The sequence below is a fragment of the Chelonia mydas genome, chromosome 1 (assembly GCF_015237465.2).
Source record: "Chelonia mydas isolate rCheMyd1 chromosome 1, rCheMyd1.pri.v2, whole genome shotgun sequence".
Taxonomy (NCBI): domain Eukaryota; kingdom Metazoa; phylum Chordata; order Testudines; family Cheloniidae; genus Chelonia; species Chelonia mydas.
In genome coordinates, this window is record NC_057849.1 from 346,155,917 (window position 1) to 346,227,339 (window position 71,423).

Below are 71,423 nucleotides of genomic sequence, written 5' to 3' on the forward strand. Positions count from 1 at the left end.
GAGTAGGCACTGAATCTCCTGCCCCCACGGCTGACCCCTAGGCCCCCTGTTTCCCCCAACACTGCCTTCTCCCTGGCCTTGCTGTTGCTCTCCGGGGAGCAGGGCTCAGAGGGATGCAACAGGGATCCACTGCTCTGGTCACCAGCTCTCGTCCAACTCAGGGCTGCGAGGGGTTGTTAACCCCGGCCGCCGTGGTACGAGTCATTGGGTCCCATGCTGCACCCTGCAGTTGCTGCAGGGAGGCCGATGTCTGGCTGGGTCCATGCCTAGAGGACATTCCTCCAGGCCAGGCGTGGGGCACATTGCGGGGGAGCTGGGAAGGGGTGACAGGCCGGAGAATGACCTGCTCTGCCCACAGCCAGGGAGAAGAGGCAGAGAGGGAAGGAATCAGCGTGAGGTGAAGGGAGTCCATGACCCCCACTCCCCCCATCCTTGGCCTCCCTGTGAGGACAGCCCATGGGGCGAGAGCTGCCCTGAAGATGAACAGCGAGCTGGCAGCCTGCTCCATGCCTAGCTTCTGTGTCGGCTATTGGAGGGGCCCCGTGCAATGGGGCAGGGAGCCAGGGAGACCCAGCAGACAGCCGGGATGGACGGCTCTGTGCAGAATTATCCAGGCAGGCAGAGAAAGAAGCCAATGAGAGACCAAATCAATACAGAGGCAACAGGAGAAGTGAGGCAAGATCGGCAGCAGAGACGGTCCGGGGTCAGAGATGCTCATAACTCAGTGCTCTCGCTCCGAGCCATCCCAGGGCCTGAAGCTGATGGATTCCCTGGCATGGCGGCTCAGACTTTACTGCCTGTTGCCATGACTAAGGCCAGATAAGAGCAGAATCTGAAATGGGACTGGTTATTTACAGGTGTTCAGGTTATCGATCCCTGCGCAGGGTCCAGCGGGGAGCAGATGGGCCGAGTCCAGCGTGTGGCCAGAATCACTCCAGGCGCCCGTGTTCTCCTCCCTGCTCCGGTGCGGTTCGCGGCTTTTCTTTCTTCAGGCACTTTCCGACTTGCTCCACCAGCGGCTTCACCATGAAGCCCTCCTCTCCTGCGGGCGAGGTCTGTGGCCTCAAAGGACCCCAGCGCCCTCCCCCACAACACACCCCCTTTCCCAGACCCCTGCAGCAGCCAGACTAAAAGAACACCTGCCCCGAGGAAAAACAGCTGGCATTTCACTAGTGCTGCCGGTTGCAGGGGCTGCGTCTTCCTAGGTGTCTGGACAGGGCCTGGCACAGTGGGGCCCTGATCCTGACTGAGGGCCCCGCACACTGCTGCAGTAATGCTATTACACATTAGTATGGATCCCTAACCACTTCATCAGCCACTGGAATGCAGCCACCTCTGGGGCTGAGCATGGCCGCTGTTTAACAGCTGCACAGAAATGCTGAACAGCAGCTCAGGACAGGAAGCAGGGAGAACCCTTGAATGTAACTGAAAGTGAAAAGGGGAAATCGTAGGGATGCTGAATTCCCAGTGTCCGACTTTAGCCAGGACCTGGGGTTAACACACCGACTCTCGGAAAAAGGAGCCATGTGGCCAGAGCCAGAAAGATGGCAGCCTTCACCCCACACTGGGGCATCCCTCCCGCCTCTGCCCCAGGCCTATTTCCGAGACAGTGCCCCATCTACTGGCTCAGAGCTACCACTGCCTGCAGCCCTGAATGCTCCTACAGCTGTCTCATCCCAGGACTTCCCGGCCTGCCAGAGCGGCCCGCAGCCCAGCCGGAGGTAGGTGGTTCCCACAAGAGCACCAGAGGAGGTACAGTGACCCCAGCAGGGCTGCTCCTCAGCACGTCCCCCTTTTCCATTACACAAGAAGTCGAGACAAGACAGAGTAACAATTTAACAACCTCAGACCCCAGCCAAAGGAGCAAATGGAGAATAGATTAAAGTTAAATTAAAATTAAATTGAAATAAATTCAATTAAACTGGCAACTTTCTGCAGCTCATCTCGGACCAAATTATTGTGCCGCGCTCAAATTACAAGCAGAGGAATAGGTGTCTGGTAATTAACATGTTTCATTAACAGTCTATCACTGAAGCCGGGATCCTAGCAGAGCTCTCAACATGTGATTAAACACACATTTAATGAATGGGATCCCAAAGCAGCTCCAACCCCATGGGCAGCCAGGTTCAATTCACAACGGCCACTGGCGTCATAGATACCGTCAGACGGATGCAAATGGAGGGGTGAGCATCTGCATTTAACCTGAAAGAACAGGAGGACTTGTGGCACCTCAGAGACGAACAAATTTATCTGAGCATAAGCTCCCGTGGGCTACAGCCTACTAGGCTGCGTCCTGAGGGCCAGATGTGGCCCCATACCCACTCCTCGCACTTCCTCGGCCGTTTCCTGCAGCCGGGCTGCGCGGGACGCACAGGACGAGAGGCGATGGAACGGGATCGGAGGGAAGAGGCCCACGGCTGCAGTGAATCCAGCTGGGCCGCGGACAGAGGGAGGTCACGCTGGCTGGCTGAACTGCATGCGGCACAAGGGACAGAGCCCAGACCGGAGCTACAAAAGCCCCCGGCTTCTCCTGCTGCGATGAAAGGAGGCTAGGTGCTGGCACGGAGCAGCCCTGGGACTTGATCCTGCCCCGCTCACTAGTCACTGAAGGCCAATGAGACCCACGCTCATTAAACCCCCCGTCACTGGAGGGTTTTAAGAGCAGGTTGGACAAACACCTGCCAGGGATGGTCTAGGGTTACGAGGTCCTGCCTCAGCGCAGGGGGCTGGACTAGTGATCTCTCGAGGTCCCTTCCATTGGGGGACAATCCTGCATTCATCCAACTTCTGTTCTCCAGTCCTGCGTCGGGGCCAGTTTTCAACGGGGCTTCTCTCCGCTCCCCAGGGGAGGCGATTCTGCTGCCTGACAGCGCTGACCTAGGGGTCTGGTGGAGGCTTCCTTCCTCACATGAAGTCTGCACCTCACCACTGAACATCTCGGGCTAACAGCTGTGCCAGGAGGTCTGGGCTGGAGGCAGGAATCCCTGAGGGGGGGCTGTGGCCAGGGCGATCCGGGAGGCCAGAATGTGGGCAGATGAGTCTGATCTCTCCCCATCTCCCCCATCAACCGGCAGATTCAGCTCTGGGCAGGGCAAGCCCCCCCACCGCCTTCCCGCCCTACACACCAAAGCCCAGTGTGTAGGTCCCAGGCTCCGCCAAGCTCTGAGCCCAGGCCACAAAAGTGGGAGGTTCAGGGTCCCAGCAAGGGCGGCGATTCGGAGAGGATGTTGAGAGCAGGTGAACAAGCCAAGGCCAGCTAACGGAGGCAAGACAAGGCATCAGCATTGCGCGAGGTGCTGGGCGCCTGAGACTCCAGGGGAATGGTTGGGGGGCTCCTCTCAGAGACGGGTGCACAAGTGGGGACCCTGATTTCAGCGGAGGCCTCTCGGTGCTATCAGACCACAAATAATAATAGTTGCAGCCTTCGAACCTGGGGCCGGAAGGTAGGCCTCTGGCTCCACAGGGAAACCGGCAGGGTAGGCAGGTGCTGAACTTCTCCTGAGCTCCAGGATCAGTGCGTCAGGCCACTCACCGAGGCACCAAGGACCCTGACTTCAGGCACTGGAGAGCACAAACATCTGTTTTAATTACATATATTACGGGGGCACCAGAGACCCCAACGGAGCTCAGGGCCCTGTCATGCTGGGCGCTGAACGGACAGAGAGTGAGAGACAGTCCCTGCCCCAGAGAGCTCCCAAGGAGAATATGCCAGCCATTGGACAGATGGGGAAACTGAGGCACAAAGAGGCTTGCCCAAGATCTCACAGCAAGTCTATGATGGAGGCAGGACTTGAACACAGAGCTCCCAAGTCCCCAGCCCTTTCCCACGAGGCTGGCACACCTGCCCTGGGGCTGGAGCTGCCATGCCTACCAGGGAGCACGCCGCACACTCAGCTCAGCTGAGGAGAAATACAGTGTCTTCTGCCCTACGGACCCAGCAGGGCCTAGCCGGCTCCCACGCAGGAGGTGTTGGGTGTTCTCACCAGGAAGGTCCGTGTGTCCCGGCGAGCAGCGCAGAGACTGGAGAGGCCTCGGGCGCTGGCCACTTCTAGCGGCATGTCTCTGTTGGAGGCTCGGTCTCTCTCGGATGAACCCAGTACAGCAGCCTTTCCCGGCTGGACTCTTTCCCTGCCGTGCACACGCACTGGCCCTCCCCTCGAGACAGGGCCAATTACCGCTCCCCTTAGCGTCCCAACCACCCTCCGCCGTCGGGCGGGTGTGAATCTCAGGCTGCGGAAAAGGGCTGCAGGGGATTATTGGGTCTCAGGGCAGGCCTAGCGCGAGCACTAGGAATTGTACATCCGCAAATTCCTGCCCCACAGGGACCATCCCCCAATAGAGGCAAGAGAGGTTGCAGGATGCCAGGGCTTGGAGGCTGGGATTCTGGGCAGAGGGGTCAGACTGTCTGGGGGTCCCTTTGCTAGGCTGCTCCCCAGACACAGGCCGTGCAGTATGTCCTGCTCAGACTCCCCCTCTCCTGGGCACTGGCTTTAGTAACAAAGAAAATAATGAGAGACCAGTTCACCTTGAACCTAGGCCACTCCTAGGGCTCCTCCTTCAGCTCTGCTCAGCCCCTACCCTGGGTCCTCGCTGGCCCGGAAAGCCACTCTCACCTCTCTTGTAGCTGAGTGAGGGATAGCACCCACTGTCCCAGGGGGTCAGCACAGACTGACACCCCTGCCCGCTGAGGAGCGTGGAGTGTTTCAAGCAGAGGCTGCCAGAGAGACGCTGCCCCCCAGCATTCAGTGGGCGCCACGTCCCCCCCAGATGCTGAATCACAGACGCTCGTGTGTCTGCTCTGTCTGGCAGCCGCTGGGCAGTAGGGCTTTAGCTCACGTGGCAGAGGTGGGGCTGAAGGCCCCTGGGCAGGGTCAGCGACCTCAGCCAAGTGGGGCTAAGAGGAGGCAGCCCCAGGGAGCGACTGGTCCTGGTGGAGGATGAAACCCTGGGCTCTGCGAGAGGCAGGAGGGCCACGCAGGTGTCTCACAGATGAAGAAATTAATTGATTGAACAATTAAGCTAAATTTAGCCAGTTTATACACAACAAAAACACCGGGATGAAAGGCGAACAATGAACAAGGGCTGTAATTACCGTTTACCTGACTACCAGCTGTACAGTCAGACTCGTGCAGAGGAGGGGAAAAGGAGCCGGAATATTTCCCAGCAGCGGCAGACACATGGGGCCGCGTCAACTTCCGATTTTTAATCTGCTTCAGCAACTGAGCAGCCAGGGGCCAGGCCAAAGCCAGGATGTACCCCTCTGAAGGGCCGGCCCAGCTTTTCTGCCACTGCAGTGCTGGGTAGCCCTATGGCTCCTTGTGGCCATGCCCGGGGCTGCTGGGTTTGCCTTCGACTGTCTGGGACATGCTCTTCGGTCCTGGCCGCGTTCTCCTCTCCCCGGCGCCAGGAGAGCAGCCTGAGCTTGTCCCGGGGGCGAGGGGAGGGGTCAGGCCCAGGAGCGCCAGGGGAAGGAGAGGAGCGGCACACACAGTCTGGGCGCACTGGAAATGCAAATCTAGCTCGTCTCTCCTTACGGCCTGTCGGCAGGCGCGGGGGCAGCTGTGTGCAGGGCGAGGGGCCGTGGCCAGGCAGCCGAGTTGTGGGAATTTAGAAGTTCAGACTCCAGGATGGCACATAGCCCATGCTAGCGCGCTATGCCTCTCCGTCGCCCTCTAGCGGCTGCTCCAAGAAAACGGCTACCGGTCTACTACAGCCAGCTGAGGGAGCTCTCCGTTAGCTCTGGCAGGAGAGGGTCAAGCCTGGAGTTCCTGGGTTCAGTCACACAGACACCCCCAAACCTGAGGGCACTCAAGGATCAAGGCAAAGTTTCTGGGGACGTCCTGACCGGATTCCCGTCTCCCCGCTCCCAGCCCAGCCCCCTGTGCTCCCACAGAGCTAGACGCCCCGCAGGCAGTCCCAGTGATTAGCCGGATGGAGAATTCAGTTCACCCTGTCTGGGAGTTTCTGCATGTGCTCTGTCCATCCCCTGTCCTAGCCCCAGCCAGCGCCTTTGGCAATTGGGAAGCAGCCGTCCTGGGTAGAGAGCCGCTGATGGCTGGTTAAAATCCCCCTTTGCACGGGCATTGTGCAGTCAGTTTTAGAGGATGGTGCCAAGGCCCCATCCACATTATCCAGGGCCTGGAACATGCCCCAGTCTAGAGGCTCCCTGCCTGTCTGCGAGGTGTATCAGGCAGAAACGCAGAGACACGCGTCTGCATGAGGCCACAGGGCCATTTGGTGGCCAGCTGGGTTCTCCCCTCTTGCCCCATCAATTCTCCAATGACCCAGGCTGCATATTGGCACTGGCCTGGTCGAGAGGTGCCAGGCAGCTGACAGCATCGCTGCAGGCAGGCAGATCTAGGGCTTGGTCACAGGCTTTCAAAGGCCAGTTTTTTCAGATGGAAAGCCAGCCGGCCCTGCAGTGGTTTGACCCCCTGCCTGTGTTCCTGCGTCTGCAGACCCTTCCCAGCCCAGTTCAAAGCTCAAGCATTAGCCGGTTACCCGGGGACACGCAGCAAAAGCACAAGATGGGATGGGAATGCAGGAAATGCCCCAGCAGATCCAAAAGCCGGGGCTCGGTGTAGGCTGGGCTTTGAGGACTAGATGGCACCTGGCCGTCCTCACGGGGTCTTGCACACTGAATACAGGTGCAGAAGGGTTTGCTTTAATGAGAGGGTATGCCAGTGACAGCCAGTGAGCTGGAGTCTGGCAGGTCTGGGCTCCCACACATTCCCTTTTTGGGTAAGTTCCTGAGCCTCTCTGCCTCAGTTTCCCCACCTGCAAAGCAGATAGAGAGATGCCCATTGGCGGATCGATTAGCACACGCTGGGCACAAGGGATCAGCATGTACTATGAAGTGAAATCCAGAGTCAGCCTCAGCCTCCAGTGCCAGCCATTTATCCCTGAGCACCCCCTTCCATGGGGATTAGCCCAGGCAGGAGGCAGGACTTGGTAACTCCCCTGGCCTTGGGGTAAGCGAGCAGCTGTGGGGAGGGGCACCCTGCAGGTTAATACCGCTCTGTATGGCTATAGACACTTCGCGTCCCCAGCCCTTAGCGTGTGGTGCTGCTGGCCATCGTACAGAGGGGAAACTGAGGCACCAGCTGGGGAAGGGGCTCTCCTACGGTCACACAGCAGATTGGTTCCTGGCTCTGCTGCAGGCATCGTGGCAGGTTCTGTCGGCAGCAGTCCTGCCGTGTAGGGAAGGAGACCGGGCGCCCGGCTCTGTGCATGAAAAGCACCATCTCTCTCCGCAGCCGCAGGGAGACGAGGTCTCAGAGCGGATCCACTGACATGCCACAGCCGGAGCCCACCCCAGCCGGCTCCGATGAAATGTTCCTGCCAGGGCTCTGGACACGCCCGGGCTCTCGCTGCTCCGTGTTCGTTGTGGCCTCTACCGGCTTTGAAAGGGGAACTGCCGGCACCTGGAGAGAGTCGTCTGCAGCCTCCAGATCTGCCAGGGAGCAGCTGGCGACTGCATCTATCCCAGGCCCTGCCTGCAGCCCTGTTCCTCAGCAAACTTCGCAGATCCCTCTGCCTCGGGCAGGGAGGAAGGCTCTCAACCTGCCTCCTAGGCAGAGCCGTCCAGGATCCTTCTCCGGCCCCCGTCACCCCCCAGGAGGCAGGGCAGAGCTATCAACCCCGTTGGGCAGATGGGAAAACTGAGGCACGCAGACTGAGTGTCTTGGCCAAGGTTGCACAGGGCATCTGTGGCAGAGCCAGTAACTGAGCCATGTCCCTGCCCCCAGGCTAGTGCCCTGACCCCTGTCTCTTGTCCCCTTCCCCACCAGCCCTGCAGCACCTCCAGCTCCACCCCGGCTCTGGACCTTCTCTCCCCCAGTCCCTGCCCTCCCGGGCTGAGCACCTCACTTGGGCCTGGAAACCCACCTCCCAGCAAAACCCTTCAGATCTCCCAAGGCAGCTCACAGCCCTCCTTTATCCTGCTTCCTCACAGGGACTGGTCTGAGTCCGACCCCCCTCCAGAGCCCCCCACCCCGCCCCAAGTTGGTGCCCCAGCTCCCCCCAGGGCTGTCCTGGGAACTCAGTCACCCGCCCCTGCGTCTTCTCTGTGAGCCGGGCTGAGGCTTCCCGCCTCCCTCGGACCAGGGCAGATTTAACAAGCTGCACCTGGCCCAGTGCCTCAGCAGGATGTGGGCAGGGGGCCTCACTCCCTGGTGTCAAGCCCTGCTGCCCCCTCGGGACTGGGGAGCCAGCCTCAGGGGTGGGGGCATATCCCAGAGGGGCCCTGTCCCTTCCAGCTGTTACTGAGCCTGGCAGCAGAGCTGGGCTCCGCTCGCCCCTGGGCCCCTGAGGGCGGCCCCGAGCAGGCAGGTGTCACGTCTGCGCTGCATTGCCCCGGGCTGGTGCATGGGCCTGGAGTGGCTGGAGCTGGTGTGTGGGGCTGCAGAGTGTGGGGCCCTGTCTCCCTCTAGTGTCCAGAGCCCGCACAGCACACCAGCTCTTCAGTGCCCAACCTGGCAACGGGCGCTGGCGGCCCCGAGTGTGAATCCTGTGGGCGGTGGCGAGGAGTCCGTGGAGCCGGCCTGGCCGGGGATCGGTCTTGCTCCCGTGTTGCCTGGAGCCAGCTGAGGCCAACAGGCTGTCCCTGTCTGCAACGTGTTAGGCTGTTAATATCCAGGGAGCGGTTCACGGGGTGACACCGTGATGGAGCGCAGCACGCAGCTACCGCCGCCTCCCCCCTGCTCCGAAGGGAAACCGAGGCTGGGGAGAACCGCAAGTCAACCGAGGGGCACCAGCAGATCTGGGCAGGGGAGCCCAGGGTGGGGCTAGCAGGGGCTGCAGATAGGGGTTGAGGGGCACCAGCAGATCTGGGCGGGGGGGTGGGGGAGCTTGCCCTATGCCTGTTCTAGCCCCTCACTCTTGCACACTATAAATGCAGCTGCCACACTGCTAACAGGGCTGTATGGGCCCCTCCTGGGCACAGAGCTCTCCCTGTCCTCTTTTCGGGGATGGGTCCCTGAGTCCCAACCAGGCTCTCGGCCCCTCACAAGCCCAGACCCAGGGAGCAGTGACCCCTCTATCCCTGCCCCACTCTCCCTGGCCCACCATGTGCTAGCATGTGCCAGCAGGTGTGTGTGTGTGAGAGGTGTGTGTGTGTGAGAGGTGTGGGAGTGTGCTAATAAAGTTTGTGGATGACACAAAGCTGAGAGGTATTGCCAATTTAGAGAGAGACCGGGATATCCTACAGGAAGATCTGGATGACCTTGTAAACTGGAGTAATAGTAATAGGATGAAATGTAATAGTGAAAAGTGCAAGGTCAGGCATTTAGGGATTAATAACAGGAATTTCTGTTATAAGCTGGGGACGCATCACTTGGAAGTAACGGAGGAGGAGAAGGACCTTGGAGTATTGGTTGATCACAGGATGACAATGAACCACCAATGTGATATGGCCGTGAAAAAAGCTAATGCAGTCTTGGGATGCATCAGGCGAGGTATTTCCAGGAGAGATAAGGAGGGGTTAGTACCGTTCTACAAGGCACTGGTAAGACCACACCTGGAATACTGTGTGCAGTTCTGGTCTCCTATGTTTAAGAAGGATGAATTCAAACTGGAACAGGTACAGAGAAGGGCTACTAGGATGATCTGCGGAATGGAAAACTTGTCTTATGAAAGGAGACTCAATGAGCTTGCCTTGTTTAGCCTAACCAGAAGAAGGCTGAAGGGAAATAGGATTGCTCTCTATAAATATATCAGAGGGATAAATACCAGGGAGGCAGAGGAATTATTTAAGCTCAGTACCAATGTGGAGACAAGAACAAATGAATATAAACTGGCCATCAGGAAGTTTAGACTTGAAACTAGACAAAGGTTTCTAACCATCAGAGGAGTGAAGTTCTGGAACAGCCTTCCAAGGGGAGCAGTGGGGGCAAAAGACCTATCTGGCTTCAAGATTAAGCTTGATAAGTTTATGGAGGAGATGATATGATGGGATAGCCTAATTTTGGCAATTAATTGATCTTTGACTATTAGCAGTAAATATGCCCAATGGCCTGTGATGGGATGTTCGATGGGGTGGGATCTGAGTTACTACAGAGAATTCTTTCCTGGGTGTCTGGCTGGTGAATCTTGCCCACATGCTCAGAGTTCAGCTGATCGCCATATTTGGGGTCCGGAAGGAATTTCCCTCCAGGGCAGATTGGAAGAGGCCCTGGGGATTTTTCGCCTTCCTCTGTAGCATGGGGCACAGGTCACTTGCTGGAGGATTCTCTGCACCTTGAAGTCTTTAAACCATGTTTTGAGGACTTCAATAGCTCAGACATAAGTTAGGGGTTTGTTACAGGAGTGGGTGGGTGAGATTCTGTGGCCTGCGTTGTGCAGGAGGTCAGACTCGACGATCATAATGGTCCCTCTGACCTTAAAGTCTATGATTCTATGTCCATGCCTGGGGTGCGTATGTGTGTGCGTGTGTGTGTCTGTATGTGTGCACCTGCATGGGGTGTGTGTGGGTGCGCCTTTGGGGTGCGTGTGCCTTTATATGAAAACACACCTGCTGCACACACGCCCGTGTGAAGTGTGTCTGGCATGTGTGCACGCATGGTGTGTGCAAATGTGTGCACATGGCACTGCCCTGTCCTGGGTGAAATGCCAGATCTGCTCAAACCAATGGGACTGTCCCCTTTTAGCGGGTGGCCCACGCAGGAGATAAAAGCCCGACTACATCTACTGCGATAGTAACGATTTGCCTTGAGCTTGAGGGGCCAAAGTCTGACGTGGAAGGAAGGGCCTGCGTTCTACCCACGCTGCCTGAGGAGCCCTGGCGAGGGGAATGGCGGGCAGCGGGACCGTCGGTGTCCCTGCACCAGAGTGGATCTGGGAAGCGAGCTCTTGACTGCAGTCGGCGTAGTGGCTGGGTAATGACAGGGTAAGCCCGTATCATTAGAGGATGAAATATGGGATTAGATCTGTCTTCTAAACCAAAGCACAGGTCACACAGTAATTACTTTGAGGTCCATTATGTGTAATTTAGTAAGTTGTAAGAACAGAATCTTCTCCATAAAATGCAAGACAGCTTTGTCTTGTGTACCGCCCTTCATACACGCTGTCCCCAAACACAGGGCGGCAATAAACCCCAGAGCTGGACGAGAGAGAAATTCAGAGAGATTTGCATAATGAACCTCCGAGGGGTCACCAGCAGGGTTTGAACCCAGAACCTTCAGCACCACAACACACACCTCGGCCTCCCCATTAGCCAGCAGTAGGCTCTTATTGCCCATGGCCCATGAACAAGGGATCCAACATGCGCTTTGCCAGTGGGTTGTAGTTGCCACTGAGGTCTGAGAGGAGATCTCAGGGAGGAGACAACCAAAGGGCTGGGAATGTTTGGACTCTTACCGGGGGTGCCCAGGGTTGGGAGGAACCTCACCCACACCTGCCCTTTGCATGAATCAGCCTCGTCTGGGCCTGCTATGGACCAGCTCCCTGAAACCACCAGCCTCTGGCAGCACAAGCCCTGACCCCCATAGAATCCTAGAATATCCGGGTTGGAAGGGACCTCAGGAGGTCATCTAGTCCAACCCCCTGCTCAAAACAGGACCAACCCCAACTGAATCAGCGCAGCCAGGGATTTGTCAAGTCTGACCTTAAAAACCTCTAAGGAAGGAGATTCCACCATCTCCCTAGGTAACGCATCCCAGTGTTTCACCACCCTCCTCGTGAAATAGTGTTTCCTAAAATTCAACCTAAACCTCCCCCACTGCAACTTGAGACCATTACTCCTTGTTCTGTCATCTGCCACCACTGAGAACAGCCTAGCTCCATCCTCTTTGGAACCCCCTTTCAGGTAGTTGAAAGCAGCTATCAAATCCCCCCTCATTCTTCTCTTCCGCAGAATAAACAATCCCAGTTCCCTCAGCCTCTCCTCATAAGTCATGTGCCCCAGCGCCCTGATCATTTTTGTTGTTCTCTGCTGGACTCTCTCCAATTTGTCCACATCCCTTCTGTAGTGGGGGGGATCAAAACTGGATGCAATACTCCAGGTGTGGCCTCACCAGTGCTGAATAGAGGGGAATAATCACTTCCCTCGATCTCCTGGCAATGCTCCTACTAATACAGCCCAATACGCCGTTGGCCTTCTTGGCAACAAGGGCACACTGCTGACTCATATCCAGCTTCTCGTCCACTTAATCCCTTGGTCCTTTCTGCAGAACTGCTGCCGAGCCATTCGGTCCCGAGGCTGTAGTGGTGCATGGGATTCTTCCGTCCTAAGTGCAGGACTCTGCACTTGTCCTTGTTGAACCTCAGATTTCTTTTGGCCCAATCCTCCCATTTGTCTAGGGCCCTCTGTATCCTATCCCTACCCTCCAGCGTATCTACCTCTCCTCCCAGTTTAGTGTCATCTGCAAACTTGCTGAGGGTGCAATCCACACCATCCTCCAGATCATTAATGAAGATATTGAACAAAACTGGCCCGAGAACCGACCCTTGGGGCACTCCGCTTGATACTGGCTGCCAACTAGACATGGAGCCATTGATCACTACCCGTTGAGCCCGACAATCTAGCCAGCTTTCTATCCACCTTATAGTCCATTCATCCAGCCCATACTTCTTTAACTTGGTGGCAAGAATATTGTGGCAGACCGTATCTAAAGCTTTGCTAAAGTCAAGATATCAAAGCCCAGGCCTCCTCCTCTCTGTACAGGCAGCGCCAGGCACACGCCAACCCCCGAGTCCTCCTAGAGTTCCCTCTGGTGCGCAGCCCCTTCTCCACTGAGCGCTCTCAGAACTGCCAGGCCGGCAGTTCCCAAAGGGGCTGAACACACCAGCTTGGGAGATTCAATTCCAGATGAGCACTTTGCTTCACACCACAGCACTGAGATATATTTATAGTGATAACAAGCATAACTTTATCATCAAAGAATAGAGATTTGCCTGCTAGGTGTGAAGGTTGTGGATCCCTTTAGACTTCCAGACAGGCTTATGTTCAGAACTGGGGAGGAACTGCTGGTCGTGGTGCATGTAGGTACCAATCAGAGAGGTCCTGGAAGCCAAATTTAGGCTTCTAGGTAAGAGATTAATGCTCAGGACTGCCTTTGAAAGCTCCCAGTTCCACATGCAGGGCCAGCTAGACAGGCAGAGCTGCAGGGTCTCACTGTGTGGAAGGGTTGAGGGTGTCGGGAGGAGGGGTTTAAGTTATTAGGAACTGGGGGAACCTTTTGGGGAAGGAGGGACCTATACAGGAAGGATGGGCTCCACCTAAACCAAAACAGAACCAGATTGCTGGCATGTAAAATTAAGAAGGTCGCAGAACTATTTTTAAACTAAGGGCTGGGGGAAAGCTGACAGGTGCAAAGGAGCACGTGGCTGGGATAGACACATCCCTTAGGGGAGGATTTATTCAGGGGATACTCTATATCGAGAAGAGGATAGAAGTTGCTAAAGCACAGGTAGGAACTGAAGAGAAACAGTCAAAGGAAAGAGTCCCCTTCAGCTACATCACCTGAAGGCAGACAGCTAAATATTGACAGCTTGTATAAGGGCTGATAAAGAAATGCAAGAAGTCTAAGTACTAAATTGGGTACTGAATGAAGAGATCGGTACATCAGGCATCACCAGAACGTGGTGGACCGATGATAATCAGTGGGACACGGTAATACCGGGGTACAGACACCGTGGAAATGACAGAACAGGTCGTGCTGTTGTCGTGCACGTGGGGACGTGGCACTGTGTGTGAAGGAAAGCAGAGAATCCAGTATCTTCAGTGACTCCAACAGCCCCATAGATTCTCTAGGTACAAATTCGTGGCTGGACTAATAAGAGCTTCGCAGTAGGACTTGTGGCATGCCACCCCTCTGGCTTGCTGGATTTAGCACGTCCCCCTCCAGCGTGGTGGGGCCCCACTCCAGACTGTGTTTGTCTCCCCAGAACACTCTCCTCCCCCAAACAAAGAGAAACCAATTTACATGCACAAACCAGAGGGGGTACCTTTCCTGCCCCCTCAGTGGGGACGGGTGTTGGCCTGTTGTTGGCCCCAGGTGTCAGTCCGTCCCCTAAACAGGCACTCAGCTCCGGTTGTTTCCCCTATAGGGAGAAGAGCAGCCTCTCCCCTCCACCCTCAAGCTTGTCTCCCTGCCGCAACTTGTCTCTCTACCCATCAGAGGAGGAGATTTTAAAGGTCCCAGGCAGCCCTTACGTGGACTCACGGGTCCCTAACTGACCTGTGGTGACCCCTTCGCAGCTGTAGGAAAAAGGGCTTTTCTCATTCTCCTGATCACCTGACTGGGACGGTGACCATGACTGTGACATGCTCGGGGAGATTAGAGAGGCTACAAAAACAGACAACCCAATAATAACGGGGGATTTCAGCTATCCCCTTATTGACTTGTCCATGTCACTAGATGACCCTGGTGGTCCGTCCTAACCCTGTGGTTCTATGACATGGAAATTAAAAGGAACAGTCACAAGTGTGAAATGGCTGAAAGTTGCAAGGAAACTTAAGACACCCTAACAGAGGCTCAAACTAAATGTGTCTCTCAAAGAAACCAACCAGTGAGAGGACCAAAGCAATGGCTCCCTGGCTACCCAGTGAGAGTCAATCAGTAAAAAAGAGAAAAAGAGCAGTGTGAACTGAAACGACATCTTTTAAAAATGAGAAGTCAAATCCTACTGAGGACAATAGAAAGGAACAAAAACGCTGACAAGTCGAGTGCCAGAGTATCATTCGGGAAGCCAGAAAAGAATCTGAAGAATAACTGGCAGTTGCCTCAAGTCCTTTTCCACTTGGCTTATCCAGAACACCTGGTCCAGTTCTGGGAGAGCATTTTATCTGCTTTTCTGGAATCCAAAAACTCTGTTCGAATCCAGAGTCGTCCCTGAGGTTTCTCTCTTGGCATTTCATGAAGCTCCAGCTGCGGTGATCAGACTCAGGTGCAGGGTGGGTAAGGGTGCACCACAGCGCCGCTGGACATGGTCATCACCCGACGACATACATGTTCCAACCAAAGCACACTAGCCCGTGTGCGTCACATGCTGCACTGTATCACACGCTTTGTGATTCGCTCACTAATTTTGTGAACAAATCCCTGTACGGATCACGAGCTGTCCATGCGCTATGAAGTGTCCTAACAAGCGAACCTGCAGCTGCAAGCTTATCACAACTTCTCCTTCTTACTATTCCTACTACGACTAGCTATATGTTGTGAATTCAGGCTTGGCCCACTGCTAACCTCTGTTCCCTTACTTATGTTTTCATTCATTGCTCATGCAAGGCCTGCACTGGCTAAAGACACAAAAATTAACTGCAGTTTTGTTTCAGTAGGTCAGAAGCAGGAAGCCTGCCAGACAATCAGTGGGGCCACTGGATGATTGAGGTGCACAGGAGCACTCAGGGAAGACAAGGCTGTTGCAGAGAAGCTAAAGGAATTCTTTGCATCCGTCTTCACGGCAGAGGATGTGAGGGAAATTCCCACACCTGAGCCATTCTTTTTAGGTGACAAATCTGAGGAACTGTCCCAGACTGAGGTGTCATTAGAGGAGGGTTTGGAAGAAACTGGTAAACTAAACAGTAATAAGTCTCCAGGACCAGATGGGATTCACCCAAGAGTTCTGACGGAACTCAGATGTGAGACTGCAGAACTATTAGCTGTGGTCTGTGACCTGTCGCTTCAAACAGCCTCTGCACCAGCCGACTGGGAGATCACTAATGTGATGCCGATTTTTTTAAAAGGCTCCAGAGGTGACCCCGGCAATCACAGACCAGTGACCCTGACTTCCGTACCAGGCAAATAGGTTGAAACTCTAGTAAAGAACAGAATGATCAGACACAGAGATTAACACGATTTGTTGGGGAAGAGTCAATGTGGCTTTTGTAAGGGGAAATCATGCCTCACCAAACTACTAGAATTCTTTGAGGGGGTCAACAAATGTGGACAAGGGGGATCCAGTGGATACAGTGTATTTAGATTTTCAGAAAGTCTTTGACAAGGTCCCTCACCAAAGGCTCTTAAGCAAAATGAGCAGTCATGGGATAAGAGGGAAGATTCTCTCATGGATTGGTAACTGGTTAAAATATAGGAAACAAAGGATAGGAATAAATGGTCAGTTTTCAGAATGGAGAGCAGTAACAGTGGGGTCCACCAGGGATCTGTACTGGGACCAGTCCTATTCAACATATTCATAAAAGATCTGGAAAAGGGGTGAACAGTGAAGTGGCAAAATTTGCAGATGATACAAAATTACTCCAGATAGCTTTGGACTTAACTGGCTGCACAGAGCTACAAAGGGATCTCACAAAACTGGGTGACTCGGCAACAAAATGGCAGATGACATTTAATGTCGATAAATACAAAGCAATGCACATTTGGCAAACACAATCCTAACTATATATGATGGGGTCTATATTAGCTGTTACCCCTCAAGAAAGAGATCTTGGAGTCACTGTGGAGAGTTCTCTGAAAACATCCACGCAATGTACAGCGGCAGCCAAAAAAGCCAACAGAGTGTTGGGGAGGTTGTACAGCTGTAGCTTACGAAAGCTTATGCTCAAATAAATTGGTTAGTCTCTAAGGTGCCACAAGTCCTCCTCTTCTTTTTTCATATGAGGAGAGATTAGAAAGAGTGGGACTGTTCATCTTAAAGAAAAGAGACGACTCGGGGGATATGATCGAGTGGGTCTATACAATCATGACTGGTTGGAGAAAGTGACTAGGGAAGTTACCTCTTCACATAACACAAGAACTAGGGTCCCCTGCTGAAATTAATCATCAGCAGGTTTAAAACAACCAGAAGGAAGTGTTTCTTCACACAATGCACAGTCACGCTGTGGAACTCCTTGCCAGAGGATGCTGTGAAGGCCAAAAGTAAAACTGAGTTTAAAAAAGAATTAGGTAAATTCATAGAGGGTAGGTCCAGCAATGGCTATTGGCCAAGATGGTCAGGGATGCAGCCCCATGCTCTGGGTGTCCGTAAACCTCTCACTGCCAGAAGCTGGGACTGGACAACAGGGAGTGACCCACTTGATAATTGCTCTGTTCTGTTCATTCCCTCTGGGGCACCTGGCATTGACCACTGTCAGAAGACAGGACACTGAGCTAGGTGGATTGTAGGTCTGACACAATATGGCCGTTCTTATGTAGATTCCAGTAATAATGAGTAAGAATATTGGAAACAAATGGTTACATACAAAACAAAATCATAACGTGCTTTCCAGAGATTAAACTTAACTAACAAGTTACTCTCTGGCTAGAGAAGCTCATCTCACCCAAAGGTCTCTCCAGGGTTTTCAGCCAAGCCTGGCTCAGATGCCCTTTTTCATGAAGCAAATTTGTGGTACTTTTCTTTCCTCAGTGAAGGGGGGTAAGGGTCTCCTTTGCTTCCGAAATATAGTCAAGCAAACCTTTGATGGGCACCCACCAGACAGGGTTCCCTCCACCTCTGCTGTTTTCAATTCCCACTAGATTCTTTCTGAAGTCCCCACAATTCTTCATGTGCATTCAGTTCAGACTGGAATTAGGGGACCCCCTGTGAACAAGACATGACTCAGTTTACATGTGAACAGGTAGATGGACAGACATCTCCTGTCCTGTAGAAAACTTGCTTTTCACCTTTGCTGGTGACTAACACCCTGATACAGACTTTCAGAATGTATCTTCAGTCGCTATATATCTAACTCCTTACACAATACCTGTATGTACATTTCACCACCATATTAATGACTAACGTGACACTGGCTTTCATTTGAAACCTCCTCTGATGTTCTTGGGGGAACCAGAACCAGGAGGGTCCTGTAACCCGCCCTTGCCAGTTGGCATCAAGAGGCTCCTGGGTCCCAGTTGCCCACCCTGGTGCAGATCCACCGGAAATCTCAGTAGCAAGGAGAAGGTGCCACCTGCCTCAAGGGAGTGCCACGTCACTTAATCATCAGCAGGAGCAGCTCAGATACCATGGTGATGGCCAGAGCCCTGCAAACCTGCGGGTATCCGCTTTATATCCACAGGGACACTGGGTGGGGGACTTCGGGGCAGGGACATGGGCCGGGGGCTGCTCGAGCTCCCCAGCTGAGAGGAGTCTGCAGTGAGGCGAGGACAGGGCCATGAGCTGCTCCATGTCTGAGCTGTCAGCCTGGGGATGTGTAACGATGCTGGTTCTGGCGGGACCCAACGGAGAGTGCCAATTCAGGACAAACTGCTTCAAGCCGGGCAGTTACAGCCCCAGGCTGGGGTTTCTGTGCACACCAAGGCAAACCAAACCAGACAGACGGAGAGGACTTTGGTCTCACCCCACTGGCTAACCACAAGTCACACAAGCAGTTCCCTCAGACACTCCAGTTTCCCAGTATCCCCACCAGGGCCACTCGTTATGGGGACAGATGGTTATGAAAACCAACACCCCAGTAAAAGAACAAAGGTTCCCTCGATCCCAAAGGACCAAGCCCCAGACCCAGGTCAATATAAAAGTCAGACCTTATCCACAAATCACAATGTTGCCAATCCTTTAGAATCTAAAATCTAAAGGTTTATTCATAAAAGGAAAAGATACAGATGAGAGCTAGAATTGGTGAAATGGAATCAATGACATACAGATGGCCAAGTTCTTGGTTCAGGCTTGTAGCAGTGATGGATTAAACTGCAGGTTCAAATCCAGTCTCTGGAGAACATCCCCAGCTGGGATGGGTCCTTCAGTCCTTGGTTCAAAGCTTCAGTGTAGCCAAGTCCCTCCAGAGGTTGGAAGCAGGATTGAAGATAAGATGGAGGAGCTGCAGCAGCTTTGTATAGTCTCTTGCCATGTGGTCTCTTTCTGTGTCCCAAGGACAAGCTGCCCATCCCATGGCCTGGAAACACCTCAGAGTTCTGTCCATAGGCAGGTCCCCGCATGCCTGGCTGAGTCCCCAGGTGTGTCTGCTTTCTCTCAACGGGTCAGTTGTGTAGCTGATGGTCCTTAATGGGCCGTCCAGCAGGCTAGGCAGAGCTGACCCCAACTTGTCTGGGGCGTCCCCCAGAAGCAGAGCACAGGTTTGAAATACAGACAGTACAGAGCCAATATTCATAACTTCAACTGTAAAAATGATACCCACACACAGACAGCGTAATCCTAACCAGCCAACTATCACCTTGTCTGAGACACCTCATTTGACCCCCTTTATACACGGTTTGGTGCCACTACAGGATCTTGGTTGCAACAATGATCTATACGGTCCCAAGGTTACCTTAATAATGTCACAGGATGTCACCTCCTCAGTGTCCTAGCAGAGCTCTCCAGCTGGACACTTCAGCTACGGCTCCCGACACCCCCGGGGCTGTTCCTCCTCCTCTCCTGGGTCAGAGCCTTCCTGGCCAGCTGGCTCTGCGGGAGGGCAGCAGCTACCACGCGGCTCAGGACCCTCTGAGCGACTCAGCCCTTTCCGCCCAGGGGCAAAGCTGCCACAGAAGGAGCCAAGGGCAGCCTGGCTCCCTTTAGCCATATTGATGTGACCGATGCACCTAGCCAAGGTCAGGGCACCATTGTGCCAGGTGCTGGGCATGCACGGCGAGAGACAGGCCTTGCCCAAAACGCTCAGGGTCGGAACAGACAGAGGGTGGGAGGGGAGACTGAGGCCCAGGGGAGGGGAAGGAACCTGCCCATGGTCCCCCAGCTGGTCAGTGGCAGAGCTGGGAATGGTGCCCCGGAGCACTGAGGCCCAGTGCAGCACAGCGCCCTTCCCACAAAATCACACTTCTAGCCCTAAGGCAAGTCTAATTCCATCACTCCTGGATGCAGATTTACCCTGCATCTGCCCTCCCCGCATATTTCAGACCCACTCCCCCCCCGCCCTCAGCTGGGCTGACTTGTTAGGGACAAAATAGTCCAACGAGAACTGGTCAAGAAAAGCTCCATGTCTTTTGCAAAACGTTTTCACCCCAAAATGGAAAATGTCGGGTTTTACATTCCTCGATGAAAACACAGGTGAAAGTCAAATTGTGATTTCTGTGGGGGAACCGACCTCCCCTTGTATTTTACCCCCCACCCACCCAACCCCCTGTTTTCGGCTGGGAGGAAAGTGAGGGGAAGTGAATTTTCACTGAAAAACGATTCATGCTGACCCAGCGAACATTTCCGTTCTGCTTTGCAAACCCAATTTACATTGAAAACATTTTGCCTATGGCAGATTTCGACCAGCTCCAGCTCAGCCCTGGCTGTGTAGCCCTGGGCACCCCGGGGGGAGGACGGGCTGTAAAGCGGGGTGTGGGGATTTCAAGGGCAGGCTTTTATTTGAATGCCGTTCCACTCATTGCGGCATGTTGTCACGCTCGGAGCTTTCTGACGTGTGCCACACGCACAAAGCGCAGCAGCGAGTCAGTGTGTTACCGACAATTGGGTGTGAACAGCCAGCCCTGACGGGGAGTGGTGAGTGGCTCATTATGCTGAGAAGACGGTGATGATGCTCCAGTGAGCTGGGCGTTCTCCCTGGGGGGCCCCGAGCAAGGCCTTGAAGGGGATTAGCTTGTCAAAGAGTTCTGTCTGGCCCTGGGGAGGAGCCCCTGTGATGCTCTGTACCTCGGGGGAACACCCTATCCCCGCATGTCCATCTTTATAAAATGATCGTGTGGTATCTAATGCCACGTTTGTCAAGTCGGGCGTCTTCGGAAGGCTCATGATGCACTGAGCACTGTTGTTATAGTGATGTTATAGGTTAGAATTTCATGTATTTAGTTATGAGGCTGAAAATGTGTCCTCATGGCTTAAAGCAAGCCCATGCAAAAACTCTCCAGAAACAGAGGGGCAGTTCACACCTCATCAGGGCATGTATGGGACAAACCCAGCCCAGCCTTACAGGGACAAAGGACGCTGGCCTAGGCAGCAACAAAAGAATCTGTTAGGCCTTGTCTACACTGGCAATTTACAGCGCTGCAACTTTCTCACTCCGGGGTGTGAAAAAACACCTCCCTGAGTGCAGCAAGTTTCAGGGCTGTAAAGTGCCAGTGTAAACAGTGCCCAGTGCTGGGAGCTGCTTTGCCAGAGTAGACGAGCCCTTAGACTCCGAGTAAGTCACCCCCCTTCCTTTGGCCAGTTTGGGACTGCGATGAAGTAATGCTCACCTGACTCAGTGGACATAACTGCAAAAAGAAAAGGAGGACTTGTGGCACCTTAGGGACTAACAAATTTATTTGCGCATAAGCTTTCGTGAGCTCAAATAAATTGGTTAGTCTCTAAGGTGCCACAAGTCCTCCTTTTCTTTTTGCGGATACAGACTAACACGGCAGCTACTCTGAAACCTGGACATAACTGGACACTGCAAGACAGAGGTTCCTAGGGTTGTGTCTGGGACGGGAGATATTGGCTGGTGTCATTCGCTTGCAGAACCAAGGAGCAGCTGACATGCCAGAGGCCGTGCGTGACCAGCCCAGGAGTGGGGGTTCTCACAGCAGAGCAGGGTCAGGCTGGCTCCCAGAGTCAAGGACTGGAGTGACCTAGCTGATCACCATCCAGATAACCCCAGAGGGGAACATCACAGCTGCACCCTGGACCGAGGCAGGAAGGGGTTAATGGCCTGCCCTATAGAGAGGTCTGCAGCCAGCCGTGCCCAGCACAAACAAAGCTGGAGGCAGGGTGCACTCCCTGGAGGGGCTATAAAGGGAAAACGTGCGTGTGACACTTTGGGAGATTACCCACGGTGTCCGGGGTAAATCGCTCCCACCTGCTCGTCTGTGCCCCCAGGGGAAATCCCCCCAGATCCTGGGCTCTGCCAGCCCTGCTCTCTCCCCGCAGGCTGGCCGCTCACACACCCATTTTGTTACACTGGAGCGCCCACTCCCTGGTCTTCTGGCCACCTGCAGTGCACCCAGATCTGCTGCCTCCGAGAGAGCAGGGCACCGGGCTTCTCTCCTCCCCCCGCCGTCCAAGTGAAAAGCTTTGGAAACAGGAGGTTACAGGCAAACCAAGAATACACCGCACAGTCTCCAGCCTGTGCTGATTTACACGTTACTTTCCGTATTTCTCTGACAGCGCTTGTCCAGTCCAGAGGGCGGCGGGTGATGTTGGCAGAGCAGGTGCCAGCTCATGCCAAGGTCCCCAGGCCTCAGTGGAATGCTGACAAACACACGGCTGGCGTCCGCCTGGCTCACCTGGGTGATAGGATCGTTCAAACCGGTATCAGAGTTATACAAATGGGCTCCGTGTTCAGACTTTATTGGATGCTTGTGTCATCAGCTGTTCGGCTGTGTGCGTCCGTTGTCTCTGCTTACTGCACTGGCTCTGTGCAGATAGCCCGTCCAACAGGCTCCGACCGAACGGCCCAATAACCACAGACCCGTTAGCAGTGAAGGCACTCGGCCAGGTTTATTGCCGACGAAGCAGGGTGCGAATGCCCCGGCTCAGTGGTTACAGGTACACTAACACATGTATGCCCATGGCAATGGACCAGATCAGTCAGTGGCCTGACTTTCCACTGCCCCTGTCAAGGCTGAATCCCCGCTCTGTCACTCCGAGTGCAGAAGGTTAGGGGCCCACAAGGATTTTAAAAATTAATACTGGCCACTCCAGGCTTGTATTAAACTCCCAAGGTTACAGCTTCTCTCTGACCTTGGCTTGGTAAACGCTGCCACTGCACAAATGCAAAAAAAAACCCCTTGGATCCAGGAAGGCGCACTTGGGAATTCCTCCCTGTGGGGGACCCTCAAGCCCTTTCACCCCCCTCCGGGAAAGAGCTGAGAAAGAAAACAAAGTAAATCAGCTGAGGCTACCAGCTAATCTAACAACCTGCACACACCTCTGAGGACACCAAAAATCCAAATCCTGTCCTTAAAAAACGTAAATTTTATTAAAAACAAAAAGGAAAAAATCCATCTGGAACTTTGGCTTTTGCTAGATTTTAAAAGAGCAATTCCAAAAATCAAGCACCCAAACTAGCGTCCTTGGGGGTTCAGCTGAAAGGTTACAAGCAAACAAAAGCATCCGGGGTTAGCACAGAGAAGTCCACAAGCCAATAAGAAATAAAAGAAATAACCCTGATCGCGTCTAGCTAAACACTCGGATCTACGGACACACTGGAGTTCAGATAAGTAGTTCTAGGCGTGATCTGATGACTTATAATCATACCTGGCTTAAGCTGCTTACAGCATGGCTGCTCTGTCCCTCCAGCCCAGAGAACAACAGACAAAGGCAAACTTTCTTTCCCCATTTTAAAAAGTTCTAGCCTTCCCATTGGCTCTTTTGGTCAGGTGCCCACTTTTTTTTCTTTACCTGGGGGACTTTTTAACCCTTTACAGGTAAAGCAAGTAGAGAACAGTCACCAAGAGGGATTTTATAGCTAACTGGCTGGCTGGGTGTCCATCAAAGGGAGCTACCCCCCCTTTATTTATCACACGCCCCCTAAGCCAGACGAAGGGTTAAAGCGAGGTATCTCAACATTTATAGACTGAGACAAACAATCTGGGATAAACAACTTACGTATCCCCTTGCACATTTCGTGACGTGTTTGTTACCTCCCCTTGGACTTTCCTTCTGATGTTTCACACAAAATATCCCTAGTCATCACTTTTGTGAAACCTTTTTGTTGGGTGCTCGGTTGGGGGGTTCTTGTGCGGGCCTGCTGGGATGTGTTTACATATTCAGTGTGTTTTGGCAATGTTAGCGACACCGGGGCTGAGTTCGTGTGCCAGACACCGGCTTGCAGGGGAGCATCTACTTTTGACAGGGCCTGACTGTTGCTCATCACATAACTTTGGCTGACTTTGGTTCAGGCCTCAGGCCTTGCACCGGGCCCATGCTTCGGGCTCTTTCTTTCTCCTGCAGCTTATGGGTTGCAGCTGGCATTACTCTCAGTTAGAACATCTGTATCCCACATTGTATGGTAACATTTGAGCAGTTGGGTGGTGAATCACCCGCCCGGAGAGAGACATGAACTAGTGGGAAGGGCAGGAACGGCCCATGGGCACCAGACAGACCGTTGTGGGACGTTGCTCCCGGAGTTTCCCTCCATACTGTCAACAAGAGGACAACAGACTTTTGTTATTATTCTGCCTCCTCCCAGGAAGATGCATCCTGCCAGGGACTCCTCCTGTTGGCTGAACTGACATGAATTAGTACGAAGTGCTGACCTCCAACAAAAACCATTAGATCCTGGTCCACAGGGAAGGCCCTTCAACACCAGCAAACTGTTGTGGAAGATTAAAGAGGACAAAAGACTTCGCTGATTGCTCTCCCGCTCTGCCCCCCATGAAGATGAGCTGTGCAAGTGAATTCCTCCTATCAGCTGAGTTTGCAGCTCAAAGCACAAGGGGGAAAGGGAATTAAATCCCCTAACAAAGAGGAACTGGATCTCTGTGCTGCTTGGAGTCTGGGGGGCAACGTTTCTAGGCATAAGCATGGGAGCCCCAGCTGCTTAGCCTGGGTTTGCCCTAAGGACATAGAGAGCTTTTTTATTAGGGAAGCTTCTAGTACCTTTTGAAATATATGATTGGAACTCATAGAACCACAGAATATCAGGGTTGGAAGGGACCTCAGGAGGTCATCTAGTCCAACCCCCTGCTCAAAGCAGGACCAATCTCCAACTAAATCATCCCAGCCAGGGCTTTGTCAAGCCTGACCTTAAAAAACCTCTAAGGAAGGAGATTCCACCACTTCCCTAGGGAACCCATTCCAGTGCTTCACCACCCTCCGAGTGAAAAAGTTTTTCCTAATATCCAACCGAAACCTCCCCCACTGCAACTTGAGACCATTACTCCTTGTTCTGTCATCTGCTACCACTGAGAACAGTCTAGATCCATCCTCTCTGGAACCCCCTTTCAGGTAGTTAAAAGCAGCTATCAAATCCCCCCTCATTCTTCTCTTCCGCAGACTAAACAATCCCACTTCCCTCAGCCTCTCCTCATAAGTCATGTGTTCCAGTCCCCTAATCATTTTTGTTGCCCTCCGCTGGGCGTTTTCCAATTTTTCCACATCCTTCTTGTAGTGTGGGGCCCAAAACTGGACACAGTACTCCAGATGAGGCCTCACCAATGTCAAATAGAGGGGAACGATCACGTCCCTCGATCTGCTGGCAATGCTCCTATTTATACAGCCCAGAATGCCGTTAGCCTTCTTGGCAACAAGGGCACACTGTTGACTCATATCCAGCTTCTCGTCCACTGTCACCCCTAGGTCCTTTTCCGCAGAACTGCTGCCGAGCCATTCGGTCCCTAGTCTGTAGCGGTGCATGGGATTCTTCCGTCCTAAGTGCAGGACTCTGCACTTGTCCCTGCTGAACCTCATCAGATTTCTTTTGGCCCAATCCTCTAATTTGTCCAGGTCCCTCTGTATCCTATCCCTGCCCTCCAGCGTATCTACCACTCCTCCCAGTTTAGTGTCATCTGCGAACTTGCTGAGGGTGCAATCCACACCATCCTCCAGATCATTAATGAAGATATTGAACAAAACTGGCCCCAGGACTGACCCTTGTGTGTGTGTATCTAGGTTTGCCTACTTTAACCTTGTAAGTAACTCTCGTTTCCTTTTCCTATTTAATAAATCTGTATGTAGTTTATTACAGGATTGGCTGTAAGCATTATCTCTGGTGTGAGATCTAAAGGGCAATTGACCTGGAGTAAATGACTGTTTCTTTGGGACCGGGAGTATTACTGAATGTTACTGTGAGCTTTGGTGTAAGGGACCATCTCTGACAAAGGCAGGCTCCCCTGAGTGGTAAGACAGATCGCAGTACCCAGGGGGACGGTCAGGGACTCTATGCTAAGGCTGCTATGGTGCCTGAGGGGTTCACGTTTGATAATTTGTTGGTATAGACCTCACAGCCGGTTCTGAACAGTCTCCCCTCAAGCTGGGACTCACGCTCTTGCGCTACTGCAGGACAGCTGGACACGGGATCCACGTTTCAGCAGATGTTCCTGCGGGCAGAATATCACTCCCGGGATGGACACATGTGTGTCCTCGGTCCTTCTCCAGTACCCTGTGGTTTTGTCAGTGGTCAAGTCTGCTTGTGCCCCACACTGTAAGCGCAGGGCGGGGCTGGGTCGAGGGACGTGGATTGTTCTCGGTGCTGGTTGAGGCAGCTCGGAGCCCCTCCCTGCCTCAGGGGACAAGTTTCACCTCCACCAGCTTTGGAGCTCAGGACTGGACATGTTACATGGCTCTAAACGGGTTTCCTGTGCAAACCTCTCGCAATAACCGTGACAACAGCTAGTTCTTGCCTTTTGGCGCAGATCCCACATGACCCCCTTTGGTATAACACTGAGATGACTGGATACCAGCGAGGGTTTGCTGGGCAGGTCCATGTCCATCCCTTCCCCCTCTCCCGACATTGACACTGTAGGGTTAGCCACTGGCTATTCCGCATGTGCCTGCTCTGGGCCCTCTTGCCTGGACAGGGCATCTGCCACTACATTCTCCTTGCCTTTGGTCTGTAAAATCTCTGTAGGGCTAGCAGGGACTGCCAGGGTCACCTCGTCTGACCCCTGTATTCTTGGAGTGATGTACTGAGCATAACAACTCAGAGTCGGTGGCTTTTGTTCTCGGAAGCCATGCAGACGGGGAGTGGTCTCTCCGAACCCGGGACCCATGGGCTCAGCTGCGTGGCAGCCCGCATGACTGCATGGCATTCGTGTTCTGTAACGGAATCATTCCTTTCACTTGGTGTCAGTGTTTTACACAGAAAGGTGACGGGATGCTTCTTGTGACCATCTCCTGCTTGCATCAGCACCAGTCCCAGGCCGGTGCTGGATGCATCAGTGCAGAGTCCAAACACCTGGTCAAAGCCTGGACTGGCCAGACAGGTTTTCCTGGCAGAATCCTCTTTCCTTCCTCAAAGCCTGCCTGACAGGCTGCACTCCAAGCCTGGCTTTCTCCAGAGCTCTGTGATAGCAGAGGCTATCGGCAGGGGCTGAAAGCCTCCACAAACTTGCAGTGAGAATTAGCTAAGCCTGTGAGTGACTGGACTTGCTTTTTGGTTTGGGGAATTGGCCAGTTATCAATGGATTCCACTTTCAAGGGATCCAGGCAGACCTGCCCCTGCTGAGTAGATAAGAGACGTGGGCTGTCCCTATCTAGCATTTTTATACTTTTACGGTTTGACCTGCATCGCGGAGTCTCTTCAGCACAGTTCCCAGGGGATCCTGATGAACTGCCCTGGACTGGCAGAAGATGGCACTATCATCGATGTAGGCATGAGTGAAGGCCAACACTTGATTAACAAGCTGCTGAAATGTGTCTCTGGCATTGATGAATCCAAATGGTAACAGTTGAAACTCAAAAGTCCCGAATCAGTTATGAAGGTGCATTTTTTCTCCACTTCATTGTCTAGGGGGCTTTGCCAATACCCCTGGGTTAAATCCACAGTGTCCAGGGACTTTGCCTTGCCTCAAGTGTCCAGAAGGGGTGTGTATCAGGCACCAGGACAGCGTTAAGTTTCCTGTAGTCAACACAAAATCTTACTGTTCCATCCTTTTTGGGACCATGAAGACTGGGGAAGACTATTGGACTTTGTCATTATTCCCGTCTCCAGCATCCTTCCTATCTCCCTATAGACTTGCTCCTGCATTCTGCCAGGTGTCCTGTAGGCTCTGCTGGGTGCAGGCTGTGGTCCTTCCGTGCTGAGTTTATGGACCGTTCTGTTAGTCAAGCCTGGCTGGGTGGAAAACAGCTGCAGAGGACTTCGCCACACAGCCATAATTTCTGACTTTTCAGATGGGGCTTAACCCTTCACATAGATCAGTGCTCTCTAGGTGGAAATGGCAGAATGATCTGTAATGATGCAGAAAAGGCAGGAGTGTTCAATAAATATTTCTGTTCTGTATTTGGGGGGAAAAATCAGATGATAGTCTCTCATCATGTGGTGATGACACTCTTTCCATTCCATTAGCAGCTCTGGAGGATGTAAAACAGAAGCTACTAAAGTCAGATATTTTTAAATCAGCAGTTCCAGATAATTTGTATCCAAGAGTTTTAAAAGAGCTGGTTAAGGAGTTAGCTGGACCATTAATGTTGATTTTCAATATGTCTTGGAGCACTGGAGAAGTTCCAGAAGAAAGTTAATATTGTGTCAATTTTTTAAAACGGCAAATGGGATGATTCTGGTAATTATAGGCCTTTGCGCCTGATATTAATCCTAGGCAAGATAATGGAGCAGCTGACACGGACTTGATTAACAAAGATTTAAAGAAGGGTAATGTAATTAATACAACTCAACATGGGTTTAAGGAAAATACATCTGTGAAACTAACTTCATATCTTTTTTTGATGAGATTACAAGTTTTGTTGATAAAGGTAATAGTGTGATATAATGTACTTATACTTCTGTAGGGCATTTGACTTGGTATCGTGTGATATTTTGATTAAAAACTAACGTGATATAAAATTGATACAGCCAGTTTTTAATCCATTTATTGTTTGCTAATTCATAGGGCTCAAAATGTAATTGTAAACAGAGAATCATCACCAAGCGGGTCTGTTTCCAGTGGAGGCCCGCAGGGATCCATTGTTCACCCTATGCTATTTAATATTTTTATCAATCACCTGGAAGAAAACAAAATAATCGCTGATAAAGTTTGCAGGTGACACAAAAATTGGGGAAGTGATAAATAGGGAAGAGGACCCCTCACGGATACAAAGCGATCTGGATTGCTTCGTAAAATGGGTGCAAGCAAACATATGTTTTAATGTGGCTAAATGTAAATATATACGTCTAGGAACAAAGCACGCAGGCCATACTTACAGGCTGGGGGACTCTCTCCTGGGAAGCAGGCACTCTGGAAAAGATTTGGGGGTCAGGGTGGACAATCAGCTGAACTTGATATCCCAGTGTGATGCTGTGGCCAAAAGAGCTAATGTGATCCTGGGGAATAACCAGGGGAATCTCGAGTAGGAGCAGAGAGGTTATTTGACCTCTGTACTTGGCACTGGTGCGACTGCTGCTGGGATCCTGTGTCCAGTTCTGGTGCCCACAGTTCCAGAAGGATGCTGATGAATTAGAGAGGGGTCAGAGAAGAGCCACGAGAACGATTCAAGGATTAGAAAACATGTTTTGTAGTGATAGACTCCAAGAGCTTAACAAAGAGAAGGCTAAGGGGTGAGGTGATCTCAGGCTGTAAGTACCTACATGAGGAAAAAACATTTTACAATAGGCTCTTCAGCCTAGCAGAGGAACATCAAACCTGAGCCAATGGCTGGAAGTTGAAGTTAGACAAATTCAGACTGGAAATAAGGTGTACATTTTTAACAATGACAGTAATTAACCACTGGGACAATTCACCCAGGGTCGTGGTGGATTCTCCATCACTGGCCATTTTAAAGTCCACACTGGATGTTTTTCTAACAGTTTTGCTCCAGGAATCATTGTGGGGCAGGTGTCTGGCCTGGGTTACACAGGGGGTCAGATGAGATGATCACAGTGGTCCCATCTGGCCTTGGAATCTTTGACTCTATTGATTTAGGGGGTCAAATCTGTTGATCCAGTAGGTCAAATGGGGCAAACCCCAGGGACTCTTGGGGTGCCTTCTGGTAAGCAAATAACAAATAGAGCAACCTTACACCCCAATCACTTGCCCTCCTGTTCACATGCATTGTAATAGACTTTAGGATCCCTTTGAACCACTCGACTGCACCGTTTGTTTCTGGCTGAAATGGGGCAGATTGTAACCATCTCACTCCACACATCCTCCATCACTCCCCAGACAGCTGGGACATGAAATCTGAGCCACAGCCCGGTAAGATCTCCTCTGGAAAGCCCACCATCTGCCACCGTTCCAGCCTCCATGTTTGACAGAACAACTGCTCCTGGCTCTCTGGTGGCAAAATCCACCGCTGCGAATTTAAATCTTTTCCTCTAATGGCCCTATGGTATCCATGGTGACCCTGCAAAATGTTGGCTTGATCCCTGGTAATGGATGTAAAGGAGCCTTGCAGAGACCTGGGATCGCTTTCCGCTTGTGACTTAAGTGGCAAGCTTTGCTGCACTCCTCTGCTTCATTCTGGGTATTTGGCCAATGAAAGTTTTTGTTAGCTGCTCGGATATTCTGTCCGTTCCCAGGGGTCTGGCCAACGGGCTGGTAGCAGTAGCTCTGCACGATGTTTGGTGGGCACTATTAGCTCTCTGGAGGGTTACCCTGGACGTCTGTTTTCCCCACTGGGGCTTCCCTGTCCGTTCTGCCCTCCTCCCGAAGGCACCTCCCCCTGTTCTCTCTGCTGGGGCATTGCTCAGGGCGCTCTGCCTTCTGCTCTCCAGGGAGGTGGTTGCGCTTTGTTCAGCAGCAGACTCCACTCAGCTCCAGCTCGTACTGCATATCGTGACTCCCTGCTGCTAAGGGTGGAGAGCTCTCAGCTCCCCCTCTGTGGGGTGTCTGGCTGGGGGCCTGGGGACACACTCCCCCTGGCTGTGGCTCACACTAACAGCCCTAGGCAATGATGGAATATCCCTCCCCACCAGGGCATCCACAGGTCTAGTCTGGAGAACTCCCGCCTTCAAAGTACCTTTTCAACCTGCCCTTTCCAGCTGGATGCGACCTAAAGGCCCGGCGGGTTGATTCCCCCCAGGCAAGGGCTTTACCCTCTCCCTGGGGAGCAGATCAGATTCCTTAGCCAGATCCTTCCTGCCAAGAGCGATCTGGGCCTGAGTCCCTCCCCGCATGGCACATCCTGCCACTGACCTTGGCATCTTTAGCAGACGCCTTGTCTAGCTGCAGGAGGTGAGCCTGGGCAAAGTGAACCGGGACCTGGGGGAGTAGCCACATTAGCCAGGGCAGTTCAGGGCTGGCGCCTGGATTCCCCCCACAAAGCACATTGCTTCCTCCAGGTTCAGTGGAACCACACAGGTAACAGCTCCTGGGCCGAGAGCCAGTTACTGGGGCTCCCAGGAGGGGCCATTTCTGGATGCTACGGGCTTAAATCCACCCCTGCCCTCCTCCTTCCCAGGGACAACATGAAGACACCCCGTGGCACCGGGGCGTTGCCCGCCCCCCTGAGACCTGCGCTCTAGGAATGGCCTGGCCTGCATGCACAGACCAGCCTGCCGCCCCTCCCGCGTCAGTGCTGGCATCACAGAACTGCTCTTGGCCAGGAGGTCGACCAGCTTTTCACCGTCCTCTGCCCCTTCCCCTCACCCAGCGCCTTAAATATCGTATCATCATATAAACGTCCTATTACCCCATCTTATGACGTCTGCCGAGGTCTCTACATTTTAGGTGACGAACCTCTGGGGTGGAACCTTTTCAACACAGTTTCCTTAAACTGAACAGAAATCACAGCCTGGCCCAGATCCATGTCATTAAAACCACGCAGGGCTTTTCCAGACAGCTTGGGAAGCAAGACGGTCCTTCTCTGTGCATCGGAAATCTGGTGTACTCCGCACGGCCTTTCAAAGCTAGTCAGGCATTCCTCCATGCAGTCTCGACCCGGCAGCATAGGCCTAGTTATTCCTAGCTGGGTTATCCCCGGGGAGGATCACTTGTGGGAGGTGATGTAATGGGCTGCACTCACCTCATGCAAGTGCCCCCGTCTCAGTGTTTGTGCCCAAACTCTCTGTCTGCGGTGGGTCTTCGGTGACTCAGCCCTCCGGCCGAGTCACACAGTCTATATGTGGGATAAAAGCAAAACCCCCTTCGGGATATATGTCCAGCAGGGGCTATCACAGTACCCTGGTTTGAACCGTCTCAGCTCCTTCGGGACTCTCTCAAGTTGTCCCTGCTCTTCAAGCAGTCCCGGCCCTGGGGTGGGGCCATGTCCCCCAGGGCTCCCTCCCTGGAGACTCTTCACCTCTCTGGGCCCAGCTCTTCAGCTGGGCCACTAAAAACAATCAAAGTCCAGGCCACTTTCCCAGTGGCTGGTGTGGGGGACCTGGGCCCACCCTCTACTCCAGGTCCCAGCCCAGGGACCCTATAGATAGCAGCCACCTGCCATGTCCCCTTAAACAAACTCTGTTGCTGCTACAATTCCCTGGGCCACTTCCCCGTGGCTCCCGCACATTCTTCACCCGGACCTCAGGGTCTTGCCCTGGTGGCACCCCAGCGGCCAGCCAGGCTCAGCCTCCACCCTCCTCCAGCTCCAGCAAGGAACTGACCTCGCTCTGGCCCTGCAGCGCTTCTTATACTGCGCTGCTGGGCCCTGATTGGCTGCTTCCCACACAGCCGCTCTAGGCAGCTCGGAGGACCTCTCTTCTGCCCTTTTCTGGGGTGTCGCGTGGCAGGGTCACAAGGCCTCCAGCAGGGGGCCACAGGGCCTAGTCCACCCCGTCGCCGGTGGGTTCCTGTTTTGTAGATCCAGCATTTTGCGTGCATGCTCCCTCTCGTCACACTTTTGTTCTTCCAGCCCCAACAATCTCTGATAGGCGACTTCCTCTGCTTCCTGTTTCTCTCCCGTTACCGCCTTCTTCTCTCCTAGGCACTTTCCTCCACCGCCTTCTTGTAGGCTTTCTCCACCATCCACCTCCAATGCTCTTCTTCCTTTTCGAATTTCACCAGCTCCAACCCACTCATCTCCAGCCGGATGGCTGCTTTGCTGAGGACTGTGCCAGGCTGTTCCCGCCTTTGCTGGGGGAGTTGCGCCCAGGCTATATTCCCCCATTCTCATTTCATCCCCAGGGGTCTGGCTGGTGTTCACCCACCTGATTTTGTTCCAGGAGCATAAACCTCATTTCCTGGATGTTTTGCCCTGGAGCATCTAAGTGATGATCTGTGCGCGGCTGCTCGAACAGCCCCTGGCTCAGGCTTGGTTGCTGCTTTTCTTGCTTCTTCATGTTGCGTTGTCTTTGGTTCCGTTTCCCTCCCCGAACCGAACACGACAAAACCGAACCGTTTCCTTTGCGGCTTCCGGCTTTCTTGCCTTTGACTCCCTTGGGAAGTGCCCGGAGCGTGAACTCTGCTCCGCTCCTAAACTAACTACAGATCCTGCCGTCTGCGCCACGGTGACGCTTTTCACGGTTGCCCACCGAGTCCAGGGTGAATCACTGCCACCCGCTTGCAGTGTGAGAGCCCTGGCTGTGTCCACCGGGGGAAACCCGGCCCGCTCTGGGCCGCTCCAGCTCCGCAAGCCCTGCTCCCTCTCTCCGCAGGCTAGCTAGCCCCACTTTGCTCCACTGGAGAGCCAGTCCCTTGTCTTCCCAACCCCTGCCGGGCTCACGGATTTGCTGCCTCTGGGGAAGCAGCGCACTCCCATTCCCCAGCCTCCCCTCAGCCCAGGGGCGGTGTGTGAGCCCCCCTTCGGGGAGGCTAGCCATGTGGCCCTGCCCCTTCTGCCCGAGGCCCCGCCCCTACCACCCTCCCCCCTCCGCTGGAGCCCCAAGCACCCCCCTTCACTCCATGGCCACAGGAGCCCCGGTCGAACCACCCCGGGCCGCTGGCGGGCACCAGCACGGGACTGCCAGCCACCCCCAGTGCTGGGTCGCCCACAAGCCCCTGCTGCCTGCTGGCTTCTGGCTGGACCTGAGCTCCTGCCGGCTCGGGGGAGAGGGCAGAGCCAGGGCCTGGGTTAGGGGAGGCTTAGCCTCCCCTGGCCTATTAGACCCACTGCCCGTGCCTCAGGTCAACACTCTCCTTAGTACAAGGCACTTAGACGTGTCTATAGTAAAACCAAATTGGAGTTTAGTTAACAAAGGTCAAGTTAAAGATTCAGATAAAAGGATTTGGAAGCATAAAGTTACAGGTAAAGGAGAAATACACAACACAGGCTAGAGCCAGTACTTACTTTCCTGTCTAAGAAGGTATTTCTCAGCCAGTGGTCAGTCCGTCCAGCGCTTGTCCAGGCCAGGGAGCTGGGATCCACTTGTCATGAGTCACTTCTGCTGGCAGAGTGTCCTTTCTTCTTCTCTGAGACAGTCCAGACCTTTGTCTTTGTCAATGCTCACGTCTGCTTCTGCCCCACACTGTAACCTCAAGGCTGGCTGGGTGGAGGGATGTCAGTTGTTCTCAGTATTGACTGAGTCAGCTCTGAACCCCCACGCCGCATATAACAGGTTTCTCCTCCCCCAGTTTTGGAACCCAATATTCTACAGGTTACACACCCCTAAACATGTTTCCAACCCAAACATCCTTCGATAACCAGCTAGTTCTTAGCTTTAGACAGAGGCTCCCCATGACCCCGCGTGGTGAAATATTGAGAGGGTGGCTGTTCTGTACCTGCCAGGTCATGTCTGGGTCACAGCAGGCTTCAGAACTGGGTCTGGGTGTGCAGGCCCAAGGATGCAGGGTGCGGGCAGAGCAGCCTTGAGAGAGGAGCCTGGGGCTAGCCCAGCTCAGTGGAAAGGCTCAGACTGGACTTCCCCTTGCCTGTCGTTTGGCTGTTGGTTGATGGAGGGAGCGCGCAGGAGCTGGGACCCCACCTGGGGTGCGTGAAGGGTGGGAGGTCACCAGCGGGGAGGAGCACTGGGAACCTCTCACCAGAGGGACAGATGAGCCGCGCCTGGACCTAGGCACAGGTGAGCCCTCCACTGACGGTGCTGCCATTACCCCTCAGCCAGGGACAGAGCAGCTGCTGTGTGTGGACCCTCCTGCTGCCTTATGGTCAATCCAGGACGGGGCTCATGGCTCCAGGTGGGTCCCTGGCTCCTTAGCTTGGATCCCCAGACCTCTCCTGTGACTGTCCCAGAGTGTGTGTGTGTGTGTGTAGGGGGGGTTACTGGGGTGCTGGCAGCATTAGCAGGCCCAGGTGGGAGTGGGCAAGGGATCCCTGTACATCAGGGGAGAAAGGACGAGAACAGCAGAGCTGATGAGGCCTGCCCAGCAGGAGCCTCCTGGCCCCTGGACACTGCGGCCTGGGCCATGCAGGAGGCCACAGCGGGGCTGTGGAGTTATGCCAGGGGGATGGGCCCATGGCTCCCTGCAGGGCTGCTGGTCTCCAATCCAGCCACCCCTCCGCATGCTGAGCCACTCCCCTTCTGCACTCAATGGGGCGAGGAGAAGCCATCCCACAGGGCGTTGAGCCCAAGCAGGCCTGGCTGGCTGCAGAGAGCCTCTCCATGGAGGCCTCGGCACCAGGGCGTAAAGGTAAGGGTGGGCCAGAGCGTTCTCTGATCTGTGCTGGTGTCTATGGCCACGGGGGACAGCTCCTCCTCCGTCCAGGGCTGGAGAGGACTGGCTGCCTCACATATCACGAGGCATCACCAGTCTCCCTGGCTCACCAGGCTGAGCATGAGGGGGCAGGTTTTTCCAAACAGGGATCCTTGGGAACCCATAGCCCAGCCAAATCCACCTCCAGCCCCTCGGGGAGCTGCACCTGCACCCGCACCAAAAGCTGGAGGATGCCCCAACAAGAGTCTCCCTCTCTCTATCACACACACTCTTGCTGGGGAGAAGACCCGTGCAGCAATGGGGAAGCTGGGAAAAGGGGCTGGAGGGGAGGGCTGGTGCTAGGAGGCCAGGGGCAGTGGGGAAGAGGAACAGAGGAATGGGCAGGCTGGGGGAGCCCTGAGGTCCACCTAGTCCGGGGTCCTGCCTATGACAGGGCCCATCCCCAATGGCTTCTGAGAGCTGTGGGAACCCCATGGCACGAGACGTGGGATAATCTGCTCCCCAAACAGAGATTGACCTAAACCCTGAAACAGGTTGTATAGCCATTCCAAAATGCTTTTGTTAGCATTAGCTATTCTAACCCTGCCTACTCTCATCAGCCCTATAAACGTCCAGACCCTTTCTGAATCTTGCTGAACTCTTGGCCTCACCATTGTCCAGTGGCAGTGAGTTCCACAGATAAATCACACATTGTGTGAAGAAGAAAAAAACCGTTTCCTCTATTAGCGTAGAATTTGCCACCTGTTCATTGCATTGCCTGTCCCGTTGTTCTTCTGCTGAGACAGGAAGGGCAGAAGGTCCCAGTCTCCTTGGGGTAGCTCAGGCATTATTTGATAGACTTTTACCACATTCCCGCTCCTTTGTCTCAGCTCTGCGGTAACAAGCCCACTCCTCCTATCCCCCTTCACAGAAGATTATTTCCAGACCCTGGGTCATTCTCATTGTCACAGAGTCCCCGGGCGATGCTCTGGAACTGCTCCCCATGAAGCCAGGCAGGACTCTGGGGAAGTCTCCTTTCTGGGAGCAGCCTGTCTGCAGGACACACAGCTCACCCAGCTTCCACCTTCCTGGGTCTGACCTCGGAGCATTCAGCATCCTCTGCCCCTCCGTGCGCTTCCCATAGCGAGTCCACTCAGGCGGGGTCCTGGGAAAGCCAGAGGGTCCTGCACCCCAACTCTGCAGTCAGACGGGACTCTCAGCCAGCCAGTAAAACAGAAGGTTTATTAGATGACAGGAACGTGGCCTAAAACAGAGCTTGTAGGTGCAGAGAACAAGACCCCTCAGCTGGGTCCACATGGGGGGGGCAGTGAGCCAGACAACCCCGTCTGCACTTCACTCCATGTCCCCAGCCAGCCCCAAACTGAAACTCCCTCCAGCCCTTCCTCCTCTGGGCTTTGTCCCTTTCCGGGTCAGGAGGTCACCTGGTTCCTTTGTTCTCCAACCCTTCAGCTCTCACGTTGCAGGGGGGAAGGGCCAGGCCATCAGTTGCCAGGAGACAGAGTGTCGGCCATTTATGTACCCTGGCCCTTTGCTCTGCAACAATTACACCCCCTTGTCCCACCACCTAGAGATTTAAGAAATGCTTAGGGGAAACTGAGGCACCCCTACAGTATTCAGAGGAAACATTAAGAACAGGCCCACTTCGTCACATCAGCATTTCCGCCCGGGCAAGGCAGGCAGCAGATGCTTCCAGGCGACATCTTCCCGCCACTTTGCACAAGAGTCATTGACAACACACAGCATCAGGCAGGCTGCTCTTCTCTGTTGCACTGTCCACACCCCAGCTCACACCTTGCTGGGCTGCCTGCAGGACCCACACCTGGCAACAGGGAAAGCCTGTCCCCTAGTCAGGGAATGCAAAGCTGGCCATCGGCTGGGCCCAGACAGCGCGGAGCCAGCCAGGAGTCGGCTTGGCGAACGCTGGCCATGCCTCATCTCACCCATGCCAGCTGGAGAGGAGCTAAACGTAGGAACCCTGGTGAATGGCTTCTCTGGGAACCTTGCTGCTGGGGCGACTTCAGCACAGAATCCTAGAAATGTAGGGCTGGAAGGGACCTGGAGAGGGCCAGCGCCCCATGCCGAAGGGGCACAGAGGAAATCTAGGCAGGGCATGGGGGGAGCGTGGGAGGACCCCTGGGCAGCTGCATCAGGGAGGGGAGGGAGGCGGCTGCTGCGGGAAAGAGTCAGGGAGGCTGGATGGCAGAGCTGTCCTCCCTGCACGTCTAGAACCGGAGAGAAAGGGGAGGGAGGGGGCAGGCTGCATCCCCCAGACCGGGCACAGCCTGGTCTATGGCAGACAAGCCCGGGCCAGCCCCAGGCCCAGCGGGAAGGCAGGCAGGGTCCAGGCCGGTCATTAGCGGCCCACGCACACGGCCAGGAATCCCACAGCAGGCAGAGCCGGCCTCGCCTTCCACTGCAGGGTCTCCTGGCTGACAGCTGAGCACTTTCTATTTTTAGCCCACAGGCGGCTGGCTCCTCCTCCAGCCTGGCACAGAACCCAGCCAGGGACCTTCAGCAGCCCCACAGAGTTACCAGGGTGTGTGTGTGCCTGGGGGTGTGCACGTGAGTGTGTGTGTGTGTATACGTGTGTGCGTGCATGCATGTCTGTGTGTGGGTATGTCTGTGTGTGTTTGTGTCTGTTTTTGTATCTGTGTGTGTACGTGTGTGTGCGTGTGTGTGTGCACGTGCAGGGATATCTACGTCTGTGAGTGTGTGTGTGGCTAAACTATGTGTGTGCTTAACACAGATGTGTGTGTGTGTGAATAACCTACATCTGTGGGTGTTACACAGGTGTGTCTATGTATGAATAATCTCTGTGTGTCAATAATCTACATCTGTGTGTCAGCGTGTGACATACATGTGTCTGTGTGGGTGAATAATCTAGAGCTGGGGGTGTGTGCATGTGACACAGATGTGTGTCTTTGTGGGTGACTAGTCCACACCTGTGTGTGCATGTCTGACACGTGTGTGTGTTTGTGCATGCGTGTCAAAGATGTGGGTGTGTGAATAAACTACACCACTGTGTTTGTGAGGGAATAGGCTACATCGGGATGTGCACGCATGTAACACGGCGTGGGGGGTGTCTGCGAACAATCCGCAGGTGTGTGCGACCTGGAGGTGTGCACGCCACGTGTGTGCGCGGATACCCTGCCCCTGCGGGTCTGTGAGCCAGAGAGAGGATAAAGGCCACCAGCGGTGTGTAAATGTGAAGGCCAATAATGTGCGCGCGCGTGTGTGTGTGAGAGGGACAGACGAGGGTGTGTCAGCGAGGAAGCCGCATTTCGGCGTGTGCGCGTGTGAAGGACACGACTCTGCAGCTCCGCGTGTGACAGACCCGCGCCGGGGGGGCCGGCCGAGCGGGAGGGCGGCTGGGGGCGCGCCGGGGGGGCCGCGCTGCCTCCGGGGGGGTCCGGCTCCCGCCCCGGCTTCGCGCTGCAGCCCGCCCGGGGCCGCGCGGCTCGCGGGGGGCGGCGGGGGGGGGTTCGGGCAGGGGCCCCGATCCTGGCTCGGGCCCTGCGGGGCGGGATCCGCGGGTTGCTATTTTGGGCGCTCCAGTGTTTCCAGGGGAACCCTAATGACGCAATGACGTCAATGCAGGTCACCCGCCGGCCGGAGGAACCGAGCGGCTCCGCTTCGGGCTGGCGGGTCCCCCGCGCCGGGCCGGGCCGGGAGCCGGGGGCCAAGGCAGGGCCGGGGGTGGCAGGAGGCGCCAGCCTGGGGGACGCAGGAGGCTGCCCCGGCGGGAGCGGGCCGCCCGGGGGCGAAGACCTGCCCGGCGAAGGTAGGCTGCACCTGGGCGCTGTTCCTCGGGGCCGGGGGCGGCGGCGGGGGGCGTTGGTGGGGGTCGCCGCTTTCCCACCCAGCCTGGAAGTGGGGGGCGGGGGGAGCTGCCTGCGGGGCCCCGGCTCGGGCTGCAGAGCCCGGGGGCGGGGGCTCCGCAAGCCGGGGGGGGGCTTTAAAGAGAAGGTCGGTGCCCAAGGCAGAGCCACTTTGGGGGACCCCCCCCCGCGCCATATGCCTGGGCAGAAAGCTCCGGGAGCGAGAGAGAATCCGCTGGAAAGCGTGTGTCTCCCTGCGTGCCAGTGCCCGTCCACACGGCGCGTGTCCGGGTCTCCGTGCGTGTCTCTCTCTCTCTGTGCGTGTCTGTGTGCGTGTCAGTGTCTCTGTGTGTCTCTCTGTGTGTGTTTCTGTATCTCTGTGTGTCTCTCTGTGCGTGTCTCTCCGTGTGCGTGTCTCTCTCTGCGTGTCTCTCCGTGTGCGTGTCTCTCTCTGCGTGTCTCTCTGTGTGTGTGTGGAGACGTGTTGAGCGCTCCGTGCCACCCACCGCTATCTCCACAGAGCTGCAGCCCCGACTCGCAGCCCCGGCCTGAGGGGAGGCGCTGGACGCCCCGGGGTGGGGGCTGCAGGATCCTTGTCCCCCAGCGCCCGGCTGCCTCCCTCGGACGGTGCCGCTCCCCAGCCCGCCCCGCCGGGCTCCCCCGCAGCTGGGACGGGCTCTGCGCGCGGGGCTGCGGGCCGCCGAGCCCGAGCTCCGGTTTCAGCACCGCGGCCAGTTCCCCCGCCCGGGGCTGGGGCTGGGGTTCGCGTGGTCGAGGCTGGCTCCGGATCTGACCTGGAGCGGGGCTCTGGTTTCCACTCTCCGTTTCTGCGTGCGGGGGGGGGGGGGGGAAATGTGCACTAAACCCTTTACTCTGCCCCCCCCGTCCCTCCACCAGGGCGCCCCCCGCCCCATCTCTGGGTGCAAACGCAGCGGGAGCAAGGGGAGGCCCCCCCCAGACGGCCGCTGCTTCCTTCCCTTCCCCGGCAGCTGGGAGACCGGGACACAAGCGGCTCCCCGGCGGGTCCCGCCTGCCCTGCCCCCCCGCCCCCCAGCACGGCTCCAAGCAGCTCGCAGCCCCCGGGGAGGGCTGGGGAAGGAGCCTCCAGCCCAGCCGAAGCTCCTTGCCCAGCAGCGAGGGATTTTCCCGAGTTGCTCCGGCAGCGGGGCCCGTGGGAGCTTCCCACACTCCCGGCAGCGGCCGCCCCACGCCAAGCGCCGGGCGCCCGGGGCGGCGGGCGGATCCCGGGCTGGAGCCGGGTCGGGCCGCGAGCAGCGCGGGCGGGACACACGCCCCTTGCCGGGTGTGGCTGCAGAGCGGCGCGGGGCCTTCCCAGGGACCAGCCAGCGGCCCCCCATGTCAGCCCCTCCCCAGCCGAGAGCAGCTCCAGCCCTCCCCGCCCGGCCCTGCGCTCTGGCCGCTCCCAGCCCCCTGCCGGGCGGTGCAAAGCCACGCCTGGCCCCACTGCCCTGCCCTGCCAAAGCAGCCACAGGGCCAGGCTGGGCTTTCCAGCAGGAATGGGGCCCGGGGCTTCCCATAGCCCCCTGGCTGGGGCACTGGGCGAGCCCGGAGGTGCAGGCACAGGTCTGCTCCCCAGATCCAGGGATCGGTGCCACTGAAGAAGGGGATTCCAACCAGCTGCCCCTCTGCTCTGCCCCAGCACTGAGTGCCCAGGGTGCAGGGTGCGGCATGCCAAGCCACAGGCACTGCCAGCTGCCTGGGCGCGCGTCCAACCCAAGCCTGGTCCCTTATTTTATACGGGGAAACTAATCACATTGCAGGTTAACCAAGCCCACTAGATTCCCCAGCACCCCGAGCACTGCAAGGAAAAGCCCCCCAGATAAAGCCCTGAGTCTGGGCTATGAATGAAAAAAAATCATCCCTAGTCTCCTTGCCTCCAGCCAGGCATGTCTCTGTCTGTCCAGCCAGCCAGGGGTGTAATGGGGTCCAACCAATGCTTTCCATTCCCTCGCGCTGTCCCTTGGCATTGGAGAATGATTCTGGGCACACACCACCCTGTTTTCAGATGCAGACTTACATCTAGAAAGGTTGTACAAACACACACACACACAAGTCATTCAGCCCAAACCTATAGCGAGCCTCTGCTGTGCTTTGTGAAAGCCAGAATCATGCCTGGGGTGTAATTCTTCTGAATTCGATGGCTTTTAGAGCAGGAGTGAGAATTGACCTCATTGGGATCAAACAGCTACAGAGGGGCCACCCATGCCTTCCCTGAGGCCACACATGGACAAGCCTGGCTCTGGGGCTGAATGGAGCTGTCACAGGGCAGGTTCTGCCGGGCCTGACTCCCTTCGCCCGACGGGGCTCTTGGTGGGAAAAGGGATGATCACCGCCACGAGGCTGGCATAGTCCGGCCCAAGGACAGGGCGAGACAGGCCTTGGTTTCTCATAGGCAGCAGAGCTGAGCTGCATCAAACTAAAACCTCACCAGAAAATGCCCAACACGTAGGAAAGAGTGCGAGAGAAAAAATGAACTAACCCACACTTGGGGCTGGCCACTCCCGCAGCCGGAGTAACCCACTGGCTGCAGGGGGGTCGCTCTGGGTCGATGCCAGCCGGATCCAGTCCTCAGTCCCAAAGCCCGAGCCCCTGTTGAATGGGCCATGTCCAGTTGCCAGCACCCTCCGAGACCTGGCTGTATCAGAGCTGCAGCCTGCCGCTGTCTTGGCTTTCAAACCTGCAGACTCATTCAATGGTGGCGCAGCTGAGCGTGTTGAAGGATGGGGCTGTTTTGCTGAGCAGGGGCCTCCTTGCAGGCTCACGCGGACCCGGCCTTCCTCACCCCCTTCAGCAGCTGCAAGGTAATTCCACCCGAAGCATGAGGTGACTGGAAATGCTCCATGCCCCTGTGCTCAGACACCACGGGGATGGGCATGATGCTAGAACCCAGACAGACCAACAGCTACGGCTGAGGAGCAGTGACATGCTGGTGTCCTCTCACTGTGGGCCTCTGGCCCGCTGGCGCAAGGTGAAGGACCCCTAGGACATTTCAGGGGCTAGCAATCAGTTGACAATTTGTCGAGTCCATGCGCAAAATTCTCCTCTTCGCTGTGTCATAGGGTGGGGCCCTAGCTCCAGCCGGGGCCTCTGTTGCCCATCACACTTATTCAGTGCATTGAACAAGTGTATCCCCTGCTGCAGACCCGCCTGAGGGCTCAGGGAAGAGAAGCTTGCTCCAGGTTTGTACGGCTATAGCCGTGAGCTCTGGCATTTCCTGGAGGTGGCCCAGCCGTGGCCTAGAACCGCTTTCTGTGCATCCCTCCCGGGGGTGCCACCCGTCACGATAGTGACTTGTGTTTGGCTGGCTGCGGGCCAGGCACTCAGAGGAGAGTGGCCAGGTGTTGATTTGTTAGCCCATGTCTGATGTTGGAAGAGCCCGTGACCTTCATCTCAGTACGTGACCATTAGCTCAGGAGTTTCAAGGTCAATGTTACCTTCTTTTATCCACCCCTCCAGGCCCTCTCCTCTGCAGCCGGGAGGGGCAGACGGCTGAGCTTATGGGGAAGGCTCTGGTCTAAGACCGAGGAGGTCTGGACTCAATTCTTGGTTCTGCTACAGACTCCATGTGAGACTTGGGGCGGTTTCCCCCCGCACAAAATGGGGATAGCCTTCGTTAATGTATGGGAGGGCTCAGATGCTCCCTGTGGGGTGGGGTATCGAAGAAACTGACCGCTCAGAGAAGCCTCTTGCAATGCGTTCGCAGGCACTATAATGCATATTTGCTTAGTATTGACAGTGTGCTCGGTCAGGCGGGGCAGGTCCCAGGGCAGGATGACGTAGGGAGATTTCTCCAGCACCCTCATCCTTGGTCACTGGGGGAGAGCTGAATGTGGAGAAGGTGGCAGGGTGGTGAATTGGGGCTGGGGGGCGTAGGTGGCACTTCCCCCCAGCCAGACCTGCCCGTGCTGTGGCTATCATCGGGACGCCGGGCTGGCTCCATGCAAGGACCAGGGGCAGCCCAGGTGGCCCTTCCTCTGCTGGGACGTTTGCAGCTTTAACAATAGCAGAAGCCAGGTGCTGCTTCATTCAGATCAGCTGAGAACTGGACTCTTGCCAGTCACAGAGCCATAAAATTAACCCCTGTCAGCACAGCGAGCCACCCTGAGGCTCAGGGGATCAGCAAGGTGCCCAAGGTCACCCAGGAAGTTGGGGGGCAGAGATGAGTGTTGCACACGGGTCGAATGAGCCCCTGTCCCTTGTCTGCCTCCATTAAACCACCCTTGGGCCAATCCTTACAAACTCAGGCAAGATTCTGGCCCAGGGGCCATGGCTGGGCCACGTCCCAGCCTCAGATCCCAACATGACCCTTCAGGCCTTCAGGCGCGTGTCAGGGTGCAGCCCCCTTCCCTCCTGGCAGCTGCAGCCCTGGCGTGCAGTGCGGAGGTTAACCAAATGAATGTCAGATTCTGAAAAAGATCTCAGAGCATGATAATTAAATTGACAGGCTCTGAAGCCGGGAGAGGCTCTGGAGAACTGGATTATAATATGGTATGACCCTGATAGATTGGAGAAACCGTGTGAAATCAATACCAGGAGAGGCAAAATGGAACCTGGTTTGCACAGAATGGGAGCATCAAATGCACAGATAGAGTCAAGGGGGCTGGGGATGCACTGCGGTCAGCTGTGGGGGATGAGACAGGGCTCAAGGGGATGCTGAACTGAGTGCCAGTCAGTGCCAGCTCGGCTTCTATTATTATTACCAATGTAAAAGCAAACGAGAATTATCCACGGCCCTGGTTAGGCCTCAGAGGAGGCAGGGGGTGTGTGTGTGTCATGTTTAGGGATGATATGAATAAAAACTTGTGGGCAGGGGATGTGAAGGAAGTGAGATCTAGAGAGAGCCGAGGAGACACAGGGAAACAGCTCTCCCCAGAAGGAATCGCTTCATGCCTGCAGGAAGAGAGCTGCCCGCGTGCTAAGGATCATTCGAACTCTCCAGGAGCGGGTGCTCGGATCAGGCGACAGGGAGGACGGGAGGGATTCTCGGGGATAAGGGCCCTCCGAGACTCAGGACAGCCTGTGCTCTCCAAGGACAGTAGTTATGTAGCAGAGGAAAGTCAGCTGAACTATTGAAGCAGCAAAGACCCCTGGGGTAAATTTTTGCACCATTAGCAAATTCTTGTGTCTGTAAAAAGCCAGCAGCAGATGGTACTGTCGGATTTGTGTTGGGGACTCATACCTGGGGTCAGTTCCTGGCTCTCTGCGCAAGTTGCTTTAGCTCTGCCTTAGTTTCCCCCAACTGAAAAACCCTTCCATAGCTCTTGGGGAGATGTCAGGATAAATGTATTCGTGTCTGTGAAGAGCTCAGGTGGGACGCTCCTCCTCACCAAAGCCTGTCAATCAGGGAATTGCGTCTGCAAAGGCAGGGGCCAGGCCTCAGCCCTTCTGAGAATTTACCTAGAGCACCCTGAAACCAAACCCTCCTCCTCCCTTTGAGTGATTGCGCAAGCTGCTGAGCACAGTGCAAGCCCCAGCCCTGGTCCAGGCTCGGAGCTGGCACGCAGCAGGCCAGGGTGTGGCGGGAAGAGACCAAGTGTCCTGTTCTGCCCGAAGGAACCTGGGTTCCCTAGTTCACACTGTGCCTCTTCCTTCCTCCTCCCAAGTCAGCATCCTGCCTCGCTCCCCCCTGGCTGGGAGGTCTGTGCAGTGGACTCCCCTATGGCTGGGCCTGCGACTGGAGCACGCCGGTCTATTTGAATCGCGGTTGGCACGCTCGCCACCGAATTCTGCCCCCACCGCGGTGCTTTGCGCAGAGCAGCTGGGCGGCACATCAAAGAGGCATTGCACTTTGTTACACGCACGCTGCGGAAGTAGCTGCGAGGGGAAGGGGACAGATGAGCCCGGACGTCTCGTGTGACATGCAGACGCCCGCAGGGAAGCCAAGGCCTGCACAGAATGGATGGGTATCTTTTGTAACTCGATTGGATTGTCTCCTGTTTCTATTGTGGCCAGTGACAGCTTCATTTCCACGGACAACCAGACCGTCCATATTACATTCGTTAGGCTCAGCTCCTTCCATCTTGCTCTGGGAGGGCGAAAAGGACATGGGCCAGACCTCCAAGCGGCGAGGCCACGCAGAGATCTGCTGGAGAGGCAGGTTATTGCAGAACCGATCGCTTAGCTTGTTTTGCCTCCTCTGCTGAAGCAGCTGGTGCTGGCCACTGTCAGAGGCTGAAGGCTCCAGGAGCTGGAGCTGCTCGTGTGGGGAGGATCTTGGCCTTTGCCACAGGTGAGGAGCATTTGTTCCTGCTTTGCTGCAGAATGAACAGACAGCGCGGCCTCCCCCAGCTGGCAGGGCGGGAGCCCCCTTCCCGGGCAAGCGTGGTCTTGGGAAGGGCAAGGCAGCTGTGCGCCATCCCGGAGCCGCAAGGAAAGGCGCCAGGCTCAGCTCCCCAGCCCGTGAGGTCCCGGTCTGGGGTTACTCGTGCCCACGTGCAGAGGCAGCTGGTAGCTGCCTCTCCAGAGCCTCAGAGCTTGGGCTCAGGCGGCACCGGCTGTGAATTCCAGCCAGCGAGGGCCGTCCGCAGCAAAGTGTTCCAGGCGTCCAGCCGGGGAGCAGCAACGAGAGCCGTGTGACTTACAGAGTGGACTCGAGCATGGGCAGACATTGCAGGGGCTGGAGAGCTTTCCCTGGAACTATTTCCAGGATAATTCTTAATAACGAGGAAAGCCAGGCTTGGCTCATTAACTACTCAGTAACCAGTGAAAGGGGCCCTTGGCTCTAGTAGGGTAGCACTGTAGGATCTCACTTGCAGCTGGCCCCAGGTGCAGTATAAATACTCAGTGAGTCCCTGAAGAGCTCACAGTCTCAATAGACAAGACAGACAAAGGAAGCTAGTGCCTCAGTTTCCCCAGCTGTAGAAATGCAATTGACTAAGTAATGTGGCCACTGCCATACCGGCGGAGCCAGGAGCTGAAGGCAGACGGCTTGAGTCCCAGAGCAGATCCTTGACAGCGTGACCACCTGTCTTCGCTACAGCTGATGGTGAATGTCTCCAAGAGACTCCACTGCTAGCAAACAGGGTTGACTCTGGGCAGTCACAGGGACATCCCAGACCAAGGCAGCCGGCCCTCCATTGGCAGGAGGCCAGGACAGGGGGAGTCCTTTGGGTCCTTCTCCAACGGAGCTGTAACAACGCCCCTCGCACATCACTAAACACGATAAAGAGACATTGGCTGTAATGGTCCACGCAGGTAGTTTGTACTCAGTATTTCTCTAGTGGGAAATACACAACACATCCCCCTCCAATAAGGGCTGGTTCACTTGGAGGATAACAGCCTACTGTTGCTATCAGCCGCTGGAGTTACTCAAGTGGAAGAGGTCCACCTTGCAGCGCTGACCGTGCTGGTTTGAACGCTGCTGCTGACCCGCTCACCAAGTTGTTATAAAGATAGGGTGGCCATACAGCCTCTTGCCTCCCTGCTGAAGAGAGCACAGACCCCTCCCACTTGAGCTAAAGCAGTGACTCCCATAGCGGGTATCAGTAGTAGGCTGTTATACTCTGCAGGGCCAGCCACTCAAGGGGCACGTGGCACGCACCTCGCTGTCTGCACCCTGGCGGTCGTGCTAGTGGCGATGAAGAGCCAGGCTCTTGGAGGCTGCGGGGATGCGTTGCTGGATTGTTACAAGGGGCTCCCACACTTGCACGGCAGAGGGGCTCCCTGAAGTAGGTGGCTGCAGCTTCCATTAGCAGCTGGCCAAGGCATCCCTTGACAAGCTGTGAGGCTCAGGTCACAGCACCTCTCCCTGGGGGACAGGCCAGGGATAATGTCCAGGTCTTCTCTGCTGAGCGGTGGCCCAAAGAGGTGGAGTCATGTACAGCACTGTCAGTGGAGCAGGAGGGGTGCTTTCCAGGGCGGGGGGCAGCCAGGCCAGCTTGACCGGTCGGAACAGCTCCTTCCGGCTGGCCTTGGAGAACTCCTATAGTCAAGGAGAGGGCTCCTCCGGGCTTGGTCACTGCTGCAGTGTGGCACCCTGCAAACTCCTAGCAGTCACGACAATCTCGTGCCTCCATCTGTCGGGACTGGAGCGCTCCAGCTTCATAGCCCAGGCCTGTGTGTGCAGCAGGGGCTCTCGGGAGGGCAGTGGCCTTTGTTGTGGGCAGGTGGTGGTGAGTGTTCACGGAGCATCAGCCCCCAGGGAGGGCGGCGTTTCCCCCAGGGGAGTTTTGGAAACCTGGGGCGGCCTGGGGCAGGTTGGGGGCTGATCTGCTTCTAGGCAGGGGGCAGTGTAACCGTGCAGCGGGGCAGTGAGGGTGAGGCCCAGGATAGGACTAAGGAGAGGGGCCCAGGCAAGGAGGAGAGGAGGTTCTGCCCCATCGTTTGCTGGTGGTTGGGGAGGGAGGGGCCAGGGTTCACCTACATGGCTGTTAAAGTCACCCAATGCTCTGTGTTCAGGGGACTCCTAGACACCCGGGCTGGCAGGAGGCTGGCTGGGCTCTTGGGAGCTCCTGCCTGAAACTGGCCCAGGATCAGCCCCCTGGGCAGGACCCCCCAGTGTCTGAGCTTTCTCTGTCACCTCTCTGGCATCTGAGGTTGGATGCAGATGGTAATTCCCTTCTGCCTCCTCACTGGCTGACCCCCGTGGCACAGTGCAGCCGAGACAGCAGGTAGTGCCCGGTGGCACTGCTGGAGGCAGGGAACTGCAGCATTTGAGAAGAGGGCAGGTATTTTCCAGAGTTTTTATTTTGTAAGTGGTCTAAAAACTCCAGACCAAAGGACGGTAGCTCACCCCAGCTGCGGCTGTGTCTTGGCATCTCAGATGGCAGCAGAGCAGGCTTCCTGCCAAGAAGGAGCAAGCCCAGAGACACCAGACCATGTGCAGCCCGGCTCGGTACCTCTAGAGACGGGGGGGGTCCAAGTGCTGACGCGTCGCTCTGGCAGCATGCCCTCTGGAGCCAGTGGGATTCCTGGCTGAGTAAGAGCTTCAGCGTTCGGCCCTCAATTCTTACCTGGCCAGCTGAGCTGTTACAACCGATCCCTGCAGCCTCCTCTTAAGGCAACATCAGCCACAATCATCATAGGGGACTGTGGCACCGAGCAGCAAGTGGTTGTACACTCTCAACGAGGGCAGGTCCCATCTCTGGCTGCAGCCATCGCCTGGCAGCCATCCCCTTGGTCTCCCAGTGCCAGGAAAGCAAGCCAACGGTAGAGAAGGCAGAGGATGAGCATTCAATTGCAGATGACACTAAGCTGATGGGAGAGGTAGATATGCTGGAGGGCAGGGATAGGGTCCAGAGTGACCTAGACAAATTGGAGGATTGGGCCAAAAGAAATCTGATGAGGTTCAACAAGGACAAGTGCAGGGTCCTGCACTTAGGACGGAAGAATCCCATCCACCGCTACAGACTAGGGACCGAATGGCTTGGCAGCAGTTGTGCAGAAAAGGACCTAGGGGTGACAGTGGACGAGAAGCTGGATATGAGTCAACAGTGTGCCCTTGTTGCCAAGAAGGCCAATGGCATTTTGGAGCAGATCGAGGGAAGTGATTATTCCCATCTATTCGGCACTGGTGAGGCCACATTTGGAGTATTGTGTCCAGTTTTGGGACCCCACTACAAAAAGGATGTCGACAAATTGGAGAGAGTCCAGTGGAGGGCAACGAAAATGATTAGGGGGCTGGGGCACATGACTTACGAGGAGAGACTGAGGGAACTGGGCTTATTTAGTCTGCGGAAGAGAAGAATGAGGGGGGATTTGATAGCTGCTTTCAACTACCTGAAAGGGGGTTCCAAAGAGGATGGATCTAGACTGTTCTCAGTGGTACCTGATGACAGAACGAGGAGTAATGGTCTCAAGTTGCAGGGGGGGGAGGTCTAGGTTGGATATTAGGAAACACTATTTCACGAGGAGAGTGGTGAAGCACTGGAATGGGTTACCTAGGGAGATGGTGGAATCTCCATCCTTAGAGGTTTTTAAGGCCCAGCTTGACAAAACCCTGGCTGGGATGATTTAGTTGGGGTTGGTCCTGCTTTGAGCAGGGGGTGGGACTAGATGACCTCCTGAGGTCTCTTCCAACCCTAATCTCCTAGGATTCTATGATATGTTGTCACAGCCTGGAACACAGCCAGCGTGTGTGTGCACGTGCACGTGCACGCACACACACACACACACACTCACTCACCTTGTCTGCACTAGAGCAATTTGGCTGCTAACTACTTTGGATGTCTTGTGTCCAGGAACAGCCTGCGTAACACACACCCCACTGCTTGGAGTAACTGGGCAACCTCGTCCCAGGGCGACCTCCACCAGGGCAGGGCCAAGCACGGGCACATGTGATCGTCCCTATGGCGCAAGTAACCCAGCCCGCTCCCGCCCGCCAGAGTGGCCAGCTCTGAACACTGGCTCTGCCACCAGTCCAGCTGGCCTGAGAGGGGCTGGCATTGCTCTGTGCTGCCCGGACCTTCCACCCTCCCTGAGCAGCTGCAGAGGGCACATCCCCACAACACACCCCCTCGGGCATATTCACAGACTGCCTCTTCCTCTCACTGCCGGGGGGTTCCCCTGACATGAGACAAGGGTTCTCTGTTAGCAAAGCCCCACCCCCGAAAACGCAGTCCAGGCAGCAGGTCCCATTCTCAGAGCCAATGTGAGTTGGGGGGGGGGGGGGCGAATTTGATGCCAATTACATCCCCATGCCATGGGGTACAAATGCAGCCGCCAGCAGTGGGCTGGCAGGTGGGGTAGCTTTCACCAAGTCTGAGCTACCGGTGCTCCTGCCCGGAGGCAGAGGTCAGAAGGGCCCTGGAGAAAGGGAGGGAAAGTGCGAACGTGATGCCGTGAGCTCTAATGCCGCGGCCAAGGCAGAGCAGCGGAGCCTCGTTTGGGCTGCAGTGCTCCCCTTGCAGATTGATGACAGAGGCTCTTTAAGTTCCATTCCATTTTTCCTGGCACCTCTGATGGAGATGCCAGATCTGAGCTCCTGGAAACCCGCTCGTCAGTATCGAAAAGGAGATTCCCCAGAGCCGAGCGGAGTGTGGGCCCTTTAAGAGAAATGGGAATCGGTAACTCCATCCCCTCTGACTGGGTCATCAGGCTGCTTGTCAGGCAGGAAGGCTGATTACCAAATAGATCCACTACACTGGCTTCAAGCCCATGAGGAGATATGCTTGCATCAAGCCATCAGTGAGCCACAGGCTGGTACCTATAAGACAGTGGTTCTCAAACCTTTATACTGGTGACCTCTTTCACAGAGCAAGCCTCTGAGTGTGACCCCCCTCCCCACATTAAAAACACTTTTTTATATATTTAACACCATTATGAATGCTGGATGCAAAGCGGGGTTTGGGGTGGAGGCTGACAGCTTGCAACCCCACATGTAATAACCTCGCGACCCCCTGAGGGGTCCCGACCCCCAGTTTGAGAACCCTTGCTATAAGATAAGAACCTACTACTGCTACCAGCAAGCGCAATTCATCCTTTACCTCAAGTGGTTGATTCCTGTGCTTTGCTGCTGAAGGACCCAGCCTCAAACCCTGTTAGTGGCCCATACAAACAGTTGTTACATTAGCTTTGCCTGCACTCTCCCTCTGTGAGTCGTACAATGCTAAAACCGCCGCTGACGTTTGTGTGCTCCTGCCAGGCTTCCCCATCACCACAGTGTCTGAGCACCTCACAGACCAGCCATTTGATCCTCTTCAGCCCCAGCATTCTGTAAAGGAGCACTGTCATCCGCACTAAACACAGGCACAGAGAGACGACGTAATTTGCACAGACTCTGGTAGAACAAGGAACAGAGTCCAGAACTGCCGACTCTCCATCCAGAGCCAGAATCACAAAGCTCTCCTTTCTCTGTAGGTATCCCGCAGGGTTATCTCTCACTTTACAAACTAAAGAGAATACAGATGGCTCATTTGGCCTGACCCTGAAATGCAGCCATCTCTGCGGTGGAACATCACAGCTGCTTACCAGTTTAGGACAGAAAGTGAGGAAGAATACTGTATCTCACTAATGGTGCAGGTGGTTGTTTAGTGGGGTGGAATTTGGTTGGAAAGGTCCCACCCATTGGATGATGCTGGGTTGGAGTTGTGCTGGGAATGGTTGGGGGCCTTTGTTTGGGTTGTATTGTTTATTAATTAATCCAAAAGGTGCTCAGAGCAGCAGACGGGGTGTGTGTGGGGGTGTCTTTTAAAATGCCATTATAAAAGGAAACAAGCAATGAGAAAAAGGCTTGTGATTGAAAGCCCTTCTGAGAACAGTGTGCCCTGCAGGATAAACAGGACGCCATGCTCCGTTTCGGGTTCCTCTAAATAGTAGAAGCAAGAAGGTGGCAACTGCTAGGGCAGATGCTGTGGCATCTGTAGTTTCTGTAGAAATGTACAATACAAAGATGCGCCAATGTGATGTTGAGCAGAAATGGATGCAGTATTGAAAGCTGCAGATGGGGGAGACCAAGGTTATAGAATGAGGACAATGTAAAGGACAAGGGGACTCCTTCGCTGTTAAATTTCATTGTTACCAAAGGAAATGGTCCTTCACTAATTGGTAGATGTGACGAAGTGGGACTGTTCTTAATGTTTCCTCTGAATAGTGTGCGGGTGACTCAGTTTCCCCTGTGCAGTTCTTAAGTCTCTAGGTGGTGGGGTAAGGGTGTATCATCACTGCAGAGCCCTAGAGGGCAGGTGTGGGCAGGGGTCTGGACACAGAGAATGGCCGACACCCTGTTTCCTGGCCACTGATGGCCTGGGCCCTTCCCCCCTGCCAGGTGAGAGCTAAAGGGTTGGAGAACAAAGGAATCAGGTGCCCTCCTGGCCCAGGAAAGGGACAAAGCCCAGAGGAGGAGGGGCTGGAGAGAGTTTCAGTTTGGGGCTGGCTGGGACATGGAGTGAAGGGCAGACGTGGTTGTCTGGCTCACTGCCCCCCCAAATGGACCCAGCTGAGGGGTCCTGTTCTCTGTACCTGCAAGCTCTGTTTTAGACCATGTTCCTGTCGTCTAATAAACCTCCTGTTTTACTGGCTGGCTGAGAGTCCCGTCTGACTGCGGAGTTCGGGGGCAGGACCCTCTGGCTTCCCCAGGACCCCGCCTGGGCGGACTCGCTGTGGGAAGCACGGAGGGGCAGAGGATGCTGAATGCTCCGAGGTCAGACCCAGGAAGGTGGAAGCTGTGTGAGCTGTGTGTCCTGCAGACAGGATGCTCACAGAAAGGCGACTGCCCCAGAGCCCTGCCTGGCTTCATGGGGAGCAGTTCCAGAGCATCGCCCGGGGACTCCGTGGCAGTAGAAATTGGCTGAACGAGGTAGGGTTGGCAGGGGTACCAGGTACCATGCGTTTGATCCACGAGTGACATTAAATCTGATTTTGTCAGCACTTGGGGTGCAGTGACAGGTAGAGCTGTCAACTGACACGCAATTAAAAAGGCCAGAGCTACACTGCTTGAGGTTCATCTGGGGCCTACAGATCTCGGAGGAATCTGAAGAACCAGGGATCATTTCACCCGTTACTGGGCTGATCCAACTGAGAGAATTGGCTGGAGAATTGGAGAATGGCTGGAGGACAAAGATCCAGCGGGACTGTCAAGTTTCCATAACATCTCGGCTAATGATTCACGTCCAGCTAAGTTCCAGAGTGACAATATTAGTTACAGAACTGACTGGAGGAATGAAGTTTACAAAATGCAGCCCACCCCCAGGGTATGAACTGGGCCAGATTCGGCACCATTTCTTACAGAAAACACCCACTCGGAGCTGAATGGGGAAGGGATGCAGCTGTGGTCATGTTGGTCCCGGGATATTAGAGAGACAAGCTGAGGGTGGTGATATCTTTTATTGGACCAACTTCTGTCGGTGAGAGAGACGAGCTTTCTGCAAACTCATCCCCCATGAACTCACCAAGGGACCTTCTGCGCGCTTCCCCAGATACACAAACAGGATGGAGCTGCCTGGGCTCCCATCTGGCCACAGCACCCTTACTGATGCCCGCCTGGGACTCAGAAACCATCCTCAACCCACTCACCCTTCACCACGCAAAGGGCCAGCTTCTTCCAGGGCACAACTGACTTCCTCTCCTGGCATGGACTCACAGATCGGGCCGACTCTTGGCCCGGTGTGGTCCGTGGGGGGTTCCCCTTTCAGTGAGACAGCCCTTCTCCCGGGGGGTCCACTCTCTCTCGGGGTTCAGCCCCTCCACCTCCTGGAGCCACACCTCTCTGAGCCTTAGCGCACCTGTTTCTCGCCGTGGGCCCCCTCAGGGAGTCCACTCGCTCTGGACCCCTGGGGCCTCCACCCCCCAAAGGGGATGATGCCACCCTGTTCTCTAGACCGGAGTGACTCTCAGCCAGCATAACACAGGAGGGTTTATTGAGTGTTGAACAAAGCACAGGAAACTCTCACGGCCTCAGGCCTGGCCTCCCTCAGCCCAGCACATCCAAGTCTCCCCTGCATCCAGGGGGGCTCCACCTGCCCCCTCCCTCCAGCCCCGAGCCCCGAGCCCCCCTGCTTCCCAGCTGGGCATCTGAGATCACTGGCCCCAAGCCCCACCTCTGTCCATTGTCTCCTCTCCAAGTAAACAGGGTCACCTGGGCCTCCTCTCCTCTCTTCGCAGCCTATTGTCCTCCCACTGGCCAGACCCAGCTGGGACTCCTGAGCTGGGCCTCCGGGTCACCAGTCGCTGGGGTCTCCATTCTCCATGCCAGGAGCTGGGGTCCCAAGCTCCCTCACCGGTCCTCTGTAACAACAAACTCCCTCTCCCATCACCTCATTAAACCTGTAGCACCAAGGGAAACTGAGTCGCACGCCCTCTGCATGCAAACCATAGGAAAACCAAGAAAATCCCCCATAGGAAACAAGGAAAAGAAGAAACTCCCCCACTTTGTCACATCTCCAAACTCCATAACATTAACAGCCTCCCTCAGAACACCATCCATCCCACCATGAATGTCACTTCCCTATCCACCAACATCCTTCACAATGACGGCAGGGCTGCCCACCTCAAATATTTACAAGACAGCGGACAACCCTCAGAGATCCAACCCACACGCTTCGCCAAACTCCTTCACTTCATCCTCATCCACCACAATTTTACATTCAAAAACAAATACTTTGACCTAATCTTGGGAACAGCCCCAGATACTAGGATGGCTCCCCAGTACGCCACCATCTTTATGGGCCAGCTTGAAGAAGAATTTCTGGACAAATGCACCATGAGACCAGTGATCTACCTGAGATACGTTGATGATATTTTCATTCTCTGGACAGACTACCTCCACTCCCTCATAGAATCCTACCACAACTTCAACAACCACCACCACCCCTCCATTAAACTTTCTCTGGGATACTCTCACGCCAGCATCAACTTCCTGGACACCACGATCAGCTTCAACAACGGAACCTGACAGACAAGTACACCCCAAGCACCCCAAGAGATCTGTGCTCTGCAGCCAGCCCTCAGATACCCCAGAACACGCTCCGAGGAGAACGTCCGGGATATACAGCGTAACACACTCAGAACCGCTTTCACCAAACAAAGATTCTACCCCAGAGGAGTAGATCACATCATGGAACGGGCCACCCACATATCCCGACAGAACCTGCTTCAATACAGAAATAACCCCATCACCCCTAGTTGTCACCTGCACCCCACACAGGAACTCAGATGGGGTACCATCGAATACCTATGACCCATACTCAATGGGGACCCCATCCTGAAAGAAATCTTTCCTGAACCCCCTCTTCTAGCCTTCAAACACCCGCCCCCAGCCTCTCCAAGCTCAGCATCAGAAGCAAGCTCCCCACAGACCAGAATACACCAACTCAAAGTGGCAGCAGACCCTGCAGATGCAAAATATGCTGACATATCTCCACTGCTATGATGATTAACACCCCCCACAACACACCTTTTAAGCTCCATGAGTCCTATACATGCCAATCACAAAATGTGGGGTACCTCATCCTGTGCACTAAATGCTCCAATAACAATGATGTCGGTGAAACCAGACAATCACTGTGCTCTTGAATGAACTCACACAGGAAAAGGATAAATGACAAAAACACCATATCATCTATGGGTGAACATTTTTCACAAAGTGATCACTCTATATCTGGTTTCAGAGTAACAGCCATGTTAGTCTGTATTCGCAAAAAGAAAAGGAGGACTTGTGGCACCTTGGAGACTAACCAATTTATTTGAGCATAAGCTTTCGTGAGCTACAGCTCACTTCATCAGATGCATACTGTGGAAAGTATAGAAGATCTTATTATATACACACAAAAAGCATGAAAAAATACCTCCTCCCACCCCACTCTCCTGCTGGTAATAGCTTATCTAAAGTGATCACTTTCCTTACAATGTGTATGATAATCAAGGTGGGCCATTTCCAGCACAAATCCAGGTTTTCTCACCCCCCCCCCCCCCCAAACTCACTCTCCTGCTAGTCGGAGAACACTTCAATCTCTCTGGTCACGCGATTACAGACATGAAAGTCGCTATCTTACAACAAAAAAACTTCAAATCCAGGCTCCAGCGAGAAACTGCTGAATTGGAATTCATTTGCAAATTGGATACAATTAACTTAGGCTTGAATAGAGACTGGGAGTGGCTTAGTCATTATGCAAGGTAGCCTATTTCCCCTTGTTTTTTCCTACCCCCCCCCCCCCAGACGTTCTTGTTAAACCCTGGATTTGTGCTGGAAATGGCCCACCTTGATTATCATACACAATTTAAGGAGAGTGGTCACTTTAGATAAGCTATTACCAGCAGGAGTGTGAGTTTGTGTGTGTGGGGGGGGGGGGGGGGTGAGAAAACCTGGATTTGTGCTGGAAATGGCCCAACTTGATTATCATACACATTGTAAGGAGAGTGATCACTTTAGATAAGCTATTACCAGCAGGAGAGTGGGGTGGGAGGAGGTATTTTTTCATGCTTTTTGTGTGCATATAATAAGATCTTCTACACTTTCCACAGTATGCATCCGATGAAGTGAGCTGTAGCTCACGAAAGCTTATGCTCAAATAAATTGGTTAGTCTCTAAGGTGCCACAAGTCCTCCTACTCTATATCTGATCTCTCAGCCCTCATCCTCAAAGGAAACCTGCACAACACATGCAAAAGACGAACCTGGGAGCTTAATTTCATGACTTTGCTGCACACTACAATTCACGGACTGAACAGAGACACTGAATTTATGGCAACATCTGTAACCCATTAGCCCCCCTTTTTGTCCTATGACGGCAGGTGTTAATGGGCCACTCTACCTGGAATTGTCCCTTACAACTACTAACTACTTACGCTAAACAATCTGTTGCATTTAGCTGTGATTCTTGGAGTACCTTTCCCAGACCTGAAGAAGAGCTCTGGGTGACTGGAAAGCTTGCCTGTCTCATCAACAGAAGTTGGTCCAATAAAAGATATTACTTCACCCACCTTGTCTGAGTAAGAGATTGGCATTTGGTATACATAACGCTTCTGACATATTCCAAAAACTAATGTATCAAGTCCTCCAAGGTTTGTATTTTGCTGCTTGCTACCACAATGACATTAACAAAGAGGAACAGTTGAGTCACCTGGTAGAAATTCCAAACTGAACAAGTCCTAATGGGTTGGTGCACTTTAATCCAGAATTGCCCTTACTGTCAACTTGTAATGCTTCACCAGAAGGGTGAGGCGCTGTAATTTGATAGTAATGAATATAAATCAAAAGCTAGGAATTGTAGAAAATTGATAAGGGAAGCAAAGGAACAAGGAGAACTCTATGGCCAGCAGAGTTAAGGACAAAAAGAAGAAATTTTTAAAAGTATAAGGAGCTAAAAGAATTCTGACAATGGTATTGGTCCATTACTAGATGGAAATGGTAGAATTATCAATAATAATGCAGAAAATGCAGAAATGTTCAATAGTTATTACTATGTACTTGGTGGGAAAAACAGATAACATAGTCTCATCATATGATAACACTCTTTCCATTCTACTAGTATGTCATGAATATGTTAAATATCAGCTACTAAAGTTAGACATTTTAATATCAGTAGGTCCAAATTACTTACATTGAAGAGTTTAAAATGAACTGGCTGAGGAGCTCTCTGGACCATTAATGCTGATTTTCGTTAAGTCTTGGAACACTGGAGAAGGTCCATAAAACAGGAAGAAAGCTAATGTTGTGCCAATATTTTAAAAGGGTAAATGGGATGACCAGGGTAATTAGAGGGCTGTGAGCATGACTTCGATCCTGGGCAAGATAATGGAGCAGCAAATATGGGACTTGATTAATAAAGAATTAAAGGAGGATAATATAATTAATGTCAATCAACATGGCTTATGGAAAATAGATCCTGTCAAACTAACTTCATATCTTTTTTTGATGAGATTACAAGTTTGGTTGATAATGGTAATAGTGTTGACATAACAGATTGCTGTAAGGCATTTGACTGGGCACCATATGACATTGTGATTAAAAATCTAGAACGATACAAAGTGAACTTGGCACACGTTAAATGGATTCAAAGCTGGCTAAGGGATAGGTCTCAAAAAGTAATTGTAAAGAGGGAAGCATCATCAAATGAGTGTGTTTCTAGTGGGGTCCGGCAGGAGTCTGTTCTCGGCTCTACGCTATTTAACATTTTCTTCAATGACCTGGAAATAAACATAAACCCACCACTGATCAGGTTAGCAGATGACACAAGAGTTGTGGGAGTGGCAAATAGGGCAGCGGGCACTGATTCAGAGTGATCTGGATCGCTTGGTAAACTGGGCACAATCAAACAATATGTGTTTTAATCCAGCTAAGTGTAAATGTATGCATGGCTCGGAAAAAAGAACGTAGCCATTACTGGATGGGGGACTCTCTCGTGGGAAACAGACTCTGGAAAAGATTTGGGGGTGGGGGTGGACGATCAGCTGAACAGGAGCTCCCAGTGCAACGCTGTGGCCAAAAAGACTAACAATGAGGAGTCCGGTGGCCTCGTTGTTTTTGTGGATACAGACTAACATGGCTACCCCCTGATAAAAAAGGCTAACGTGATCCTGAGACAAAATAAACAGAGGAATCTCAGAGGAGCAGTGATTCGTCTGGTTTGGGCACTGGTGCGACCACTGCTGGGATCCTGTGTCCAGCTCTGGTGCCCGCCATTGAGGAAGGATGTTGATAAGTTGAGAGGGTTCAGAGAAGAGCCACGCGAAGGATTAAAGGATCAGAAAGCCTGCCTTGTAGGGATGGATTTAAGGAGCTCAATTTGTTTAGTTTAAAAAAGAGCAGGTTTGGGGGTGACTCGATCACAGTCTATAAGTACTTACGTGGGGAAGAAGTATTTCACGACGGGCTCTTCGCTCTAGCGGAGGAAGGTCTAACCCCATCCAAGGGCTGGAAGTTGACACTAGACCGGTTCACACTGGAAATGAGGGTACATTTGTAACAGTGACAATAATTAACCTCTGGAACAATGTGCCAAGGGTCGGGGCGGATTGTCCATCGCTGGTGATGTTCTGGTCCAACAGCTCTGCCCTAGGAGTGACTGTGGGGCAGGTCCCTGGCCTGGGCTGTGCCGGGGGTCAGACGAGGTGACCTCAGTGATCCCCCCTGGCCGTGGGCGCTAGGAATGATATGCAGCGATGGGAAAGGAAAACCCCAGAGCATCTGCACCCAGCACATTCTCAAAGGCTGGAAGTAGCTGCTCACAAATTGCCAAAGCAGCACAGGGACAGAAGTGGGGACACGCTGCATGGGCAATCCCCTCGGGCAGAACCGCAGCCCAAATGCCAGAGCCCGGCTCCCACGGGCACGCCAGCTCCAAGAGACCAAAAAGCGTGAGACTGTTCTCCCGCTGCCCATCCCCAGGGTGTGGGCATGCGACAACTGGGGTCACCCACGCTCCCAAGTACTGGGCCAGGGGATTATGGCCCCTGCTGCAGGAGCTCGCACGCCCACATCTGCCCATCTCCTGCCCAGCAATTAATCCTCTCCCCCAGTTCATCCCTCCTGCCCCATCAACCCCCACTGCCCTCAGGTCCCCCTCCCAGCACTCACCCCATCTGCTCAGAACCCACCATCAATACAGCCCCCCCGCCCCATCAGCCCTCCCCTGCGCACTTCAGCCCCCAGGCCATAGTTCAGCCCTCCCAGACCCACGCCTGCCGCTCTTAGGCCTGGGGGGCGGGGGGCACTGCCGTGGGGTCCCCCTCCCACTTCCTAGGCTGGCAGGGGAGCCCCTGCTGTGAGGGTTCTACTGTGAGACCCTGAGTGAGGCAGAATTTTACTTGGAAATCGCGCCTCAGGCAATACATTCGCGAGCTGGCGTCTCTGCTCCCGGGAAGCTGCTGTCCCAAGATGCTCGTTAGAGAGATTAAGAAAGAGCAAGAGTTTGCCTTTTGCAAGAGCTCCCCGCCCCCCACTTGCCAAAGAATTTGCACTGAGCAACGCAGCATTTCTTCTAAGGCTGCACCCTGCAGCATGCTGCAGCCCTGGTCGCTCTCCCTCTCCTGGGCTGCTGTGTGGGGGTCCCACCCCACTGAGCCCAGGTGCTGCTAAGCTTCCCTTGGCCTCACTGGCACATTTCCTGGGCCCAGTCTCTGCCTGTTGCTCCATCACAGGAATGGCACGCTCTGGCCTAGCAGCCCGTGGCACCCAGGGCTGAGCCCCCAGAATCCCCAGGAGCTTAAGCACAGCTACTCCCCGTCCTTGTGGGCACCCTCAGTTACAGGTCCCCACCCTGGGGACAGGTGATAGTGAAGCAAGCCGAGACTCAGGCTTGCTAACGGGTCCCCAAACCCCGATCACTCTTCACTTTAGAGAGCCTGAGAAATATACAGACCCAGAGAAAACAATAAAAATACCTGCCTCAGTGTCCTCTCCACTCGGGAGTGTTTTTCTGGCTTAAGGCAGAGACTTCTAAGGAGTCCAGGATCCCCCTCCCCTCCCTGGCTTCTTTTCCAAATCATGGAGAATTTCTTCTTGTGCTGCTAGGTTCCTTCTTCCTCAGCAGGGCCCACAGTTAAAAAGGACCATCCCCTGTTACCAAAGCTGCTGCCCTCCTCCCCCCAGCCCCACACTCCTCCCCAATCCCCAAGCTTGCTATTTGTGCGCGTCCCTGTGAATTCCCCTTGAGTCTCTCTGGCTCTGTGGCTGTGAAGACCCAGCGATAACCCCCAGCCGCTTTAGGTCTTAGAATTCGGAATGATAATACACCAGAACGCCAAAGGAGAGAGACGAAGCAGGCTGCTCCCTAAGGCAGAGAAGTGTCACTCACCTCCCCTTACTCTCGGCTGGCTTACTGCAGATGGCACGCCTTCCTGCAGAGCCCCCTAGCCTGCCAGCAGGACCAGGAAAGCCCTCCTAATTTAAAGGGGTAGCTTGTCTGGAAACCAGTGTCAAAATCACACCATGCAGCCCTGCACACAAACGAGGGCAGGCTGATTTCCCCAGGCTGCGCCCGTCCCCTGGTCCTAGTCTGGGGAACACAGGACACAGCCCTGACAGCAGCTCGGTGGCTCACAGACGCCATGACGTGCAGTGTCACCGCAACGTCACAAGATCAGCCCGAACTCACAGGGCGGACACAGGTTCCCCAGATCTCACACATGCTCACACGGTATCACACGCCGTGTGACATCGCCACCTGCTGGCTCCCACCGGAGCAGTGCGGCTGCGGTAGTTAAATGTCACCAACGCCTATTTCCAGAGAGTTTGCCTTCAGCATGGCTCAGCAACCTCTCTGAAAGATCCCGGGCCCAGCCCTCTCCGCGAGTCACGCCCGGCTCCCCAGGCCAGGCCCATTGTTCGCCATTTTTAGAGCTCACTGCAGAACAGGAACATTTGTCCCTAGAAATGTCCCCCCCCCGAAACAAACAAAAAATCAAAATTTGAACTTGCAAAAACGTCATGACAAAAGTCCCATTTTGGGAAACGAGGAGCAGCTGCAGCCACTCGGCGGCTCTCTGCTCTGCTGGCGGCTTGGGTCAGTCGCCTGAGACACCGGGTGCGAGTCAAACTCAAACGGGGCTGTTTCAAAACAGAAACTTTACCAATAAATAAATAAATAAAAACCCGTCTGATGGAAAAAAAGAGAATCCTGGCCATTTAACTTCCGAAGCCCAGCAGAACCCGCCAGCTTCAAAAGTGCTGAAGTTGTCGTGGATTTTTAAAGTGTGTTTTCGGACTGGTGCTGAGAGACACCTGGCCTAGCTCCAGAGTATGGCCTGGGGCGAGGGGCCATCACACTCCGTGCGGCGATCAATCAGACAGGGAAGTCTTTCCAGTAACTCCTCCCCTTCCAAAGACTCCAGGATATTCTTGCATTAGCGGATTTCATTAAGTCTTCCACGACCCCAGTCGTCCAATGAAGTAAAGCACCATCATTTACTAGCCCCCCTGCTGGCATGCACGGCCCCGGTCCTGCAGACCCCTGCATAGCTTGGTGTACGCGCGGGAGCCTGCTGAAGCCAGACGGCCTGCTCGCATGGGCGGAGTGACTCACACGCTTTACTCTTTGCAGGACTGGAGCCTTCACACCTTCCTTTGGCAGCTGTGCTTCGTTAATCTTGTCTCCTCCATCTGGCACCTTTTCTCAGTTCAGGGTCTTCGCCCCAGCCCTGACACCTTGGATGGAGGGAGGTCCAGCTTTGAGTCGAACTGGAGTGAATCCAGGTTGGAGCAATTCTCCCTGGGACCCTGGAGGGCCTGCCAAACCCATTTAAACATGAGTGCCATGCGGCGCCTGCGGGGAAGGGAGGCGTTGCCCGTGAGAGGCAGGGAGCTTGGTGCTCCAGCCACCCCTGCGCGGGCCCACGGACACAGGCACATGGCATCATCGCAAGAACACAGGGAGCTCAGCAAGGGCAGCTTCGTCGGCCAGCAGCAGAGCGGGTGCGTGCATCCAGAGGGGAGGCAGGCAGGAGAGCCGTGGTGGCCCAGGGTGATCTAGAGCAGGAAGAGAGGGTGGGCGCTCAGCCCGCGGGGAGAGTGCGAGAGCCAGCAGCCCCTTCCCCTGCTGGGCCACGCAGAGACAATAACGGCGATGCAGCTGCGTTACTTCCCGGAGAGGGACACGCAGCAAATGGGAGAGAGCTGGAGGGGGGGTCACTGCAGAGAAAAGGGCAGGTGCTGGGGGAGGGGCAGGCGGGCACTGCAGTCACGACAGACTGCGTTAGGAGAGCTGGGCCGGGCACTGCAGGCCGTGGCACTGCAGCATCACTGGCAGGAAGGGAGCTGCAGTCACTGCAGAGGCGAGGCAGCCCATTGGGGATCCCCGACTCTTCTCCTCCAGCCGCCCGCAGCCATCCAGGATTGTGCCGCGCTTTGGAAGGGAAGCCTCTGCCCGGCTCCCGGGGGCCGCATCTCTCCAGGGCTCTGCAAAGCATGGGGCTTAGCTCCACAGAAGGGGCAGCCGACCCATCCACGGACAGCGAGAGCCCCTGATTCTCGGCAAGGGGCGGGGGAAAGGGCAGGCAGGTGGGAGCGGAGCCACTCAGCGCTTGGCCTTGGGGAAGCTGAGTCAGCCTCTTGCCCCCACCAGCACCCATGGGGCTAATTAGCACAAAGCAAGGGGACGGGCTTGCACCAGTTCTGCAGTGAGGACAGAAACAAGCACCTGGGGACCCCGCCCAGCCAACACCCCTCCCTTCAAAGGAGAGCTCCAGCTCCCCACACTCTGCAGACCCCCTTCCAAGGGCCATGGGCCAGAGCTTCGGCTGGGGCAGCCTGGCATGGCTCCACTAACTTCCCCAGCTGCTCGTCCCTCCGGCCACTGCTCACACACATGCGGGGCAAGATACAGCCGGCAGGAGTTTGTCATGCCTGAGCCTTGGACAGAGCTAGGTAGGACTCTGAGCATGGAAGGGTTTTTTCCCCATCTCTCTCTCTCCCCCCCCCTCAAAGAATATCCCCTTGAGATTCTCCATTTGAGAGATTTTATGGAAACATTTTTTTTCCACCCCATTCACTGGTTTGATCTTAGAATCACAGACCCGGGTTTAGAAGGGACCACAAGGATCATCTAGTCTAACCCCTGCCAAGATGCAGGATTTGTTGTGTCAAACCCAGGGCTTCTCACACTGGGGGTTGTGAGAATATTACATGGGGGTTGCGAGTAAATGCACAAAACAGAGAGCAATGGCTCTAGAAGATATCATTTCAATCTAGCGTTTTAGAAAAGGACACACGTCTTTCCGTCTCAATGGAGTGTCTTTATTCCAAAGCGTATTGTAAACGGACAATGCAGCAACCGCTGTTCCTAAACAAAATGTATCTTGGTATTAGCACCTCTTTCAGGAAACTGGACCCTGGGGATTGTCGTATCGTGTGTGTGGGTGTGTTGTCTGGGACTGAGACAACACGAGAGGGCTCGATGGGTCAGCCGCTGAAGAGGTGCATTAAACCACCGACCAATCAGAACACTGAGATTCGCCCCCCCCAAAAAAGTCACTTATAATTTAACAGTCTGACACACATGCAAGGGCAGCACTGGGGGGGTCTTGTGGGGGGCTATAGCCACCCCAAATTTGCCTTAGCCCCCCCTCCAGTCATCCCTCCCGGCACGAGGGTCAAACATTGGGCGGAAGTAAGAGTGGCTTAGTATGGCATTGCCACCCTAACTTCTGCCGTTCTGCGCTGCTCCTGGTGGCGGAGCTGCCGTCAGGGCTGGGTGCCTGGCCAGCAGCCGCGGCTCTCCGGCCACCCAGCGCACAAGCAAGGGTGGCGTTGGGTCTGCTGTGAAAAGTGGTACGGGCAGTTTCTTTGCACACCCGCCAGTATTAAACAGGAACTGCTTAAAAAATCAACAACACTTTTCTGCTTATAACAATAATTTGATAAAAATGCATGTTAGTCCATTTCAAAGCTGTGAGAAAAGGTCGATTCATTTTAAACAACAGGGTTATTATACATTTAGCACTGAAAATAGTGTTAATATCGAAAATGTGTTTTTATTTATAAGGGAGGGTCGCACACAGAGGCTTGCTGTCTGAAAGGGGTCGCCCATACACACAGTTTGGGAACCACTGGTCCGACCCACCCAGGACAGATGGCTCCGGTCTCCTTTGGAAAACCTCCAGGGAAGGAGCTTCCCTGGCCTCCCGAGGCGTCTGTTCCATCGTCCTGCTGCTCTGACTGTTAGGAAGTTTTTCCTGAGATTTAATCTCAATCTGCTCTGCTGGAGTTTGAACCCATCGCCTCTTGTCCTGCCCTCTATGGCAAGAGATCAGCTTTGCTCCATCTTTTTTATGGCAGTGTTTCAAGTACCTGAATTCTTTGTGTGTGGGTGGGTGGGGGAGGTTGTGGGGGTGGGAGAGGCAGGGCCGACCCTAGCTATTCTGGGGCCCTATGCAGCCCGCCCTGCGGGGGGGGGAGTGTGGGGTCCAGGCCTCCGCAAGGGGGAGGGGACAGGGCTAGCTTGGGGGGCAGGGGGGAACCACCCCCCAGCACTCACCGGCTGTGCGGCTGGGGCTGGGTCGCTGCACTTCCCGCCCCCAGTGAGTGCAGGCCAAGCCCTGCTGCACTCCTCAGGGGAGTGGGGGCGGGGTGGAGCAGGGCGGGGGCTTTGGGAAAGGGGTGGAGTGGGGGTTGGGCAGGGGCAGAGCAGGGGCTGGAGCAGCACGCAGTTGCCCAGGGCACCAGGAAATGTGGTGCCCCAAATTTCCTGGTGCCCTATGCAGCTGCGTGCTTTGCGTATGGGTAGGGACGGCCCTGGGGAGAGGGCTCAGTTTAGCCACACAGCTGAATTTCTTTCTTATTTTTGATTTGAATAATTACTGCTTACGAACACAAATGGTTAACTTTCCACAGGAATTCCCCCATTCCCAGCACTCACAGAATGAAAAGCGTTTCCAGATATTCACTCTCTTCTCTACTGGCTCCAACTACAGCAGCAACCCAGAGGCCAGGGGTCAATTTCCAGCTTTGTGCCACTTTGAGTGCATCACCCCCTTGTACCTCAGTTTCCCCTGTGAAGCAAGGATAGCTTTCCTTCTGTTAGAGACTCCCTTAGCTCTCCAGCACCAGTCACAGACTCATCCTCCACCTTCCTGATCCTGTCTGCAGCCCCCTTCTCCTGGCAGGGCAAATCGTTCCTCAGTTTCCCTGCTGATCGAGTAGGGCAGATAAGTCTAACCACAGAGTCTAACAGAGACAGGGGATAGCCCAAACACAAGGCAGCCCTCCACCTACCTCAATGACCCAGGGCCAAAAAGCTACAGGCAGCTCTTTATATAGTCCTGCCGTTCCCGTCACACGGGTCTCTTGGTCACATGATCTCTCCAGGCCCCACCCTAAATACCTGACCTTAAAGGGCCAAGCCAGAGGTACAGCCGGGATGCTCGTGCCTGCTCTTAGGTCCAGTATGCCCTTCCTTTGTTGGTCTTGTCTTTTGAGCCTGCCTGTCTCTCACTCTGTCAGTGTTACCAACCCTCCTGGCTTTGCCAGGAGTCTCCCGGGACCGGGCTCAATCTCCCAGAGGCTACTGAAGCCAAACCAGGAGATTTTAGGCTGCTAACAGTCCGGCGGTGCAGCGGGGCTAAGGCAGGCTCCTTACCTGCCCTGGCCCTGCGCCACTCCTGGAAGCAGCCAGCACGTGTCTGTGGCCCCTGGTGGGGGCAGGGGGTCTCCACGCACTGCCCATGTCCTGAGCGCCGACTCCACAGCTCCCATTGGCTGGGAATGCCCACGGGGAACAGGGACAGGCTGACTGCTTCCGGGAGCGGCGCGGGGCCAGAGCAGGCAGGGAGCCTGCCTTAGCCCCACGGCTCCACCGCTCAGGAGCAGCCCGAGGTAAGCACCTTCCGGCTGGAGTCTGCACCCCACAACCCCTCCTGCACCAGAACCCCCTGCCCCAGCCCTGAGCCCCTCCTGCACCCAAACTCCCTCCCAGAACCTGCACCCCTCACCCACTCCCGCACCCCAATCTCCTGCCCCAGCCAGGTGAAAGTGAGCGAGGGTGGAGGAGAGTGAGCGACAGAGGGAGGGGGATGGAGTGAGTGGGGCATGGCCTCAGAGAGGGGGTATGGTGGGGCAGGGCCTCAGGTCGGGGCGGGGCAAGGATGTTTGGGTTTCTGCGATTAGAAAGTTGGCAACCCTATACTCTGTGCCACCCCTGGTACAATGGGGCCCTGATCCTGGATAGGGCAGAGGTGCTGGAACTTGGGGGGCTGCCACACCCCCTGGCTTGAAGTGGTTTCCATCATATCCTGGGTTTACAGTCTGGTTCAATGGCTCTCAGCACCCCCACTATGCAAATTGTTCCAGCTCCCCTGCGTTAGGGTCTAAGCAGCACCCAACATGGCCGGGTCCTGATCCTGGTTACAGCCAGTAGGCCCTACCACGGTACACAAGAACAACAATATTAAGAGTGATCTCCCCTCAGGGGGAAGAGCAACACGCCAGGGCGCAGACAGCCGGTGCATCACCTTTGCTTCTCTTCTCTTCTCAGCCGCGGTGTCCCTCCTGCCTCACGGTGCCGGAATGTATCTGCCTCAACGGTGCGCACAGGTGACAGGTCCTGCCTCTCTCCATCTCTTTCTCTCTTGGATCTTTTTGCGGTCTGGGCTTGCTGTTCCTCCAATCAGTAGTCAGGAAGCCCTTACCCCAAAAAGTATTTGCGAGGGATAAGATCAGCAGGGAAGAAAGGCCAGGGGACCCAAGGCCGAAGGTAAGTGGCAGCAGGGTCTTGGGAAGGCCCAGTCTCGATTCCTAGCTACAGGGAGCCCCTGGGAGAGGGAGACAGCTGCATACTCATGACATCTGCAAAGGGCATGAACTGGGGAGGAGCCATAGTGAGGACAGGGAAACCCCACAAAGGAGCAGGGGAGGCAAGGAGCGAGCAAAAGACACTAAACGGAGAGATTCAGGCTCCGATCCTGCAGTGGACTCTACATGGGTGGGGGGGGGCTGAGGGATTGGGGACCCCACTAGGGAAAATGCAGCGAGCGCAGCAGGAGGGAACTCCCTGGGCACAGGACGGGAGAGCAGAGCCCAGCGGGAATGGTTGGGGAGACTGGCAGCAAGCGGGACAGCGAGAGGTTTGTTAGAAAGGAGTCGGACGGGGGATACGGCAGCAACAGACCCCTGGAAGAGCTGAGATCCTGCAGTGATGGGAGTGTGCAACCTAGATACATAGATAGATAGATAGATAGATAGATAGATAGATAGATAGATAGAGGGGGTGGATGGGGATAGATAGATGGATAGATGGATGGAGGGCCATCAAATCACAGAGTTCGGAGGTCACGGTGCCCCTCCCCCCCCACGATATGCCTCTGGTGGGAATGCACCTGGCACATTGTATTCACTACTGGGCATCTCGTTACCTGACAGACACTGACGAGCTTGGGGGAGTTCAGAGAAGAGCCCCAGAAATGCTCAGGAAGCTGGAGGAAGGGGCTAGGGGCAGATTGGTCCCGCCTTGTGCAGCCCGGTACTGATGGGCTGCATTGGGGGGCAGGCCTGCTCAGTGCCACGTGGGGTGGGGGCGGGTTTGAGCAGACCAGGGGGAAGTTGGGATCGCTTAGGAGAGCTGGGAGGGACACCGAGGGAGGGACAATGGAAGAGGAGGATCAGGAAACCCAGCCTGGTAGTGAGATCTATGGGACCAGGGTGCTGTCTCCCAGGGAAGGGGTGGGAGCCCCATTGCTTGGGCCATTGAAAATGCAGACTGTCCTGTGCACTAGTGAACACACACAGTGGCTGCACACGGCTTGTAGGGAGCTCTGAACAGGGGAACCACAGCACCACGCCGGATGAGCCGGAAAAGGGGCGACTGTTCCTGGGGTGATGTAGAATCCGTGCGCGGTGGGTGGGGGGATCCTGGCTGATGCTTGCTACACACTTGGGCAGCAGAGGCCGTGCAGACACCCCAGCTTGGCCCAAAGGAGACGAGCAGCAGCTCCCACCCTCCTATCTGCCAGTCGCCTTGTGGGTGGCCACACAGCGCCCTCAGGCTGACATAGCCAGGGTGTGACGTGGGGCTGCTCTAAAGCTTCCCTCTGCCCCAGTGACTACCAATTCCCCTTGCCCCCCCGGCCATCTCCCGCATGGCCTACGGACCCAGGCAGGGCTCTGAGAGGCTCTTCGGACTGGGCATGCAGGAGATTGGAGAGGGTGCACCCGCCTGGCCTGCCTGGCGTGAAGCCCTGGGACGGCGGAGAACCCTAGGAGCTCCGGCTGTCCCTCACACCAGCAAGCGTAACACGCTGTCAGACCGGAGGGCAGCATTTCACCCCCTTGCACCCGGGCAAATGGCAACACAAGGTGCAGAGCAGCAGCAGACCAGCCCCCTTTGCAGGGGACCCAGTTAGCATGGAGACAGACAAGCTGATGCGGTCTAACTGGCGGGCCCAGTACTGTCCCCCAGCAAGGTCACGCAGGGAGTCGGGGCAGAGCAGGGATTTGAAGGCTCCCACGCTGCATTCTGAGCCCCAGCTGTAAATAGGGGAGAAGAGCGATCCTCCACTGGAATGCTAGGGGGCGCTGTGCTGGAGAAGGTGCCATTTTTCAGAGAAGGTGTAAAAAAGAATTCCCGACCCCTCGTCATTAAAGCTCCTCCAGTGGTTTTTCCCCCATGAGTAGGAGCAGTTAGCCCCAGTGCCAGGACCAGGCGTAGGTAATTTACCCTCCGCTTCCCCGAAATCACCCTGCAGGTTCAGCTGGGAATGGATGATTCCCCATTCCGTGCTCCACTTGGACACTTTGATTTGCTGATGGGAAAACCCCATTTCCAGGCCCGGAAGAGTCTGATGTGTCCACATTGGTTTTCATTCTGGATGGGGATGAGACACCAAAATAGTGACGCTTTCCCTGGACTGGAGAATCCCAGAGCGTTGCATTTCGACATTTCCCAAGGAAATGGAGCATTCCGACATTCTGGAACCAGCCACTGGGTTTCGGTTTGTCCCCGGGGCTGAGCCACTCGGATGCTTCAGGGGACTCCCAGGATGCACTGCGGCAGCTCAGCCAGAGCGGGAGACCACAGTGTGTTACACAGATAAAACTGCACGGGATCGTTTCAGGGGACAAGACAAGATGTCATGTTTATTATAATAACGCAATTTGATTTAAGACCAATAACTAATATCTAGTATCTGTATATTCACACACACACACACAATGTTCTGCAGCTGGTAGACAGTTACCAGTCCTGAACGTAGCTTGAGTTCGTGGCTTGATTTCACAGCTTGGGATTGTAGCTCGTGGTGGCTAACTAGCCAGGAAAGCCAGGCACGAGGAAAGGCTGGGTCTCGGTCGGGTGCGCACCGAGACCCCTTGATGCTGGACGCAGAACGTTACCCAAAATCTTCATTCTCACCCATCTTTTTTATAGGTTTTTAGTTTGAATCCAAAGTCTATAGGCCTTGCTGTGTCACGCTGCCTCTGGGTTGGGTGTGACTGATCACCCGTCAATTGCAGACATGACTTTCGGCCTGGGACCTGGCTTTGATTTTCCTTCCATTGTACTTGTGTTGTTCTTTTCTTTTTAGGGTGGACCCTTCTCACTTGGTCAGGGCTGTTGTCTGCACCTTCAGCCCTTGGTGTTTGAACTTTATTTCATCAGGACAGGCTGGGGCTGGAGGTTGATTCCATTATCCATACATACCTCATTCACACATCTAAACTATACTAATAAGATTACAGCTGGGTTTTGCAAAAATGAAGGTTGCAGCAAGCTGTTACGAAATGAAGTGAGCATTTCAAAATGGAGTTTGGGACAAGTTAAGATGGAGTTTGAGTTCCAATATGGACAAGTATAATGAATGACAAACAGTGAGTAAGAAGTTACAATGTTGCAACAAAGCCCGTTGCCAACTGTGTCCACATATCTATTCAGGGGACCCCATCATAGGGCCTAATCACATCAGCCACATTATCAGAGGCTCGTTCACCTGCACATCCACCAATGTGATATATGCCATCATGTGCCAGCAATGCCCCTCTGCCATGTACATGGGCTAAACTGGACAGTCTCTACGTAAAAGAATAAATGGACACAAATCAGACGTCAAGAATTATAACATTCAAAAACCAGTTGGAGAACACTTCAATCTCTCTGGTCACTCGATTACAGACCTAAAAGTGGCAATTCTTCAACAAAAAAACTTCAGAAACAGACTCCAACGAGAGACTGCTGAATTGGAATTAATTTGCAAACTGGATACAATTAACTTAGGCTTGAATAGAGACTGGGAGTGGATGGGTCATTACACAAAATAAAACTATTTCCCCATGTTTATTCCCCCCACCCCACCCCGCCACTACTGTTCCTCACACGTTCTTGTCAACTGCTGGAAATGGCCCACCTTGATTATCACTAGAAAAGGTCCCCCCCCCCCCCCCAGCTCTCCTGCTGGTAATGGCTCACCTTACCTGATCACTCTCCTTACAGTGTGTATGGTAACACCCCTTTTTTCATGTTCTCTGTGTATATAAATCTCCCCACTGTATTTTCCACTGAATGCGTCCGATGCAGTGAGCTGTAGCCCATGGAAGCTTATGCTCAAATAAATTTGTTAGTCTGTAAGGTGCCACAAGTCCTCCTTTTCTTTTTGCGGATACAGACTAACACGGCTGCTGCTCTGAAACCTGAATGTTGAAGCAGTGTAAATTTCGCGATTTAAGCAGCAATTGGATTGAAAGTGAAACTCAATTAGCCAGTTCTTGGGGTACCTGGCTTTATGAATGAATGTAGTTTCATTCATAAAACTTTACTTATGAAGTTATATTAATAAAGTGAACAATTAAAAACAATTTCATTGATCAGTTCTACAAGTGCATCATGGGAAATGTAGTCCAGCGGGGAGCAGGACCCACGGGGGAGAACTGGAGCATGGGAGTCTCTGAAATTAATGTTGATCTGACCCAAAATGCTTCCTTTGTCCCACTGGAAGAATCATAGACTATCAGGGTTGGAAGGGACCTCAGGAGGTGAAAATTCCACCAACACAAGATTCCACCAAAACTGATCTTTTCCTGAGGAAAAATTTGATTTTGATGGAACCCCATTTTCTGACAGGAAAATGTTTTGTTTGGCATATTTCATCCAGCCCTGATATTAAACAGCTGCTCTGTTCCCACTCAGAGGTGGCTCCATTTCTGTGGCACTTGACATGATGTAACACACTCAGGCCTGGTCTATACTAAAAAGTTAGGGTGACCCAGCTACATTGCTTGGGGGCGGGGGTGTGAAAACTCCACGCCCCAGAGCGACAGAGCGAACCTGACTTAACCCTGGGGTAGGCAGCGCTCGGGCTCCAGGAGGATTCTCGGGACGGCAGAGTAACTACAGCAATGGGAGAACCCTTCCCGTCGGCGTCGGCAGCGTCTACCCTGGAGTGCTCAGACCCCCAATCTCCCTCACACACCCAGTGCCGCTGCTCACACTAGCCGGCAGCGCACGAGGACAATCCGTACAGTCAGGGCTCGGAGGTGGCCGGTAAGAGGCCGGGAAGGCCGGGGCCGATTCGGCCTGGGGATGCTCTGGACACAGAGCGCTCTCCGCCATGCCTGGAGCTGCGTCCACCGCTTCACGCTGGCTCAGCAGACACCTCGGCTTCAGGGTGACACAGAGACAGGCACCCGCCCTGGGATCTTAGTGTCTAGCCACGTGCGTGCTTTCTACGGTCCTGCACAGCTGGGCGAGTGTCACTGTCCTCAGCTGGGGAAACAAAGAGGGAGGGGCCTGGGCTCCCAACCCCCATGCTGAGCCTGGCAGGTGACAGCTGCCCCCTCTGCTCCTGCTCACTCCCGCTATAGGGCAGCTCTGTAG